The sequence below is a fragment of the Coptis chinensis genome, chromosome 7 (assembly GCF_015680905.1).
Source record: "Coptis chinensis isolate HL-2020 chromosome 7, ASM1568090v1, whole genome shotgun sequence".
In the NCBI taxonomy this organism is placed as follows: Eukaryota; Viridiplantae; Streptophyta; class Magnoliopsida; order Ranunculales; family Ranunculaceae; genus Coptis; species Coptis chinensis.
Genome location: NC_141462.1, coordinates 61,995,832 through 62,067,920, shown reverse-complemented (window position 1 = coordinate 62,067,920; position 72,089 = coordinate 61,995,832). Strand labels below are relative to the sequence as shown.

General features: G+C 36.1%; 3 protein-coding genes and 2 long non-coding RNA genes across 18 annotated transcripts in view; 2 read left to right on the top strand and 3 right to left on the bottom strand.

The window, feature by feature from the left end:
• Positions 1–31,311: 31,311 nt before the first annotated feature.
• On the bottom strand, positions 31,312–35,692 carry LOC147488284 (uncharacterized). Of its 2 annotated transcripts, none has more exons than XM_086572578.1 (4): positions 35,590–35,692; positions 34,559–34,619; positions 34,293–34,412; positions 31,312–31,747 (listed from the first exon to the last, which is right to left on the bottom strand). In XM_086572578.1, the coding sequence occupies exons 1-4, from the start codon at positions 35,598–35,600 to the stop codon at positions 31,601–31,603; spliced, it is 339 nt and encodes a 112-aa protein (XP_086428704.1). In that variant the 5' UTR covers positions 35,601–35,692; the 3' UTR covers positions 31,312–31,600. The 2 variants fall into 2 exon arrangements, with proteins under 2 accessions (XP_086428704.1, XP_086428703.1); XM_086572577.1 differs by lacking the exon at positions 31,312–31,747 and adding an exon at positions 33,671–34,185.
• A 105-nt stretch (positions 35,693–35,797) lies between these two features.
• LOC147488283 (uncharacterized) lies at positions 35,798–38,095 on the bottom strand. Its single transcript, XR_015200846.1, has 4 exons — positions 37,956–38,095; positions 36,997–37,069; positions 36,710–36,824; positions 35,798–35,919 (listed from the first exon to the last, which is right to left on the bottom strand). It is a non-coding gene; the product is annotated as an uncharacterized LOC147488283 (long non-coding RNA).
• A 9,703-nt stretch (positions 38,096–47,798) lies between these two features.
• On the top strand, positions 47,799–50,730 carry LOC147488282 (homogentisate 1,2-dioxygenase-like). 10 transcript variants are annotated; one of them, XR_015201264.1, is made up of 5 exons: positions 47,799–47,954; positions 48,734–48,830; positions 49,778–49,857; positions 49,971–50,119; positions 50,380–50,730. XR_015201264.1 is itself a non-coding variant. In XM_086571191.1 (5 exons), exons 1-4 carry the CDS (start codon positions 47,888–47,890, stop codon positions 50,101–50,103), a joined length of 381 nt encoding a protein of 126 aa, XP_086427317.1. In that variant the 5' UTR covers positions 47,799–47,887; the 3' UTR covers positions 50,104–50,119; positions 50,311–50,730. The 10 variants fall into 10 exon arrangements, 6 of the variants coding, with proteins under 6 accessions (XP_086427317.1, XP_086427316.1, XP_086427319.1 ...); XR_015201263.1 differs by having other exon boundaries at positions 50,311–50,730; XR_015201262.1 differs by having other exon boundaries at positions 50,190–50,730.
• Positions 50,731–56,914: 6,184 nt separating this feature from the next.
• On the bottom strand, positions 56,915–68,303 carry LOC147488281 (uncharacterized). The gene is made up of 4 exons (XR_015201260.1): positions 68,158–68,303; positions 67,867–67,919; positions 59,093–59,178; positions 56,915–57,189 (listed from the first exon to the last, which is right to left on the bottom strand). It is a non-coding gene; the product is annotated as an uncharacterized LOC147488281 (long non-coding RNA).
• A 2,576-nt stretch (positions 68,304–70,879) lies between these two features.
• LOC147488280 (Peptidase C78, ubiquitin fold modifier-specific peptidase 1/ 2) overlaps positions 70,880–72,089 on the top strand; it is a 22,451-nt gene continuing 21,241 nt past the window's right edge. For 3 of the 4 annotated variants that reach the window (XM_086571188.1, XM_086571187.1, XM_086571186.1), the window contains exons 1-3: positions 70,881–71,022; positions 71,314–71,891; positions 71,976–72,089. The exon at positions 71,976–72,089 is cut by the window's right edge and continues 128 nt beyond it. In XM_086571188.1, the coding sequence (XP_086427314.1) occupies positions 71,357–71,891; positions 71,976–72,089 (649 nt within the window). In that variant the 5' untranslated portion in view covers positions 70,881–71,022; positions 71,314–71,356. Of the gene's footprint in view, positions 71,023–71,313; positions 71,892–71,975 lie in introns of all 4 variants that reach the window. The other variant, XM_086571185.1, reaches the window with a different exon arrangement.

The following is a 72,089-nucleotide window of genomic DNA, read 5'->3' as shown; positions in this document are numbered from 1 at the left end:
TTCAAGCTTTCTTGGACCAAAGTCTAATAAACCAACTATGCGTAGGACCAAAGTCTAAAAAGCCCTACAATTTACATTCGCGCATAAGGCTGAACCCGAGCCACATAACAACCATTGGGAAGTTATTACCCAATGTAGGTAAATTGGACATTGGTTGATTCTTGAAGCCCTAGACCAAAAAAAATAAATTAAAATCAATCAACTAGAGCCCAAAGTAGTCAAGCTCCTCCATAAAATGACAAAAATATAGCCACGAGGATTTAGAGTAATCAGTTACCAGATTTTGGTGGACCAACTACCTTCCTCACTCTCCTCCCCTAGATTCATAGTGAGTGAGATTCTTGGTAGCACACCACTTAGTGAAGTGATTGCCTACTCTTTTGAGACGTGTAGTAGAGCCATCCTAGTCTCGCGCCTAATTGTTCCTCTGAACAGGGCATAGTAAGTTATAGACGAAAGCAAATATTTTCAATAATCCAAAAAAATGAATTTCTACTATTTGTGCATCATCATTGATTAAGCATTCATGTTTTATCAATATGCATCATAACCATCATGGAATTACAATGCAAGCCCAGAACCTTGTTCTTTTTGTGATAGTCCTTATCACTGGTTATCCTATTGTCCATCATATACCGAATTCGAGTCTACTATGGGAAATCCTTACGATTATGAACCTCAATTTTCAAACTTCCCTAGTACCCCATACACTCAAGAGTTTTCTAATCATGTCGACAATTCATGGAGTTCCACCACAAATAGTAAACCACCATTCATCTATCCACATGGTCAGTTAGAGTACGGTTTCACCCAAAACCCATTACCATTTACATCACCATCCATATCAAAATCATATCCCACTACACCATCCATCACAGACCAACTCTACCAAGAAATGGCCAAGCAAATAACACTAACTCAGCAAATAGCAACTACCTTATGTTTTCTCCAATCCGATTCAAATAATGCAACATCTGAAACTAATATTCTTCCCACCAGTCCATAACCAAACCGAAAAGAGAAACAAGGTGTTATTATAACAAAGCCAATTGCAAAAGCCTATCATAATACTCATGACTAGTTAAAAACCCATCATCCTCCACCTGACTATCGTGAGAATTCCAAATCTTATGATGATGACTACATGAGTAAAGTCACAATTTCTCTCACATGCTTTAATGCATCATCACCCATAAATGAGAAAACTCCGGCAGAAGAAACTCAAGAGCATGTATTGGACTTGACACATTTGGACAATGGTATTGAGAAAATTTATGAAGATTTAGGCAGAGAGGACAAAGAAAATGAAGTGCTTGGATAAGAGGGAACACAATCTATGGTGGAAAGTGGATTTCAATTTAGTTTGGCCGTTAAAGACTTATCAATGGAACAAATCCATGACATCTTTACTATTGTAGATATGAACCATAATCTTATGGAAACGCCAAAACTAGATAAAGAATTCTCTAAGTCCTCGAGATCATGTGAAGAACCACCACCCAGGCATCACCATCCCAAATTAACACCTCTTGAAATCCAACCTCCAATCATCAAAAATCCACCAAATTCTGAGGACAACACCACGAAACAATTTCAAATAAACCTCAAATTCGCACTTAAGCCAATTGTTTTTGAGATCATTCATAATTTTCTAAACCTTCCCAGTAAAGAGATCTTGCCCAATATACAAACACAAAAGTCCATCATTTCAATAGTTGAGAAACTTGGTATGTCCTGCTCACCATCATTTGAGCCTCATGAAGGACCTCTACCACCAACCTCTCACTCTTTTAGACAATTCAACTATGACGGGTTATTACATAAGTTCCATGATGGGTTACACAAACATTCTCTTATCATTCTACATCTTACACTCCAAATATATCATTTCATTCTGTTTAGGGGTGTATGCTTTTATATGTTTTTCTATAAAGATCCCCAACTGTTTAGGCTATTAGTATATAGTTAACAGCTATCATCCATCTCATATGCATAGTCTTGGGGAATCTGACTTAAAACGACTGCACATATAGTCTTGAATATCTAACTATAAAAGATTCATGTTATATTTATTTTCTCGATGTATTCCATGGGAGTGCATCCTTAAGGTAACCGGACCACTCCACTTAGAGTGTGTGGTTGTAAGTGTCGGAACCTTAGTCCACGTATATCTCACATATTCTTTGTAAAACACTTTTGACTCGTCGTTTGAATAAGTGTGAACCTGTGGAGTGAGTATACAATTTTTCTTTTCTTTCTTTTACATTTCTTTTTCAAAGCAGTTGTCTTTCTCCGTTCTCATTATGAAAGGTTCTCAATACATCAATAGTAATGTGGTTTTTCCAAAAACAAAACGGGCAATGGATTCCATATAGACCAACCGTTAGAAGTACGTAATCTCCATTCTTCTAAGGACGGTTTGAGAATCAGTTATGTGTTATTAAGGGTTGCCCATATCACCATGCACTTTCTGTCCCAGCTTAAACCATATAAATACCAATTGTCCCTTGCTCACCAACATATCATCACGTCAACCATCAAATACATTCAGACAAGGATAATGTACCTATAATAATCAGAACAGGGCATTGGTTCCCATCCCATTTTAACCAGAACTACCAAAATCCACCAAAGAGACCTAGTTCCACCACCCACTAGTGTCCAATGATCTACACCCTTCCATTATTTCTTCCACAGTAAAACTCCAACACACATAACTGAAGCCAAAATCTGACTGGATTGGGTTCAATAAAGAGAAGACACGAAAGTTGCCTGAGATTACCTGTTATGATTTGTTTTCAAAAGCTTAGCATTTAGAATCACAGCTTTTTTAGTTCGTGTATCTTCAAACATCTCTCCATAGTTTTCAAAACTAGAGGATATAAAAATGAAAATTATATGTCCCGAATAACCAAAATGATACCGGATTCACGTATAATTTTATCTTCTTATCAAAATCTCTATATGGTTAGAGATAACTTTTGCTTGAGAAAACCAACTTAAAAAAAAAAACACACACACACACACACACACACACACACACACACACACACACACACACACACATATTTCATATGTGTCTGTATAAATAGTTGTTTATGTACTTTACATTTTGTACTTTTTATTTCTTCACTTGTTAGTGTAATAATAGTCATGCATGCATGTTAGATTTTCTATATCATATATGTTTCAAGAAAAATACAAAAACCCAACAAGATTTTATAGTAGAATAGATATCCCTAGTTTAATAAATCATGTATTTCTTGTTCTATATCAAACAACCCACACCCCAAACTTATTTTGGGGGTGGCGTATTCTCATCAGGAAGAAGATAATATAGGTGTATCACCATTTTTGCTTATGTTTCTATGGTAATCTCTTTCCTTATCTGTTCATACTTTGAGGACAATGCATAATTCTATTTGGGTGAGGTATAGTAACATTTTGCAAAAACTAGACATTTTCTATATAGTAGATATAATAGTATGTTTCTTCCTTTCTAAAAAAAAAAATCGAAAAAGACCAAAAATATTTTTCCGTTTAGTATTAAAAAGTCTTTTTTCCTTTTTCTATGATAAATAAAAAGTTTAGAAGTCTCATTATAGCAATAGAGTAAAGACTTGTTTTTCGTACTTAGACTAATATACGTACAATAGTTTCTGCATCTTTTCATAAATGGCGTGTATCAGCATTTGTGTGTATATAGCAGTGAGTTTCCGAAACCAAGGTTATAACAATTAAGTTCCATATCCTATGAGAATCTAGCCAAAAGCCTCATCTAAATGATTTTTGAGTGACGACACAAAGGATGTCCGGATAGAAAGACCACACGTCCACTTGCTTGATCACTACGCCATATCCTAAGAGAGAATTTAGGCCCTTTTTGGATCAATATAGCTAAATAAATGTTAAAAACCCAAAAAGATAGTTTTCCTTTAGTTACACCTTTTGAGCCTTCACCCTTTCTAAAAGCCTTTTTTATTCTTCACCAAAAATTACTAACCCATTACAACATATAATAAAAAGCTTACCTAGCTAATGAGTTGAGAACTGGATGGATATCAGAAAAAGAGAAGAGAAGACCTTGTACAAAAACAAAACAGTTATTTGCTTCAAAAGAAAAGAAAGACCCATCAATCAAAAAGCAAAACTCCAAAAAATCAAAGGAGTAAAAAAAAAATCAAATCTCCCAAAAGTTAAAAATCAAAAGGAGGTGATATCATAAACAAAAAAGAAACAAAAGAAAAGTTCGAACTCCCAAAAATTCAAAATCATATGGAGTCACAAAGCCAAAGGGCTAAAAGAATGTATCAAAATTTGGAAGTAAAAGAACAAAACGATGTTCTTCTCTAGTTACAAATATCTTGAAGATCCAGTTTCTTGACTTATCAGATTTTGTTTTTCCCTTTCTTTTTCTTTCTAAACCATCACCTTAGCCCCGTAACTCCTAATAAAAGACCTTTAGCTCGATTAGGAATAGGATGGTGTAATAGTTAGTTGCATGCATGATCAATCGAACACAGTTTCTTTGGACGTCATTTAAGTATGCGAGAAATATAAGTGCCCACTGCACTTAAGAGAACGAACCTTGAGTGAATCTATCAAGGAGTTGTGATTGCAACACACCCCTGTGATAACACACCTTAAGGAAGCTCTCCAAAAGCCTCAGAAACAACTCTACTTTTGCATTTCATTGCTCATGTTTTGCACATTTATCTTTAGATGATTAAATTACTATACATATGTTATTCTAAGTTCAAAGGAGCTTGTCCTTATTCACCACTAATGAGATGTATAAGCTTTTGAGAATAAATATGGAAATAAGACCTTTTATACTAAATAGAAAAAGTTTGTGAGTACCATCACTGGAAAACTCTCACGAGGCTTAAAGCTCATCCACTAGGGAATTCCTAGTGGTTTAAGGCATTGTTGCATAAGGTCAATGCAATCGCACTCTGCGAAATGAGATTAGTATATAACTTATAATAAATCATTCATTTGTGATCTTAGTTTTTTATCTCATCCTTACTTGAGGACAAGCAAGATGCTATTTTGGGGGGTTGATCAGCTCCCAAATGTGCATTTTATTACCCGTATATTGCTGCATTACAGTCCCTCTTATGCTTAATGAGAAGACAACTCATAGCTTTTATTGCCATTTTTAGGTTAAGGAGTATTTCAGACCACTTATCATAAAAGTTGCGTCTTAGCCACTAAAGGAGGCTTAATCACGTTTATTATGAAGACCAGTAGTGATCAGCTCCCAAATGTGTGTTTTATTATCCGTATATTGCTGCATTACAGTCCCGCTTACGCTTAAAGAAAAGAAACTCATAACTTTATTTGCCTTTTTCAGGTTAAAGAGTATTTCAGACCACTTATCATAAAAGCTACATCTTAGTACCAAAAGGAGCCTTAATCATGCTTATTATAAAGACCAGTAACTGTTATGGAAAAGTGTTGAAAAAATCAAAGTCAACTGTCAAAGTCAAAAGCCAAAGCTCTCAAATCAGAAGACCAGAGATGGAGGCCCTTATCTCAAAATATGATGACTTTTCTCCCTAAACCTACCTTGGTCAAGAAGAAACCAAAAAGCAAAAGCCAAAGAAAAAGTAAAATTGAAGTGTGAGGTGTCTAGTTTGTAATGGAGAAGGGCAAATTTGTAAAAGGAAAAAGTAGGGGTTATAAGCTAAAAGCAAAGGAGAGAGAAACCATCCATTTTCTTAGGATCCAGACCATTTGGTTTGTTTAATTTCTTTTCTTGTTTTTCAATTCATGTTTTCATTTTCTTGTTGTTTTATTTCATTTCAATCAACTTGTTATTTTCTTGTTCTTATTTCAATCAATCTTGTTTACTTGTTCTTTGTTTCAATATTTAATCTTGCTCACTTGTTCTTATTTCAATGTTTTAATCAATATTCTCTTTCATGTTTTCAAGTCATTTCAATACAACAATAAAAACTTTCAAGTTTTCATTAGCTTAGAACCATTCTAATCCATACAAGAGTCTACCTTTCTTCTTCACATCTCCCTCACTCAAAATCTAAACAATTTAGGATAAACCTCACTCTTAAAATAACTTTTTAAAGTATACTCACCATAATCTAAAACTTCAAATGGCGCCGCCGTCATGGATTGAAGGAGTAAGAGTGATTGGTTGAGAATCTAAAAAGGGAGCATCATTCTCATCTCTCCATTTCTATTTTTTTTAATTTTGGTCATTTTATTTTATTCTTTCTTAGTACTGATCTACTTTTTTACAAATCAGGTTGCTGGACAACAAAGTTGGAGAGGAGCTGAAGACACACACAAAAGTCGACAGAAAGTCACCGGCGCCGACGGGCTACTGCAGGCTAGGTTGGTTGATAAGCACGAAAATGTTACATTATTTACACCCAATTTTATATCAGTTAGTCTGTTTAATTTATTCGTTTGACTTAATTAGTGTGTTTTCGGTGATTTTGTAGGAATTGAAGCGGACTTGATTAATAGTGTCGATATTGGCAGGAATAGGAATGGTCAGTATGGGAGTTCAGGATTTGGTTGCCTTAGATTCTTTAGTTCAACAGGTGCAAGTATTGGCGAATACATTGTCTTTGTTTGATATGGATCGGCTATGGTTTGGGTTATTGGTTTGGACCTTGTTATTTTGGGCCCAACTAAGCAACAAAAGAATAAAAGGTAAATGGTCCATAAGCTTAAGTACACCCACGTGACCAGCCCATGTGCATACCAAATAAGCCCACCGAAGCAAGTATTAAATCTCACTTCATTAAGTAATCCTTGGAGCACCGAATCAGACCTTTATTTCCATTCTCACTTCTGACGAACAGAGAGGAAAAACTCTTCGATAATTCCAGGAGCTAAATCGAACAACCAAGCTACACACTACCATACATCCTTTACTCCTTATTCCATCCAATCGCCCATTGCATTAAACCCTTATTTCTAATTCCCTTTTTTGGAGGAAAAACAGTATCCAATTCCTAATAAGAGTCGTGAGCAATTTAATCTCGGGGTTTCCAATTCGGTTCCGAATCACTCGCATATGTTCCACTGAATTAGACAATTCCAATTCTAATCAAACACTGCTAAAACCGAAACCTCTATATATACAAGGGGAAACAGAGAGAATGGCCTCTCCACAACACAGAAGAACAGAGAGCCAAAGAGCGAGAATTGGAGGGAGAAGAAGAAGGCCAAGCCGAACCTACTGTCGACATGAGTTTTTCTTTACCTTACTTTAATTTTAGTTCTATTATTATCATGTGTAACTAAACTCTGTCTAGGACTTTGATGAAACTTTAGATTACTGTTTGTATATTGGGATTGATTTTGATGATTTCCAGTTGGTTTAATATTGTTATATTCTTCTAAGTTTGTAATTTGATAGCAAAAATTTATCTTTCATATAATATGTCACGCATGCGATATAGTTCGATATTCGTCGTTATTGATTAAGCCTATTTTAACTGTTTGTATCAAATTTAGATATTACTCGTGCCGTAAAAAGACGAGTAATCTTTTGAGTTTGATCATTAGTGTTGAACTTTTAGAAGATACATGTTTAGTTAAAATTTGTCACGATCATATCTTCGAGAAAGTAAGGGTTATCTTTCTCTCTTGCTACTCGTATTAAATCTGGAATATTAAAATTACTCCTAGAAATATAAACAGAAGTCTAAGGTGGATTCAACAGTCCTAGAATTCTCTCCATTTGATAAAAACCATTTTTTTTTATTGCTTTCGTAGTTAATAGTTTAATTGCATTGCTTAGTCAATAGTTAGATTAAATCCTACATAAAAAAATCCGGTAGAATTAGTTAAGTATAATTTTAATACCCGTTTGTCCGAAGTAGCAATCCCTGTGGGATGCCGCAACTATTTTCAACGATAGCTGTGCGCTTGCGGTTTAATTATAGGGTTAGATTAGTCTATTTAGTTAGACTGACTAATTTCCTATCAAGTTTTTGGCGCCGCTGCCGGGGATTGCAGTGGTACAATCGAGTTTTAGGGTCTTACTTAAAACTTTTCATAGTTTAGGTTTAGTCGTAGTTTAGTTTTATTCCGTAGTCTAAGTGTATGCTCTACTATATATATATATATATATAGTAGTAGAGCATACAAGTTCGAAGCTTAATAGAGAAGAATCAAAGGAGCTTGCTTGTCATCACCCGGCGTCGCAAGTGGCCCTTGAAGGTTCACGCCAGAGGTACGCTTTTAACTTTGTGGGGTTGAACTTGTGTGTTTGTCTGTTTTCATATTTTTTCTTGCATTTAGGATTGGTTAAGTCACCTTTGACCAGCCTTAGACATATTGCATTAGGACAGGTTTTAGCCCGCTCACTAGGAAAGCTCGTTTGACACGTGGATCGAGTGACGGTGCTTTTAGCACAAGAAATGGAATCGTGTTATCCGGGTTTAGGAGCATTTATTTTTTTTATTAAAAATTCAATTCGGTTTGAGATTTGTTGCTTATTTTCTGTGATTGTGCATCATCCCACATCTTTCATTTTACGTCTGTTGTTTTTCATTGTAGAGTTAGGTTTTCATCATCTAGAGTCAGAGGTTATGTATGGTAGAAACCCGTTCTGAAAATCCTGATATAGCACCTTTTGATCCGGAAATCGAAAGAACATTTCATAAGGGACCTACTAATCCAAACCAAGGCGAGTTAGAAAAACATTTGTTAGAAATGGCAGCAGAACCCGAAGTTAAAACCCTTAAGGGCTACTATTATCCAGTCCTTAATTCTAATCCTTCTTGCATTGATTTGCCTACGTGTGATGCTAATTTTGAGTTCAGGGCGGCCATCACTTGCTTCCCCAGTTCCATGGTATTGATTCTGAAGACCCTTATCTTCACGTTAAGGAGTTCTTAGATATATGTGGTACTCTTAACTTCCTTAGAGTCCAACCAGAGATTATCAAACTCTGCCTCTTTCCTTTTTCACTGAAGGATAAGGCAAACTTGTGGTTGAATTCCTTAGAGTCTAAGTCTATCACTACTTGGGATGAGTTGAACATTAAGTTTCTCATTAAATTCTTTCCCATGCACAAGACTACTAGCCTTCGGCGATAGATCATGCATTTTACTCAAAAAGAGGGTGAAGAGTTTTATATATGTTGGGAAAGATTTAAAGATCTTCTTTTGAGGTGTCCTCACCATAATTTTGTGAAATGGTAATTAGTGCAGTTTTTCTTTGAGGGGTTGTCGATTTCACACCGTTAGTTTGTTGAGCCCCGAAGTGGGGCAGATATCCTCTCTTTGCAAGAGGACGCAGCTTGGAAACTTCTTGAAACAATCTCTAAAAGTTCTCAGCAATGGGAATCTCCAGGAAGGGTCTATGATAAAAGTGTACAAGTAGCTGCTGAACCAAAAAGGGGTGGTGTTTATGAGGTGAGAGGCGATTTTAAGATGAGTGCCAAACTAGCCAATCTTGCTAGGGAGGTGGAATCCTTGAAGTTAAAAGGGGAGAGTTCTCATGTCAAGTCAGTTAGTCAAGTATGTCAGCTATGTGAGAGTCCCGCGCACACAGCCCAAACGTGTCCTTCTATCTCTGCATTCAATGAGTGTATAGGTGAACAAGCTAATGCACTCAACACATATAATAAGAAACCGTTTGGTGACCCTTACTCTAACACATATAACCTTGGGTGGAGGAATCATCCCAATTTTTCATGGAAAAATGGGCCGCATCAAACTGATCCAGGGGTGTCACCTGTGAATCCTCCTTCCCAGTCATATGCTCAAGTTCCTTCCAACCAGTTTTAAGAATACCAAAGAATCACCTCCACCATCTAAGAAACCATCTCTTGAGGACACTCTTAGTCTTTTCATGTAGAGTTCCCTTCAATTTCATCAAGACACCCAACGATTTCAAAAGGATACCCAACAGAGTTTGCATTCAAACGAGCAATCTATTGCGAAGTTAGAAATTCAAATGGGTCAAATTGCTAATACTTTGAATGAGAAGGAAAATGGTAGGTTTCCTAGTCAACCAGTGGCTAATCCAAAGGGACAATATGAAATAGGCTCTAACTTGAGCCAAGAGCACCACCAGGAGCAAGCCAAGTCTATTACCGTTCTTAGAAGTGGTAAACATATTGATAATAGGGTTGAGATGCCTAGGGATGTTGAGGTCAGATATGATTCTATAGAGTGTGAGGGCGAGAAGAGTGATGTAAGTGGTTCTAATAGTCGTGATACTTCTAAGAAGTGCTTAGAGCCTCCTACGTCTTTCGAGTCTAGTCCTATACCATCTTATATACCAAAAGCCCCTTTTCCTGAGAGGTTAGTTCATGCTAAGAAAGGAAATACTTTTAATGAGATAATGGAGATGTTTAAGCAAGTTCATATTAATATTCCGTTACTAGATGCTATAAAACAAGTTCCTTCTTATGCCAAGTTTCTTAAGGATATGTGTACGCAAAAACGTAAGTTGAATGTGCATAAGAAAGCTTTCCTCACTGAGCAAGTGAGTTCGATTATTCAAAACCGCACTCCACCTAAGTTTAGAGATCCAGGATGCCCTACTATTTCTTGTGTTATAGGTGATCATATGATTGAGAAGGCATTACTTGATTTGGGGGCTAGTGTTAATTTGTTACCTTATTCGGTTTATTTACAGCTTGGTCTTGGTAAATTGAAACCTACGCCGATTACACTTCAACTAGCGGAAAAGTCTGTCAGGGTTCCACGTGGTATTATTGAAGATGTTTTGATTCAGGTTGATAAATTTTATTTCCCAGTTGATTTTATTGTTCTAGAAACACAACCTGTTCAAGATCTTAAACACCATATTCCTGTCATCTTAGGTCGTCCATTTTTTGGCCACATCCAATGCTATCATTAACTGTCGTAATGGAGTGTTGAAGCTTTCTTTTGGTAATATGACTACAGAACTTAATGTGTTTAATGTGACTCAACAACCTCCTGAACCTGATGATCTTTGGGATGTTAATCTTATTGAAAGTGTGGTTCACAAGACTTTCTTGGAAAGTTATTCTAATGACCCTCTTGAGTCTTGTTTAACTCACTTTGGTGGTGATTTTGATGTGGATAATTCTATTTGTGAAGTAAATGCTTTGCTTGATGCCACCCCAATCTTAGATACTAATAAGTGGAAAACCAAGGTAGAACCTCTTTCTCCTTCTGAGTTTAAACCAGTTCCTTCCATAGAGAGTCCTCCTAAGCTTGATTTGAAACAATTACCTGATACTCTTAAGTATGTCTTTTTGGGACCTGATGAGACTTTGCCTGTTATTATTGCTTCTAATCTTGATAGTGAACAAGAGAGTAAATTGCTTAGGGTTCTTAGGGACCATAAGACAGCTTTAGGGTGGAGTATTACTGATATTAATGGGATAAGCCCCACTGATTGTATGCATCATATTCATCTAGAGGAGAATGCTAAACCAACCCGTGAATTCCAGAGACGGCTTAATCCTAACATGAGAGAGGTAGTGAGAGCCGAGGTTCTCAAGTTGTTAGATGCGGGCATCATTTACCCCATCTCTGATAGTCAATGGGTGAGTCCGGTTCAGGTTGTCCCTAAGAAGTCTGGTATTACGGTAGTTAAAAATGCGAATGGCGAGTTAGTTCCTACCCATATGACTACTGGGTGGCGTTTTTGCATTAACTATCGTAAGTTGAATCTAGCCACTAGGAAAGATCACTTTCCTCTCCCTTTTATTGACCAAATGCTTGAACGGTTAGCTGGTCATAAGTATTATTGTTTTGTCGATGGTTATTTCGGTTATTATCAAATATGTATTACACTTGAGGATCAAGAAAAGACTACATTTACTTATCCTTTTGAAACTTTTGCCTACCGTCGTATGCCATTTGGGTTATGTAATGCACCCGGTACCTTCCAGAGATGCATGCTTAGCATTTTTTCTGACATGGTAGAGAGGTTTCTTGAGGTGTTTATGGATGACTTCTCTGTATTTGGTGATTCTTTTGATAAGGGTTTGCACCATTTGGAATTAGTGTTAATTAGGTGCAAGGAGAAAAATCTGGTGTTGAATTGGGAGAAGTGTCATTTTATGGTTCAACATGGTATTGTTCTTGGTCATATCGTTTCTAGTAAAGGCATTGAGGTCGATAAGGCCAAGATTGATGTCATTTCTAGTCTTCCACCACCTAAGACTGTGAAAGATATTAGGTCTTTTTTAGGTCATGCTGGATTTTATAGGCGGTTCATTAAGGACTTTAGCAAGATTTCTCGCCCCTTATGCAATTTACTTGGTAAGGACCTCGATTTTGTCTTTGATGATGATTGTTTGAAAGCTTTTGAGAAGCTTACGCATTTATTGACTACCGCTCCTATGATACAACCACCTGATTGGAATGTACCTTTTGAGTTAATGTGTGATGCATCGGACTATGCTATTGGGGCTGTTTTAGGTCAACGGTTTGATAAGTTAGCCCATGTAATTTATTATCTTGAAATCGAACTCTTAATGATGCCCAAATGAATTACACTACAACCGAGAAGGAATTGTTAGTCATTGTGTTTGCTTTAGACAAGTTTAGGTCTTATCTCATAGGGTCTAAGGTTGTCGTGTTTATCGATCATTCGGCTTTGAAGTATCTTCTTTCTAAAAAGGATGCTAAAGCTGCCTTATTCGTTGGGTCCTCTTATTACAAGAGTTTGACATTGAGATTAGGGATAAAAAAGGTACAGAGAACGTGGTCGCTGACCACTTGTCTAGGCTTATAGTAGAGTCTTCTACTAGTCTTTTGCCTTTGAATGAGTCCTTCCCTGATGAGCAACTTTTTGGTGTCTCCCAATTGCCTTGGTATGCAGATATTGTTAATTGTCTTGTTACAGGTCAGTTTCCTTCTCATTGGACAAACCAAGATAAATCTAAGTTTCTTGCTGAGCTTAAGTATTTTTTCTGGGATAACCCATGTTTAAGTCATGCCCTGATCAGATTGTTAGGAGATGTGTTCCTAAGAGTGAGTTTCGTAGTATTCTCTCCTTTTTCCATGACCATGCATGTGGTGGTCACTTTGGTCCTAAGAAGACGGCTGCTAAGGTTTTGCAGTATGGTTTTTATTGGCCTACTCTCTTTAGAGATGCACATGAGTTTTGTTTAGGATGTGATCGATGCCAGCGTACAGGTAATATTTCCCATAGGAACATGATGCCTCTTTCCCCTATTTTGGTTGTTGAGCTTTTTGATGTGTGGGGTATAGACTTCATGGGTCCTTTTCCTCCTTCCTTTGGTTATCTTTATATCCTCGTCGCAGTAGATTATGTTTCTAAATGGGTTAAGGCAGTGCCATGTAAAACGAATGATCACAAGGTTGTAGTTAATTTTTTGAAATATAATATATTTTCTCGTTTTGGTACTCCTCGTGCAATCATAAGTGATAATGGTACTCATTTTACAAATCGCGTCGCTTTGAATCTTTAATGAAAAAGTACTCTATTACTCATAAACTTGCTACCCCTTACCATCCCCAAACTAGTGGCCAAGTTGAAGTATCTAATAGGGAAATTAAACGGATTTTAGAAAAGACGGTACGACCTGACCGTAAGGATTGGTCTCAACGTCTTAATGATTCCCTTTGGGCTTATAGGACTGCTTATAAGACTCCCATTGGTATGTCTCCTTATAGGCTTGTGTTTGGGAAGGCATGTCATTTGCCTGTGGAATTAGAACATCGTGCTTTTTGGGCCATTAAAACTTTTAACTTTGACATGCGTAGAGCAAGTTCACAACTTAAGCTCCAATTGAATGAGTTAGCTGAGTTAAGGAATGAGGCATATGAGAATGCCAAAATTTACAAGGAGCGGACTAAGATTTTTCATGATAAATCTATTCTTCGCAAGTCTTTTGAACCTGATAAAAAAGTTTTGCTATATAATTCTCGTTTGCGTCTTTTTCCTGGTAAGTTACGTTCTAGGTGGACTGGTCTTTTCATTGTTAAAACTGTTTTTCCTTATGGTGCTGTTAAGATAGAGGATCCTACGGATGGTCGTGTGTTTAAGGTTAATGGTGAACGCTTGAAACCATATCTTGATGGTTTTGCTAATAAGGATGTGGAAGAGGTGGATCTTATTGATCCTGTTTATCATGACTGAATGAGTATGCTTGTTGTATTTTAGTAGTTTAGGTTTTGTTTTTCTTTTGTAAGAGTCGCTTCGTATTGTTCCCAAATATTTCATTCCAGCCCCTAGTCTCTATTTGGGTTAACCAATGAGAAACATATTATTGTGATTTTCAGGTTATGACAGGTTTTATATTTATAAAATGTCGAAAATACAAAGGAGACTCTATCGAAATTTTTTCAATTTTGGGACGTTCATTTTGTGTCTAGTTGGTAGACAAAATGCTAATCTAAGAATTGGGTGTGCAAAGCATTCGTCTGCTAGAGACGTTAATTGTAGCGCTTATGGGAGGCAACCCATGTTTTTATTTTTGTTGAGTCTTTTGTGCACGTGTATCATGCATTCTACTCTAGCACCTTTTCTCTGCCTTTTTGGAGACGTGTAACTCTATGGGATGAGACACGTGACACATTTTAGTCATTGTAGTAACTTGGTTCCTCTTTTATATTATCATTGTTATATCTTTTGTGAGGTACTAATTTCTACAGGTGACTCAAAGATATTATTTTTCATTTTTGGAAGCTCTTGGTAACCTCTTTCCTTATATACTTTTACTTGTCCATGTTGTTATCTTTTAAATTCCGCATCTATGTTAACATTGAGGACAATGTTTATAAGAAGTTTGGGGGTGGGAACAAAATGTTTGTTTAGCGAAAAATAAATATGTCCAACATGGTATGATTAATGGTGATTTCCTATGATGAGAATTTTTTTTTTTTTTAAAAAAAATGATTTCTAAAGCCACTGATTTTCAAGGAATCTATGAAGTTAAGAGTCACTTTTGAAGTCATTGTTGTTTTTAGACTATTTTCTACATCTAGAAATAGATTTTGTTGATGAAAGTTTAAGCCAAAGTGGAATATGCACTATTAGCCACCTGATACATGTCAAATTGAAGAGTAATTTAATCTCCTAGTGAACTAGAAAAGGAATATAGAGACTTAACCCGTGAGACTTGAGCCTTTGAATTTCTTGGAAAGTCTTTACGTAAACTCAGAGTCCAAGTTGACTCATTCATTCTTCTGTGCTTAAATTCGTTGTATAGTCTCATTTTTTTCTTGTTTTGGTCAATCATGAAGTGACATCAACTGGGGAGATAGCCATTATGTAAAGTCCTGAATTATTATTAAGGGTATTTTTGTAAATTTCAGATCAAATCTAGGGTCGTTATGTAGATTGGTCATCGGGTTTATATTTCAAACGTACGTAACTTAAGGAAACTTAACTCTGACTCCTAAGCCACGTTAGATAAGCAAATCTTATACGAAAATTTGACAAAAAATGTCGGTTAGCGGTTTTCTCGCTCAAGTCGACACGAAGTTAACAAAACTTTTACACGCATGAGTGGGTTATTGTTATAGCCTGTGGTGAGATAGAATATAGAAGATTAAATTTAGTGGGATGGGCCTGAAAAATAATTACGACACGACATCAAATGAGTTAGTGGTTAGGAGTATTAGGACCTTAAGCTTAATTGGAATATATTGGGCTTGGGCCTAAATATATCGGCCCAAATAGAACGAAATCGCGAAACAGAAAAAAACCAAAAATCGGCCCAAACCAAAATCGCACCCAACTTCTTCTTCTTCCCCAATTTCGCACCTCTTAAACCTAGGAGAGAGAAACCCCAAATCGCCCAAATCCAATCGATTCAAACCAAAAATTTAAACACCCAAACCTTAGAAACCGTGAATTCGAGTGTGGAGATGCAAAAACTCTTGGAATTTCGTCGGATCGCAGAGAAAGGTGAGTGCGATTCCGTCTCTATTAGATAATTAGCTTTAAATTTCGATGGAATTGGATATATTGATGAAAACTAAGTGAATTGGGGGGTGTATTGATATAATTAATTGTATTGGGGAGGTATTGATTGCAACTGATTGTATTGGGGGTGTTGAAGGTCGGCAGTAGTAGTTTGGAAGAGCTGGAGTGGAGTGAGATAGAGGTGGAGTCGAAAACTAAGGAGGGATATTGCTGACTCGGTAAGAATTATCTATATTCACTTTATTTTAGAGAAGTTATGTTAGTTTAAACTTGTTTAGGATTTGATTGAGTAATGCACGATTGATAAGGAACACGACAGTAATTGTTGTTAGATTTAATATGAATCGAAGGGTGTGGAATTGTTTGTAGTGGAAATTTGGACTTGGATTGGGATTTTATTACAAATGGAAATTTGTGTGGGATGGGAGGAGAGTGAATATGAAGCATCTGAAGGGGTTAAGTTACTAATAAAATATATGTAAGAACCGAAATGGTTCTCAGAGTCGATCACCGCAAAGAGTCGGTGTTCTCAGAACGGTTTGTGGTGGCCTATAGCAGTCTAGAACAAAACTTTTGGTAACTAGAAGGGTAGTAATGCTAATAATTACATTAGTGGTTAATATAATCAATGAGTAATTATTTCTTTCGACTTATGTTGAAAGGAAATATTAATTGTCTTCTTCGGGTTCTAATAGATTTACGATTGGGCTTATATGATTTTTTTAGGAGTTGGATTCGGTTAAGCGGGCTGGATTTAGTTAAGTGGGCTTGAGGATAACGGAGCTTGCTAAGGTAGGAACCTACATACCAATATATAGCATGCTTATTTTCATGCATGATTTGAATTGTTTAAATTGGAAATAGATAGTTGCGTATCAACCATGCATGTATATATGATATTCATGTTTTGCACTGTATTTCCTCGCTATAAACTATATATATAGATAGCTTTCGTGTGAAATGGGTTTTGTAAAATCGGGTAGCGGGATTTGTTTTCTTTGTTAAAAGAGTAAAACTGGTTTTGGGAAGGGTTCTCGTCTCTTGTCTCTGTAATGAGACAGAGAGATGGATTTTGTAATGCGGGTAAGGATTACCCGGTGTTTGTAAATATGTGTGAGGTTCCGGATTGTCCCCGGATAGAGTTTTGTTATTTTTACGATGATTCGCCGTTTAGGAATCATCGGTTGTCATTTACTATGACCGCCCATTTAAGTCATAGGTTGTATGTGATCGATGGGGAATCCAGAACTCACATATACTGACGTAACCAACAGTTTTAAAAAGAAAAACTAAATATGTATCTATAGTATTTGGAAATAACCGTAATACGAAAGTATATATATATATTACTATGCTTATCACGAGGGATTTGGAAAAGAATTGGTGAATTCCTATAAAGAAGGAACCGCTGTCGATTTCCCGAAGATGGCGTTAAATTTAGATTCCAACTGTGGTGTACACCTTTTCGAGGTGGTGGGCCACCTTTAAAGGGATGCATCACGTGATGTAGTCCGGGAATTCCTTTTCTACTTTTCCGATAACCATGTTTATGCGGTCACGCCAGTATGGTGATTAGCTTGTGTGAGGTTACATGCTACCTCGATGAGGTTTAGACGCCGAGGAGTGAGAGTTTAGTCCACTCGATGTGTGTCGATCCCGAGCACTCTGCAGTCGTCGAACGGTTGACCACCCTAAGTTAGGTGACAGCCCCGTTATGGGGTCGGGTCACAGGCCCACCGAGCCCTAAAAGCTTTGGGGATTTTGTGTGTAATGAACACAACAACGGCATTTCAACTCCCCGCCGATAAAATCGAAAACAACGGTGCATGGTTCACACCGAAAGTAATCTTGAACCGAGATTTGCCTGCGGGATCGGGTTGAGTAATTACCGCACCCTCACCATTCTAATAGGATGCACGCCACAATAGTTGTATGATGATTGTGAAAAACTCTATTTTGTATATCAATGAAGCATGTCGAGATGATTTCTGCTAGTTAATGATGTATATATACATAGTCACGATATTTGAATACTTTTATAGAAACCCTGCATGTTTTAAATGTTTTCTATAAGTAGACTATTTATTGGTTATGTCGCGCTTTCATCTTGGGCATAGTTGTTGCTCATCCTACTTAACATTTCGACGAGCCGATTCATGGAGGAGGCTTTTCCTAACCCTAGCAATGATGGTTATGGGGATTTGGGAGGATTCCCTTATGCTTGACGAGGACAGAGTCAAGTTCGTATTTTGGATTGTATAGAGATAGTCGAGTCATTTTGGTTGTATATATAGAGAGAGCTTCGCTCATTTTGATGTAATACTTGATGTATTTGAGTAGCAGTTACACTTAAACAGTTGGTGGATGTATATAATGTTATTTAGAAGGTTGGTTGTATATATATGGTTGTTGGAAGGTTGTAGTTTAGGATTTCCAGGTTATGACAGGTTTATGACAGGTTTTAGGGTTTACGAATGTCGATTAAACAAAGGAAACTCTGCCGAAATTTCGGTAGAATTGTGATAGCGACCACCTCAAGATTCACTCATCATCCTCGGGATGTGTGTTGGGTCTCGGGGCGTGACACATTAGGTCTTGTAGTCTATTCGAAGCAGAATATCATACTGATAAGTCAAGTAGTAAGCCAATTAGCCTTTATCTATACCACCTAGTAGGATTTTCATGTTAACCACTTTTGAGCCTTATATATTAAGCCTTTTCTTCTTAAACCAACTATCCTTAACCTAACTCCAAATAAGGAGTGTAAACCCATATTATTAGCCTTACCCATATTTCTAAGGATTTATAAAGGACTAAAGAGAAAGCTAGAAGAAGAAGATTCTGAAGGGAAAATTTACTAAAGTCAAATGAAGAAAATCATTCCTTTTGCTCAAAGTGATTCAATAGAAAAAGAAAAAAAAAAAAAAAAAAAAAAAAAAAATATATATATATATATATATATATATATATATATATATATATATATATATATAAAAAAAAAAAAAAAAAAAAAAAAAAAAAAAAAAAAAAAAAAAAAAGAAAAATCATTGAGCAGAAGTAGTGAGAAAGTCAAGTAATGTGATCTACAAAGTGAAGAAATTTTCCATGAAGGTCAAGTACAAGATGGTCTTTAGTTTATTCTCAGAAATTTTTTATTCCTTTTTACCATTTTCTTGTCAACCTATCCTAAGCCCCGTCTTAATACCCAGACTTATCACAAAAGTATGATATAAAGTGTAGAATAGGTGAGAGGATGCTAAAGTGAAGGACCCGACACTTCACATGTGATTGATATTCTTTTCATGAGACTAATTTGTTTTTGAAATTTCATATGTCCGTCTTTCTGGCTAAGTATGTGGGATGTTCTACTATTTTACTCATTTCCCTGCATACAGAGGTAAAATTGAAACTTATCTGAGAGAGAGACTTTCTTGTGAGTGTATGAATGGTGAAGATTGAGGTTGATATATTCTTTGGATAGTAAGTTAGGAATTCCGTTACTTGGATAAGAGACTGTATCAGTTTGACTAAACACACACACGTTTTGGTTTGGAGTAGTAGTAAATCTTTTCTATCTTTGGAAGTAGTGATGAGTCTTGGTGATGATGATGTAAACTGTGATAATTGCTGATTTTTGAACTTGTTTAGTAGTGGGAAAAAAAGATTTTATCTCTGAGAAAATTATATCACCATTGGTTATGTTATGTTAATGTTTGTGGGTACCGTTTCTAAAAACCCTCACGAGACTAAACTCGTCCACTAGGGGTTAACCTAGGGGTTTAAAAGGCTTGTTACACATGCTAAGTATAATCGTGATTCCTACGAAAGTGAGTTAGGGTTTTTTGTTATTAGTTTAGATTTAGTTTTGCTCGAGGACTAGCAAAATGTAAGTTTGGGGGTATTTGATAAGCACGAAAATGTTACATTATTTACACCCAATTTTATATCAGTTATTATGTTTAATTTATTCGTTTGACTTAATTAGTGTGTTTTCGGTGATTTTGTAGGAATTGAAGCGGACTTGATTAATAGTGTCGATATTGGCAGGAATCGAAATGGTCAGTACGGGAGTTCAGGATTTGGTTGCCTTAGATTCTTTAGTTCAACAGGTACAAGTATTGGCGAATACATTGTCTTTGTTTGATATGGATCGGCTATGGTTTGGGTTATTGGTTTGGACCTTGTTATTTTGGGCCCAACTAAGCAACAAAAGAATAAAAGGTAAATGGTCCATAAGCTTAAGTACACCCACGTGACCAGCCCATGTGCATACCAAATAAGCCCACCGAAGCAAGTATTAAATCTCACTTCATTAAGTAATCCTTGGAGCACCGGATCAGACCTCTATTTCCATTCTCACTTCTGACTAACAGAGAGGAAAAACTCTTCGATAATTCCAGGAGCTAAATCAAACAACCAAGCTACACACTACCATACATCCTTTACTCCTTATTCCATCCAATCACCCATTGCTTTAAACCCTTATTTCTAATTCCCTTTTTTGGAGGAAAAACAGTATCCAATTCCTAATAAGAGTCGTGAGCAATTTAATCTCGGGGTTTCCAATTCGGTTCCGAATCACTCGCATATGTTCCACCGAATTAGAAAATTCCAATTCTAATCAAACACTGCTAAAACCGAAACCTCTATATATACAAGGGGAAACAAAGAGAAGGGCCTCTCCACAACACAGAAAAACAGAGAGCCAAAGAGCAAGAATTGGAGGGATAAGAAGAAGGCCAAGCCGAACCTATTGTCGACATGAGTTTTTCTTTACCTTACTTTAATTTTAGTTCTATTATTATCATGTGTAACTAAACTCTGTCTAGGACTTTGATGAAACTTTAGATTACTGTTTGTATATTGGGATTGATTTTGATGATTTCCAGTTGGTTTAATATTGTTATATTCTTCTAAGTTCGTAATTTGATAGCAAAAATTTATCTTTCATATAGTATGTCACGCATGCGATATAGTTCGATATTCGTCGTTATTGATTAAGCCTATTTTAACTGTTTGTATCAAATTTAGATATTACTCGTGCCGTAAAAAGACGAGTAATCTTTTGAGTTTGATCATTAGTGTTGAACTTTTAGAAGATACATGTTTAGTTAAAAGTTGTCACGATCATATCTTCGAGAAAGCAAGGGTTACCTTTCTCTCGTGCTACTCGTATTAAATCTGGAATATTAAAATTACTCCTAGAAATATAAACAGAAGTCTAAGGTGGATTCAACAGTCCTAGAATTCTCTCCATTTGATAAAACCCATTTTTTTATTGCTTTCATAGTTAATAGTTTAATTGTATTGCTTAGTCAATTGTTAGATTAAATCCTACATAAAAAAATCTGGTAGAATTAGTTAAGTATAATTTTAATACCCGTTTGTCCGAAGTAGCAATCCCTGTGGGATCGACCCGTTTGCCACAACTATTTTCAATGATAGCTGTGCTCTTGCGGTTTAATTATAGGGTTAGATTAGTCTATTTAGTTAGACTGACTAATTTCCTATCATTGGTCGCAGAATTGTATCCCGTTTTTTGGCAGTCCAATTGATTTGTGACGAATAGTTGTACTCACGAGCCCATATTTTGTAATAGAGTAGGAGAAAACAGTGGAACTTGTTTGTAATAGTTCGTGATAAAAAGAAAAATGAAAAAAATTAGAAAAAATTTGGTTTTGATTTATTTCTTATGATGAACATGAGTTAAACTTTGTTTAAGTTATATACTTACCAAGAGATTAGGGTTTTAATTATCTCTGAAAGTTCAAGTGTGTGAGGCAAGTTGTGGATCATAGCTCACACACTATGGATACTCTTGGTAATCAACACTCTAAATCCATTTGACTCTAGTTAATCTAGGTGATCAATCTAAAACTAGTTAATTAAATTAGATTAATATTAGTTTAGTTTTAAATTTGAGCCCTTGAAGGCAAAGTTGTATAAATTGTCAAAAATCCAACTTGTGGACTTTTTAAGTGGGCCTTTATTGTAACTTAAAACATGGTAAAGCTAGAAAGGTTGGGCTTGATTCTCAGATCAAGTGCCAACCGATGTCGCCTTCTCCTCAAGCGGCGTGTAAGCACGATTTGAAAGGTAAATTATAACCCTCATCGAAGCCCAAGTAAGAGGATACTTAAGTGTTCAAGCATGCTTACATGATTGTTTAAAATTTACTTTCCGCACTGCAATTTGCATTCGCGCATAAAGCTAAACCCGAGCCACATAACAACTATTGGGAAGTCATTACCCAATGTAAGTAAATTGGACATTGCTTGATTCTTGAAGCCCTTGACCACAAAAAAATTAATTAAAATCAATCAACTAGAGCCCAAAGTAGTCACGCTCCTCTAGAAAAGGACAAAACTATAGCCATGAGGATTTAGAGTAATCAGTTACCAGATTCCGGTAGACCAACTACCTTCCTCACTCCCCTCCCCCAGATTCATCGTGAATGAGATTCTTGGTAGCACACCACTTGGTGAATTGACTGCATACTCTTCTGAGACGCGTAGTAGAGCCATCCTAGTCTCGCGCCCAACTATTCCTCTGAATAGGGCATACTAAAATATTGACCAAAAGCAAATTTTTTCAAAACTCCATACTTGCAAAAACGAATTTTGATTGCTTGAGCATACATTGCAACGTTTGCGCATGTTAGGATAGTTTTGGGTTCTTGCTAAAAGTGTATGATACTGTGTTCAGGCACTTCTAGTATTAGCAAGAATAAAACTTACTCATGTAGGAGAGCTCATCGCCCTAGACAATCTCCTGTTTCTAGTATTCTATCTTTCAAGATGGATGACGAAGTAGTGCAAGCTGAAGAGCCTCTCTCCAACTTCTACACATCGTTGCAAGATGGGCATCCATCTTGTATACGACTCACACCGCTTACGAGCGGTTTTAGGATTCCACCGAACATGTTCAATCTTCTACCCATCTTCCACGATCTAGAACACGAGTTACCATACGAGCATCTACGCCGGATACATGAAGTATGTAATATTTTTCATCATCCGGGCGTCACCGACGATCAGGTTAAGCTACGAGTGTTTCCTTTCACTCTAGCTGGTAAGAGTCACGCTTGGCTTCTCTCATAGGAGGCCGACTCTTTCGATACATGGGAAGAGGTTGTGTTCTTCTTCATGAAGAACTACTTTCCGCCGAAGAAAACAGAAGAGATAAGAAGCAAGATATAGTTCTTTAGACAGAGTCTGAGTGAGACATTTTCCGAAGCATAGGATAGATTCTCAGGCCTACTCCATTCATGTCCTCACCATAAACTAGGAAAATTCACTCTTGTCAATGTTTCTTCAAAGGCCTTCTCCTATAACACAAAGTAACCCTCGACATCATGAGTAATGGTAATATTTTGGATTGAGGTGCAACTGAAGCCTTAACCTTTCTTGAAAACCTAGCTGAAAAGAGTGCCCATTGGGGCAACATAAACAATTCCAAAACATCCTAACCTAGTATATCTAAGGCTGGTGGTATTTTTTAGGTGAAATCAGATCCAGAAATCAAAACCCTAATAGAAACCCTCACAAGAAAGATAGATGCCCTCACAACCAAACAAAAAGACCAAACCCCTCATCTTGTCATGAATGTAAATACCTCACCATGCAATTTCTGTCTAAGCTTAAATCATATAGATGCCACCTGTCCTTTGATCACAAACCTATCATCACTTCAGCCAGAAGAAGTATGTGCTTTCTGATAGGGTTATATACTAAAAGCATTACTTTTGTATTAACTCTAATTCTTTATATTTTGAATGAGAATTATATGGGCAAATATTATGCATATTATATATGTTATTAGTTATATGCATATGTCTAATACTTTATGTTGTAGATGATATGGTATGTGGTGACACACAGAATATCATATCATCAGTACCTTATAAAGTATAAGTAAACGTTCACAACCTAAATGGATTTAGACAAACTATTGGTATGGTTGTAGTATAATCTGGTATTAGTCTATCTTAACTACAGGATTACACTAGTACACTTTGTGTGTATTGAACAAGACCAAGTGAGGTTATTTCTCTTTATACTGACTATATAAGAGAACAAACACCTATGTTATTATGGATGCTTGTCCTCTTAATCCGGATATAATAATGGGCACTTACGTGCATTGTACATTGCTTTAAATCATCAATGAGTGAGATTCATTTGTGAATCAACAAACTCGATGGATTGGGTAATGACATTGTATGTCAGGTGTGCTGTTGATTATAGAAGGAATCCGTGACCCACAGGATGTCGGGTTGATGATGTCCCCTTGAGGAGCTCATAAGGATTGTCATGTAAACCCTGCAGGTGGATTTAATCCAACATGACAATGAGGTTGAGTGGTACTACTCAAGGACATAAGAAATTGATTAATGTAGTTGTCAGTAACTTGACTTAATCAACAGGCATTTGATATCTTAAACACGGGGAGATCAACGAGCATATAATATGGATCCCATAAACGTAACACGTAATTTGGGATTAGGGCAGTAGTGCAACAATAACCTTTAGTGGAATAAGCCATTTGTTGACGGACTTGGGCCGTGTGTTCTGGGCGAACATGGGAAGCCCAAGCCCGTCAGGAGACCTAACCCTGATTTCTCCTCATGGTCCCTGTTGTAGCCTATAAATAGAACCCTCTTTCTCTGGCTGTTTTTCTCAAGGTTTTGCTCAAGAAAAGTAGATCCAAAATCGGTTCCAATTTTGTGAGAAAGAGAGAAAGGGCTTGAAGATCGTTGCCCACACAACGTCCATTCTAAGAATAGGAATACAACAGAAGATCAAGAGGTTGCTGATTCGTAGATCTTGGATTCTCAGAGTTATCACAGCTGATCTAAAGATATATTTCTAACCAAACCGTGAACACCCTTTATTCCGCTGCGCATGGGTTTTTGCGGTTCGTAGTCATTCGATGCGACCATAACGGTTCCTACACTTTCAATATACCAAAATGCACCGTGGTGACAACATCCAAACTTAACATGGACCAACATTCTACAAAACAACACCACCAGGTTTCAACAAACCAACAAATGCATTCAGACAAGGACAAGGACAAGGTACCTATAACAATCAAAACAGAGCATTGGTTCCATCCTAATTTAACCAGAACTATCAAAACCCACCTATCAACAACCAAAGAGACCTAGTTCCCATTACACTATCAACTAGTGTCCAAATAGATAAGCCCACCAAAATAATGTTATCTGTCATGCAACAGCAAACCCAAATCCTAGCATCCATGTAACAATCTCTGAACTTGTTAGCCTAAGATAAAACCCATAAAAGTTCATTACCAGGCCAAAAAGTTCAAAACCTTAAAACCCAAGAGATTAAAGCAGTCACAACCTTGCGATCTGGCAAAACTGTTGACAACAAAGTAGTCTTACCAGAAGACCCTACACCTATAGAGGTAACCATTCTAGTACCAGAATCAGAAATTGAAAACCAAATACCTCCATATATTCCTAGCAATATTCCAATCTCTAGACCATCAATTCCTCTACCTAACCCAGTTAGACAATACAAACCAAAGGCACCTTTTCTAGGTCACCTCATGACACCCAAGGAGGATGAAAATTTTGATGAAATCAGAGAAACATTCAAAAGCCTAACCATAAACTTGCCATTTCTCAATGCCATCAAACATTTACCCAAGCATGCCAAATTTCTTAAGGATATTTGCACCAACAAAAGGAAAACTAACATTCCAAAAGATGCCTTTCTTACAGAACAATTTCCATCCATCACAGAGACCAATGGAATCGTCAAATATAAAGATCCTGGTCATCTTACCATCCCTTGCACTATAGAAGACAAGTACACTGCAACTGCCTTGCTCAATTTTGGAGCAAGTGTTAACCTCCTTCCATACTACCTCTTTAAACAACTAGGTTTCCATGAGCTTACACCTACCACCATGACATTGCAATTAGCTAACCGATCCATCAAATACTCAAAAGGAGTGGTCAAAAATGTGCTTGTCAAGGTTAAAGATTTTTACTACCCGGTTGATTTTGTCATCCTGGACACCAAAATTGCTCATTCTAGGGCGCCCATTCTTGGCAACTGCCAATGCCCCCATAAATTGCCGTAACGGATTTATGACCATGTCTTTCCAAAACCTCTCAATAGAAGTAAATGTTTTTAAGATAATGCAACAACAGATGGAAGAATAGTTGGATGACAAAGTTAGTATGATAAACAGTGTAGTGCAAGAGTATTGTGACTGAACTTTCCCAGAAAATAAGGTGTATCAGTTCTTAGCCTATAGAGATTCAGAGTTCGATATGGATCAGTGTAAAGAAGATACCTCGGTAGCTTTGGAATCAGTTCCCTTATGCATTTCAAATGATGAGTTACTTGAACATAAAGAGACATCACCAGTGATAAAACACAGGTTTATACATGTTTTGGTTTTCAGTTACTTATTTTCTTAAGTCCGAGGTCTACAATCCAAAGTCCGAAGTCCAAAGACCAAAGTCTAAAGTCCAAATTCCAACGTCTGTATAGTCGTACGTTTTAGTCAAGTTACCTTACTCACGTGGGTTTGGTAAGATAGGTCGAGTAAGGGATCGTCCAAACCTTAGGGCTCGGATAGGTTCACAACTGGAATTACAACTTTTAGTGAGTAGGATTTTTAGGTTTTTAATTGGTTTAATAAATTTTACGGTATGCAATTAATGTAAATTACTACGGTGATTTTTATGTAGGTGAACAAAGGTGGAGAAACAGGAGAGAGTTAATCATGCTCATGCAAAAATCGTTTTTCAACAGTTTACTATTACATCACTACATCTCTAATTCGTCTCGTGTTCGGAGACGACGTCGAGTATTGATCCCTGGTGCATGCCCACATCTCTAGGTCGCATTTCACTAGCATAAAGAGTTTCAATAATATCTCATCTCTGGTATATTATTTCAGCTCCTGGCTCGATTTCACATCAGCTGGACGAATTGGAGAGTCGCGACGACACCGTAGAGTCGCCAGAGACATTTTGGGTCTCACGCGAGACTGTCCTGGAGCATCAGCAGTCCAACTTTGTACAGTCTCAGTCATTTTGGGACCGGATATAAAATCTATGCCTAATTCCTAAGTAGTGATTCTAGAATATTAACGAGTTAATCCGGATTTTCACTCGAGCAGCATAACCCTCCCCCTGAGGGGGGGAATTAGCTCATGGTCATATAAGGAATAATAGAACTCGCTGTATACATTAAGTAAATAAATGCAGGACAGGAATTAAACTAGAAAAGAAATAACTATTATTAAGAGTAAAATAACTTACAATATTTAAGCTGCTGGAATGGAAATGGCAGAATATAAGTACTGAAGAAAAATCTAACTAGGCGGAAGCTAAAGCATTAATATGCTGAAGGGGTAATAATGAAGGTAACCCCCTCATATATATAGGCTGGAGACCGGGGCTATCCGTGAATGTTTTAATTTAGATTTGGCTTTATGCTAATTGAATGGTTCAAAACAAAGTTTTGTTTTAACCGCTTTTAATTTTTGTCTTTTTGCTTTTAAGTTTCGCTTGTAGCTCATTTCAATTCAAACCACCGGTTTGAATTGGCACGTCTTCTCTCTCTTGCCGTGTGGTACCAAATTGAAACCATCATTTGCCACCTGCCCTATGCTTGACTTCGTCATGCCTTCGGGCCTGCAGAGGGGCCCACTTAGTGTGTCTAGTGGTCGCACCGATTTTGGCGTTTTACGACTTTTTTGTCCTTCTTGAGAGTTCGTCGCCTCGTCGCTATGGCAGCTTCACTAGCCAACGCCGGCATCTAGATTTATCCGATTTGAGCTTCGAAGTTTGTTTGCTTCTTTATATGTGGACCCGCTTCGCTTTGGTTTTGTTCTTTTGGAAACTTCGGCTCTAGTCAGGCTTTGTTGGGCTTCACGGGGGTCGAGTGGGAAACTTCAAATATTCTTGTATTCCCGTACTTCGATGCATGTTTTATCACTATATTTATTTTAATTGCGGAAACCTGCAAAAGTACGAAAATATAATTATTACATGATTATTAAACACATAATCGACCAAAATGATATGTCTCTCGGGGTTTAATATTACAGTTTTGGGTGCTTATCAACCAGCCCAGGTGTTCTCAATGGAAGAATAGAATCATGTAGAGACATTGTTACACACAACACCTAATCCTGTTGTTAAGCCTCTCCCTCCTGACCTAAAATATATCTACCTTGATACCGATGGTACATATCCCATCATCATTTCATCCCAGTTGTCATAAAAGGAAGAAAAACACTTGATTAGAGTGATTCAAGAACACCGTTCTGCCATTGGTTGGTCTCTTGATGATATAAAAGAAATTGATCCAAATATTTGCACCCACCGGATTCACCTAGAAGAGAATGCCAAGACCTCTAGAGAGCCACAGCGTCGGTTAAATCCAGCTATGAAAAAGGTAGTAAGGGTAGAGATCCTGCTATTACTAGATGCTAAAATCATTTACCCCATATCTGACAATGAATGGGTCAGCCCTATTCATGTGGTGCCAAAGAAATCTGGAATTACAATGGTCCGTAATGAGGAAGGAAAGTTAATACCAGCACGTGTTCCCATCATGTGGAGGATTTGTATTGATTATCGGAAGCTGAATCCCGTCACAAGGAAAGATCATTTTCCCCTGCCATTTGTAGATCAGATGCTTGAATGTTTAGCAGGACATGCTTATTACTGTTTCTTGGATGGGTATTCAGGGTACTTTCATATTTTAATTGATGAAGCAGATCAAGAAAAGACTACCTTCACTTGCCCTTTTGGAACATATGCTTATGCATGTATGCCCTTCGATCTCTACAATGCACCTGCCACATTTCAACGCTGCATGCTACACATTTTCAGTGATATGGTGGAGAGATTCATGGAAGTGTTTATGGATGATTTTTCCCTCTATGGAGATTCTTTCGATGATTGTTTATCCAACCTATCCAAAGTATTGGCGCATTGTCAGAAAAAAAATCTGGTCCTTAATTGGGAAAAGTGTCACTTCATGGTAAAAAAAAAAGGAATAGTGTTAGGTCACATTGTGTCTAAGAATAGTATTGAAGTAGATAAAGCTAAAATAGACAAAATTTCTACTCTACTTATTCCATAGAACATCCGTGACATACGAGCCTTCCTAGGCCATGCTGGATTTTATAGAAGATTCATCCAAGATTTCTAAAAAATTGTTAAACCTTTAACTAATCTGCTTATAAATGATGCACCCTTTGAGTTTAACTCGGAATGCATGCAGGCTTTCGAAAAGTTGAAAGCTGCTTTAATAACTGCACTTATAATTCAACCTCCCAATTGGTCAATGATATTCACCTTTTTTACGTTAGAGAATTTAATCTCTTCTTATGCGAAAGTGCGAATTCAAAGATTTTCCTTACTCACGATCTTCGTGTTCATATAGTTTGGAGTAAGGATTCGAACCAACCTAAATCTTAGGACAAACTACAACTTGGTTGTTTTACTCTTTAGGGAACTAGTGAGTAAGTTTAAATATAATTATATTAATGCTAAATACTTGGTTTCTTTACTACACAAAAATTAAAAACATTAAGTTACAAAAATCATGCAACTAATACGCAATACAATTTTACTAAAAGCAAAGGTGGAGAGTTAATCCTCCTCATGTGAAGATAACTTTTGTTGTTTGATTTTAATAAGTTCATTTTATTCTTCCTAGAACTCATAGACAAGTCCTAATAAAAAGAAAACTTGATCCCTAACATGTATGGCTCATCTCTAAGCTCATACATGCTAGCATGTGGAACCAAGGCAATGACTTATCTCTAAGCTCATCACTTTGATCCCTAACTAAACACTACACCAACTATCATTTTGGGATAGGATGTAGGTTTAGTTGTTCTTCCTAGACAACTTACCAAACCAAACAACAAAGATTGTATTTTCCCTCACATGAGTTTTATTAACTCCCCAAAAGGGAGCTTATGATCCTTTTTGGGATAAAGATTACAAGTGTGGGATAAAAAGATTACAAGTGTAGAATGTAACAAAAGAGAGAGAAGAAGAGAAAAGAAAAAAAAGAAAACTAACTATCTAAACTCACTTGCTTTTGATTTATTTTCCACTAGAAGAAAACTAAAGTTTCCTCCATTAAAACTATTATAAGTTTTTTCTTACCAAAATCAAAACTAAAAATCTAAGACTAAGAAACTAAAATAATACAAGGTAAGGAAAAGAAGATGATAAGAGCCCAAAACTGTAGTTTTAACCCCTTAGCAGTCATACTTTTAGACCAATTATGTGAGTAATAATGAGTTAATACCGACACGTGTTTTATGTATTTCGGGCTTCAAAGTCAATTATGTGCGGAATGTGCCACTTTTGATTAAAGGAGCAATGGTTGGTTACTAAGGAGTTCGGTGATTAAAGGCCAAGATTCAAGAAGACAAAGCCTTTGTAAAGCCTAGTCAAAAGATGAAAAGTCAAAGTCCACGCAAACACAAAGACAAAGAGAACTTCCAAGACCATATCTTTGGACTCAGACCTTGAATTGGGCCTACCTTATGTCAAAACGACCGGCTCGGAAAGAGCTTTCCAATGGACCAAGCCTTGACCCAATCAGAGGAGCAAAAGTGGACAAAACATCTGTCGAAGCAAACTGCAGCTGAAGAGCCTATTTTGGACTAAAGAAATTGGGTTTTGGGCCGATTTTCCATGGCTCCAAACCCATGCACGATTTTGGATCTGAAGTATAAAACAAAAGCTTGACTCTTTGTTAATGGCAGTTAGGTTAGGAAGCTAATGTTAATGGAGTTTAGGGTTAGAAAAAGATAGATCTAGATTAGTTTTTAGATCTAGATCTAGTTTTGAATCTCCATTTTTATTAGTTTTCATTTCCTTGTTTTAATTTAAAGTATTAAAATATTGTTATTGCTTCATTAGATAAATCAAGTAGTTTATTATTGATCAAATTCTTTTGTCATTTATCTATTGCTTAGATCTAATTTCATTTCTTGGTTGTTAGTCATTTTTATTGATGTTAGATTTTAATTATTGTTTGTTAAATTTCATAAAGTTAGAATCTTTAGATTTAGTTGTCTTAAATTTATAATTAGTTTTAGTTTAAACACCAAACACATCACTCTCACTGTTCCTTGTGTTTGAATAATTGAATTCTATTTAAGTCTTGAGGGTTTAAGAGTGGAACGAAATCCTTACTCGTTGTATTGCATGATTATGTTTTGAAAGTAAGAAGAATTGATTTAAACGTAAGAACGGTAGGATTTCGTATTAGTGTTCTTGTAGCATTAATATTTAGGATTCTACTATTTTTACTTTTATCAGAAGACAAGGGAGTAAATGGAGTGTCCCCCTTATTTTGTTTTCTTCTCCATTTCAGAGAAATCTCATTTCCTCCCACGTGAAACATCAAACCACATTTACTTTATTTTTATCCACCACATTAAAACAAAGTGACACCTTACCTTTTTTTCACTATTAACACCTAATCTAATTAATTACATGCAAGGTGTCAACTTTGCACCAATAATTTGTCATTTTTGTCTTGACATGCTCCATGATTAATGACTCATCCAATCTTGCAGGCCTGCATAGTGGGTCCATATGCAGTCCAGTGGCAGTCCGGTCTTTGGGCAATTTTACAACTTCCCGCCTATGCATAGAGTTCATCGCCCTGATTGTCTGAGCAGCTCACTTGTCGCATTCGAAGTCCTGGTTCAAGAGGTAGGAGCTTCGGAAGTTTGATGCTTCTGTGTATATTTGGAAGAATTCATATATACGTCGTTCCCCATGCTTTATCACAGGTTTAATCCATATTCCCATGTTTACTGCGAATACCTACAAAAGTATAAAAACATATTTATTTCATGATTATTAAACACATAATTAACCAAATTTATATGTCTCAATGGGGTTTCATAATACACTTTTGGGTGCTTATCAGTCAAAACCATTTTAGCTCATATATGACGTCAGCGACTATGTTGTTGGCGCTATTCTAGGTCAAAAACATGATAAGGGACCTACAGTTGTTTACTATGCAAGTAAAATACTAAATGAGGCTCAACAGAATTATACGACCACCGAAAAGGAATTCTTAGCCATTGTCTATGCTTTAGACAAATTTTGTCCCTATCTAATAGGTTCAAAAATCTTAATCTACACTGATCATGCAGCTCTTAGGTTCCTTCTCACGAAGAAGGATGTTAAGCAGAGGTTGATCCGATGGATTCTCCTCCTGCAAGAATTCACCTTGGAGATAAAAGATAAAAAAAAAATTGAAAATGTAGTGGCTAACCACCTGTCTAGGTTAACTGATGATAGTGATAGTGATTACGAGCCCATTTTAGATTCTTTTCTTGATGAGCACCTTTACGCAATCCTCTCTGCACCCTAGTATATATGTTGATATTGTGAATTATCTGGTGACTGAAGAGACTCCGTCATTGTGGAATATAAATCAAAGGAAGACGTTCCTGGCTCAAGTAAAGTACTATCATTGGGATGACCCATATCTTTTCAAATACTGCCAAGATCAGATCATTTGACGTTGCATTCCAGAATGGGAACAATCTGTCGTCTTAGCACCAAAAGAAGTCTTAATTATGCTTATTATGAAGACTAGTAGCTGCTATGGAAAAGTGCTGAAAAAGTCAACAGTCAATAGTCAAAGTCAAAGTCAAAGCTCTCAAATCAGAAGACCAGAGATGGAGGCCCTTATCTCAAAATATGATGACTTTTCTCCCTAAACCTACCTTGGTCAAGAAGAAACCAAAAAGCAAAAGCAAAAGTAAAAGTGAAGTGTATGTGAGGTGTCTAGTTTGTAATGGAGAATGGCAAATCTGTAAAAGGCAAAAGTAGGGGTATATAAACTAAAAGTAAGGGAGAGGAAAACCATCCATTGTCTTAGGATCCAAACTATTTGGTCTGTTTAATTTCTTGTCTTGTTTTTCAATTCATGTTTATATTTTCTTGTTGTTTTATTTCATTTCAATCAACTTGTTATTTTCTTATTCTTATTGCAATCAATCTTGTTTACTTGTTCTTTGTTTTAATCTTTAATCTTGTTCACTTGTTCTTATTTCAATGTTTTAATCAATATTCTCTTTCATATTTTCAAATCATTTCAATACAACAATCAAAGTTTTCAAGTTTTCATTAGCTTAGAACTATTCTAATCCATACAAGAGTCTACCTTTCTTCTTCACATCTTCCTTACTCAAACTCTAAACAATTTAGGATGAACCTCACTCTAATTTTGAAGTATCACTACTACAGAAAAGCTCATATACCACTGTTATATACAGTGGTCAAAAGTCTTTAGCCACTGTTTTCAAACCGTGGTAACAACTACCGTGACAAATACTTCTAACAGAACCGTAGTAAAAAGTACCTATTATATACCACGGTTTTAGCTAAAACAGTGGTATTAGGATTTCCGAACCATGGTTAATAGTCTTTACAATTTTCTCTATCTGAGGTGAACCGTGGGAAATAGTGACGTTATATACGACGGTTGGATAAAACCCGTGGTTTATAGAATCTCCTTATACCTCAGTTCTTACAAAACTGTGGTTTATAGAAATTTTAAAAAAAATAAATAAAAACCCCTAATTATTCAATTTTCATCATATTCAACCCTGGAACCTGCAACCTATCCATTTTCACCATATCCACATTGGATTTAAAAACACATTATTCAAATAAACAATTCATAGTGCAACAAACAAAATAAATAAATTTAGACATTGAATTGCCAAAAGAAGTTTTAACTTGTTCCATCCGGCCAAAACATCAAAATAATAATTACCAACTTGTTCCATCTAAAACATCAAAAAAATGGTGAGATCAACCAAGTACCGAATCTAAACAGGAAAGGGTCAAAACCTAGCTAAGACAACGCTTGGCTCGAACGCTCCATTATGCTGTATGAATCTAAGAATTTCAAGTCGAATAACATCAAGTTCCTCTTATGTGTATGTATATTTGAGGCTTAGATTTGTCATCTCCACGATCAAAGATCAAAAGGTAATATAATAACTAAATAATTAATGAAGGGTAACACAAAACAGAGAATGCTAATGTATGACAACTTCTACTTTATTTTCAAAAGAATTATCTGAACAAGCTTCCATTATTTCTCTCATGAACTTCATTATGTAATACCCACACACTTTACTTCCCAGATGCTCAGGTGTGCCCAATGCTAGAGTTAAGTTATCCTTACTTCCTTCAGTAACTACATTCCTCTCCTCCACTTCCTTAGTCAGCATGTCCTTCAATTAATTTTTGAAGTAAACAAGGATTTACCAAGTCCAAATCACAACAATTAGCATTCATGTCTAACATTAAAACATAAATAATAAATGATTAGAAAACTTACAATCTTTTCAGCCACTCTTTCCATAGAAACTTCAATGTATTTTCCTTTTCTTGAGTAAGCTCTTTTCCATATTGAAGACCTTCGATTTTTTCCATTGAAAGCTGGTCCCAACTCTTTTTTCTATGGTTACAAAATAATCATGCAAACGACATGGTTAATACGATGCATGTCTTGCAAACGATTGATTGGAGGTTTATCATACCCAAACAAATTAACAAAGTGCCTACGTTTATGTATATAAATGTCGAGACAGATAATGTACTCACCAATTGTTCTCCAATATCAGTAAATCCTATCTTGCCTGTCCTGCGGTTATATACTTTACACCTATTCACACCACACAACTATTTATACATTATATAGTTTATTTACCATTAATCATAAACAATATGGCATCAAGATAAAATCTTCCATCTATATGTCTGCATACAGTACACACTTATTCAATCGGTGGAGGCCACAAGTGAAAGTGGATTATATTGGAAACACCTCCTGCCTACAGATTAGTTTACATTAGATAACAGTCGTGACCAATTTTTTTAATTCCTCTTAGTAAAAGGGTGGATTGACACCAATTGGTTTTACATTCTGAAGCAAGAGATTTTCAAGTCAGCATTAATTCATGGTTCTAGTGATGCTGCATGACAAACACTTTTCCGAGGATCAAATTAATTCAAGCTGCTACTGAAGTTGATATTAGAAGTTGACCAACCAATAGTTTCTAAATATCAAATGCTTATTAATCTAATTCTAGACATGAGTAGAAGTTTCTAGAAGTTTCCAATCTAATTCTAAACATGAGTTGAAATTATATTATTGTGCTATGAACCAGAAATTTTATTCAGATTCACTATTCAAGAGTTGGATTCGACCCACTATATCCATGTCATACAACCTTTTCTGTGAGGAACATAAGTAGAGTGAACGCTATTCTAAACATAGTAATTGTTTTGTTGTGCTATGAACCAGAAATTTACTCAGAGTCACTATTCAAGAGTTAGATTCGACCCATACTTTATATCTATGTCATACAACAACCTTTTCTCCATGAAGAGTATGTAACACAAGTTGAGTGAACTCTATGCTTCTAATCATATATCAGCAAGTATATGGTTCCGTACAATGATTAATAGATTATGCATGATAGACACAAGACTAAATGGTCAATGTACAGTTAATATCAAGAACAAGAGAATCTATCTAAAATATAAAGAAGTTTAACCTCCAGTTAGTTAAATGTCAAATCTAAAACTAAGATTCCAACAAATAATTCCATATATAGTTAGTGAAAGCACACCTTGGAATCATCTGGAGATGGAATAATCACACCAGGCATCGCCATTGAGTTAGGTTAAAATGAAACCCAATAACAAACGGATCCATGTAGAATACAACTCCTGCTTTGACTTGAGGTTTCCCCATTTGTTTCCAAGGCATTTTTATGGTAGAGAGACCAAGAACGAAGCGGATTGAGTAGCTACAGATCATAAGGTTTCCGGACCAGGTCTATTTAGACTACTGGAGTCTTGACATTCACCCAAGTACATGTTGTTCACGCCTGTTGTTTCATTGCTCAAAGCATGAGTGGTAGCAACCAGAGTGTACATTGTACCATTATCTGTCCCAGCTGCAATTGAGAAAAAATAAGAATCTTCGAATTATCTAAATATATAAACTATCTAGAACAACCATTTTACTTTTCTATAGGAAAGAGTTGCAACTTTTTGTGGGCATCAGGTTGAAATGCATAAATGCGGGAGCCATAACCCAAACTGATGGTACCACATAGAGGGTCTGCCACACAAAAACAACCAACTTTGATGGCACTGGTGATGTAATAAGATATATCAAACTTTCCTGACTAAAAAAATAGTCCCCAAGGGAGACCATGACCACAAACTTTGTGACCTTTCTCTGGTTTTTCTACTATGTTTTTCATTACCGCCAAATTTTCTGACATCTAATTAAAAAGGCCACCGACCCAAACAAAAAAATTAATAACCATAAGAATGAAATAATATCAAGGATGTTGAATGAATGAGATTTATGGAATGTCTGTAGGTGCCATGGAACCAAATAGTACACACAACGGCGGAGTATTACATCTAGGTTTTAGTCACGAGAGCATAACTATATTCTCTCTCCCTCTCTTTTATATTCTTAATTTAAGTTTTCTCATTTAGCGCATTTGCACCCACAATAAGTTAGACATAAGAATAGTCAGTTGGCTTATATCCATGAACAAATTGAAAGATTCAGAGAATTTCAGGGTTTGGCAATCTTCCAGGCTTTTGGCGATGAATCATTTGACTCCTCACGTAATCAGCAAAGCAGCAGGCTAGCAAAGTAATCATCTAATTTATAATGCCTTCTTAAACTATATGAAACTAGAATTAATAAGCTGGTTCCAAACTTACGTGCTAGTCCAGTTCCCAGAATGGTTATATTGTTGCCAAGGATTAAAGAATTACTGTAGACTTTGTCATGAGCAGCAACGCCAACAGTAAAGATCCACGGGTAGAAGGATGATAACTAGAAATAATAATTAGATGTTATATCAACATTTATATAGATAAATAATATAAATCTAAACTGCAATGAGTGTTGCAAAAAGAAATTATGTCCGTAAAGCTGTACTTGCAAGTTGCAACCAACACTAGATATTCATGGATTTCATAGATAACAAATTAATCAACATGTGTACCTGGTCAATGGCAGCAACAACATCTGCAGTGAAGCCTCCGAAACTCTTGTGCAATGCCTTGTAGACCGAAATGCTGAAACAGATTTTCAAACCATCAAAAATGTCTACTTACATCAAACTCTGACATGGAAATAATACTTCACTATTTATTTACTGTACAATGAAGATGAGAAGCTTTCCAAATTACAAAGTATTGCAGCTGATATGGTCATAAAATTTTGTGTTTTTGTTGCTAGATAGCAATGGATGGTGTGCAATTAAATGTATCCAATCAATCACCGCACCAACCACCAGCTCATGCACAACCTACACACCTAATAACTATACATACCAAATAAATTAACTTTTATAGGCACATTACTAAATTTATATTTTCCATCTTTATAGCTCTTCAAAAGACATATAATATAGTTCAATAAGATGTATTCTACTACATGATTCGTTCAAAGAGGCAAATTAGCAAAAGAAAATCTCAGGTAGAAAAAAAAATTGATTGCAAAAGAAAATCTCAAGTATTCTACTACAAACAGTTGGAATATTATCAAATACTCTCTAAGGTTTCCACCAAGGAATATTAGAGATCACAATAGTTTATCTCTAGTACAAACTAATCAAAACTAACAAAAATACAGCCTACTTCCAGCAGCTTTCATACTGAACTTGCCAAGGTTTCTGACCTATTACTAAAACAACTAATGCTTAACATAAACAAAATTGGCTATTAAGCGTATGACAAAATTGGATTACCTAGAAGTAGTGATAACTGCCAACAAGTAGCCTTTGTGTAGTGAACTGACGGTAAAAGTTGGCTTAACCCTTCCTTGCGGCAAAACAAGAAACAATTTTTTTATCAAAATTCTCACCAACGGAAATCACTACAATTCTAGGCTTTATTTGAATTGGAGAAGAAAATCAAACTTTTAGAAATTGGGGTGAGAGATAGAGAAAAAAACAAATACCTAATCGATAACCGAAATTGGGGAGAGATGAAACAAAACACTACTTGAAACCCTAGCTAGTTGAAAAGAGGGTGTCGATAGAAGTTTTAGTGCTAGACAGTTTTTCCCCCTTTTTCTTTTTTCTGGTTTTTTATTTTCTTCTAAATTGCTTTACCCACGGTAGGTTTATTTTTTTGGCAAAACATTAGCCACCTATTCTATGGAAATGGTGAATGTGAGAAAAAAAAATTAGGAATTTTTATGATGTACCGTGGTATATGGCATATTATATGCCACTGTTTTACGAGACAAGTGGTATTTGCTTGTACCGAAATTAGAAAACCCATTTTTACCATGGGAATTGACTATTAGCCACCGAGAAAACAGTGGTATATACCATTTGACCTACCGTGGCTAATGTGCATTTCTGTAGTAGTGTACACCCCCCATAATCTAAAACTTCAAGTAGCTGCTATGAAAAACTGTTGAAAAAGTCAAAGTCAACCGGTCAAAATCAAAAGTCAAATCCCTCAAATCAGAAGACCAGAGATGGAGGCCCTTATCTCAAAATATGATGACTTTCTCCCTTAACCTACCTTGGTCAAGAAGAAACCAAAAAGCAAAATAAAAAATAAAAACAAAAGTGAAGTGTGAGGTGTCTAATTTGTAATGGAGAAGAGCAAATCTATAAAAGGCAAAAGTAGAGGTATATAAGCTAAAAGCAAAGAAGAGATAAACCATCAATTGTCTTAGGATCCAAACCATTGGTTTGTTTAATTTCTTGTCTAGTTTTTCAATTTATGTTTTTATTTTCTTGTTGTTTTATTTCCTTTCAATCAACTTGTTATTTACTTGTTCTTATTTCAATCAAACTTGTTATTTACTTGTGTTTATTTCAATATTCCTTTCATCTTGTTTGTTCTTATTTCAAGTTTGTTTCAATCTTCTTTTCAAGTTTTCAAGTTATTTCAATCACAACAACCAAAGCTTTCAAGTTTTCGTTAGCTTAGAATCATTATAAACCATACAAGAGTCTATATTTTTCTTCACATCTCCCTCACTCAAACTCTAAACAATTTAGGATGAACCTCACTTCTAAAAACAAACTCTCTTGAAGTTAGTACCAATCTAAAGCTTCAGTGATCTTCATGGTTAGTTGAACACATCCACAAAAAACTAGATTATATTTCACGTTGCAGGTAAAGTTATAGGGCATGGTATAAACTATGGTATAAAAATTGTGGTATATCTTATTAATCATCATATATATATTAGATGGACATATTTACAAACGTTCTCTCTCTGTCCAAAATGTCCCAAAGCCACAGTGGCGGGGTTATTACCCATTCTTTAGGACCAGGAGTTGATTTCCTATGGCATGTGAACATATAGGCCACTTTGTTACCATCTCGGTTTACCCACTTAATACATAACTTATCCTTAGTAGCTACTAAAGCTAGTGCATTAGTAAGATAAAGCTGAGAAGACCAGCCTATATGTGCATTCTTCTTTTTCATGTCCAAAAAAGTACTGATAGTCTGGGAGTCAGCTTCTACTTCTAGGTTCGTATGATTAAACTTCAAGCTCCAGTGGATGGCTCTGAGCACCCCCCCCCCCCTACTTTCTGCTTATTTTGTTGTGTTATCTCTTCCTTGTTCAGTTTCTGCAGCCAAGAAATAACCATTTGAATCCTTTAAATCATAGCCATAACTTGAGTTATCCCCTTTTAAGAAAGAAGCATCAACATTTAGCTTTGCAAAGTCATTGATAGGTGTTGTCCGATCCAAAAAGTCTTATGTACAATGTTAACTCTATGTTCCTGCAGAGTTAGATGGTTTTCTGGGCTGCTAAAGAACCTTTGGTCATTCAAGGATAACATATTTGGTCTTCTATGATCATGGTATACATGATTAGCGCTAAAAAAAACATGTTTTAACCCTTAATTATACCCCTTGTTAGTCTCTCTCAGTGGACCAAATATGCTTGTAAGTTAAGATTTGTAACTTTACAGGTGAGAAAGTGAGATTTAATTTACAAAATATTGGTGTTGGCAAAAATGAGCTATTTGGAGCTACAAGTTAGTCCAAACATATTTATTCAAAAATTGATTTTACAATTAATATTTTTCACTTTTTCGAAAAAAAATATGTTTTTTGAAAAATCCATATCTATTAATTTACTGAGTCAAAGGAAGTCTTAGAAAGTACAAAGAGTAATTCTCAAGGACAAATCAGACGAAAAAATCACTCTCAAAACCACTGGCCTTTTTTTAATCACTCATAAGGACCGAGTAGATGAAATGTCAAGTATACCCTTGATGCGAAATAAAAAACGGACCGGGTAGATGAAAGATTAAGTTTACCTCTAACACAAAATAATTAACACCTCGGCCCAACAAAAAATACCTTATGTATATAGTATGAACAATCATTGTTTATACCTATTTAAGGTGTGAACAATCACTGTTAATTCATACCTCGACATGAGCTATGGACACTCACTATTCATACCTCAACATAATGTATGATCAGTAAGAACACATATTAGAGTATGAACAATCATTGTTCGTACATATTTGGGGTATGAACAATCACTGTTCATACCTCAACATGAGCTACGAACAATCAATGTTCATACCTAAACATAATGTATGATCAATAAGAACACAAATTGGAGTATGAACAATCATAAGAACAATTTGGGGTATGAACAATCACTATTCGTATAAACAATCAGACATATTGGAGTATGAACAATCATTGTTCATACATATTTTAGGGTATGAATAATCACTAGTCATACTTCAACACTGTCCATACCTCAACATGAGCTATGAGTAATCACTGTTCATGTGAACAATCATTGTTCATATCTATTGGGGGTATGAACAATATAATCACTGTTCATACCTCAACATAATGTATGATCAGTAATAATACTTATTGGAGTATGAACAATCACTGTTCATATCTCAACCATAGTTCGGGATTTCGGAATTCTCGGAATTCCGGTAATTCTAAAAACCGAAATCCAGTAAATTTCGACCCTATAGAATTCGGAATTTCGAATTCATTCGGAATTTCGATTATTTCGACACTATATTTGAAATTTCGATTTTTTGAAAAACCGAAATTCCGAGCGGAATTCCGGAGTTTCGTTCGGAATCACGAACTATGATCTCAACATGAGCTATGAACAATCATTGTTCATACGTATTTAGGGTATGAATAGTGAATTGTCTTTATAGGTTATTTTCACCCGAAAATTGGTTTTCCATTCTATATAAAGTAGCGAATGGTGTATGATTTATTGTATACTAGGGTATGCCCGTGCCTACGGCCTGCGAGGCCTCAACGTACCTACGGTGCTACTCTGACACTCGATATTTTAACATACGACACTGATTAGCGCGCCTTCGGCGCTACCATAAACGCGACATAACACCACCATGCACCAAGAGCCTAGTAGGTGCCGCACTTGGTCCATTGTTTGTTATGACTTAAGGTCCTAAGTGTGATTGAGTGGATCACACCACAATGACAATAAACAATACTGGCCCACCACAATTGACTATATTATCAAGTGTGATTGAGTGGATCACACACAATGAGAGTAAATAACTCAATGCCTGGAATATATTGGATTTGCCATGTCATAATTTTTTAGGAAGATTTATAGCCGCCGGATGGGGTCCTTGAAGCTTTAGTATTTGTGGAAGTATACTTCAAAAGAGTTTAGAAGTTGAGGTTCATCCTAAATTGTTTAGAGTCTGAGTGAGGGAGATAGAAGAAGAAAGGTAGACTCTTGAATCTTAGAATGGTTCTAAGCTAATGAACTTGAAAGCTTTGATTGTAGATTAAAATAACTTGAAAACATTAAAGGAAGATTGATTAAAACATTGAAATGAAACAAGCAAACAAGATGAACATTGAAACAAAGAACAATAACAAGTTGATTGAAATAAAGGAAATGAAATAATAAGAAATTAAAAACATAAATTGAAAAACAAGACAAGGAAATAAACAAACCAAATGGTTTGGATCCTAAGACAATGGATGAGTTCTCTCTCCTTTGTTTTTTGTTTATATACCCCTACTTTTGCCATTTACGGATTTGCCATCATTCATTCTAAACAAGACACCTTACCCCTTTCACTTTTGCTTTTGCTTTATGGGTGCCTTCTTGACCAAGATAGGTTTAGGGATAAGTCTTCACAATTTGAAATAAGGGCATCCATCTTTGGTTTTCTAATTTGAACCCTTTGATTGTTGACTTTGACCGTTGACTTTTACCATTGACTTTGACCGGTTAACTTTGACTTTTTTAGCACTTTTCTATTGCAGCTACTGGTCTTCATAATAAGCGTGATTAAGGCTCTTTTTGGTATTAAGACGCAGCTTTTATGATAAGTGGTATGAAATACTCCTTAACCTAAGAAAAGCAGTAAAAGCTATGAGTTATCTTTTGTTAAGCATAAAAGAGACTATAATGCATCAATATACGGGTAATAAAATATACATTTGGGAGCTAATCACCACCCCCAAATAGCATCTTGCTTGTTCTCAAGCAAGGATGAGAGAAAAAACTAAGATCACAAATGAGTGATTTATTATCAATTATACTAATCTCGTTCCGCAGAGTGTAATTGCATTGACCATATGCAACAAGGCCTTAAACCACTAGGACTTCCCTAGTGGATGAGCTTTAAGCCTCGTGAGAGTTTTCTAGTAAAGGTACTCACAAACTTCTTCTATTTAGTACAAAGGGTCTTGTTTCCTTATTTATTCTTAGAAGTTCATACATCTCATTAGCGGTGAATAAGGACAAGCTCCTTTGAACTCAGAATAACATATGTACAGTAATTTAAGCATCTAAAGATAATTGTACAAAACATAAGCAATGAAATGCAAAAGCAGAGTTATTTCTTAGGCTTTTGTAGAGCTTCATTAAGTTGGGTTCTCACAGGGGTGTGTTGCAATCACAACTCTCAAACTCTCTGATAGATTCACTCAAGGTTCATTCTCTCAAGTGCAGTGGGCACTTATATTCCCCACATACTCAAATGACGTCCAAAGAAACCGGGGTCAATTGATCACGCTTGCCACTTACTATCACATCATCCTATTCCTAATCGAGCTAGAGGACTTTTATTAGGAGTTACAGGGCTAGGGTGATGGACCTCATTTTGTTCTTTTGCTTCCGAATTGTGATACATTCTTTTAGCCATTTGCCTTTGTGACTCCATATGATTTTGAATTTTGGGAGTTCTAACTTTTCTTTTGATTCTTTTTGTTTCTGATATCGTCTCCTTTCGATTTTGAACTTTTGGGAGATTCGATTGTTTTGACTCCTTTGATTTTTTTGGGGTTTTGGTTTTTTATGGGTCTTTCTTTTCTTCTCTTTTTTTTTTCTTTTCTTTTTGAAGCAAATAAATGTTCTGTTTTTGTACAAGGTCTTCTCTTCTCTTTTTCTAATATCCATCCAGTTCTCAACTCATCAGCTAGGTAAGCTTTTTATTGTGTATTGTGATGGGTTAGGAATTTTTTGTGAAGAATAAAAAGGCTTTTAGAAATGGTGAAGGCTCAAGAGGGGTAACTAGAGGAAAAATATCTTTTTGGGTTTTTAACTTTTATTTGGCTATATCAATCCAAAAAAGGCCTAAATTCCCTCATAAGATATGGCGTGATGATCAAGCAAGTGGACGTGTGGTATCTAGACATCCTTTTATGTCATCACTCAATAATCATTCAGATGAGGCTTTTGGCTAGATTCTCACAGGATATGGAACTTAATTGTTATAACCTTGGCTTCGAAAACTCACTACTATATACACACAAATGTTGATGCATGCCATTCATGAAAAGATGCAGAAACTATTGTACGTATATTAGTCTAAGTACGAAGAAAAAGTCCTTACTCTATTGCTATAATGAGACTTCTAAACTTTTTATTCATCATAGAAAAAGGAAACAAGACTTTTTAATACTAAACGGAAAAATATTTTTGGTTTTTTCGAAAAAGTTTTAGAAAGGAAGAAATATGCTATATTATATATACTAAATAGAAAATTCCTAGTTTTTGCAAAATGTTACTATACCAACTCTATGATAAAACTATGTTTGTCCTCAAAGTATGAAGATATAAAGAAAGAGATTATCATAGAAACATGAGCAAAAATGGCGATACCCCTGTATTCTGTTCTTCATGATGAAAATACGCCACCCCCAAATAAGTTTGGGGCGTGGGTTGTTTAATATAGAACGAGAAATACATGGTTTATTATACTAGGGATATCTACTATAAAATCTTTTTAGGTTTTTATATTTTTGAAAACATGCATAAAAGAAAAAAATTGAAAATTTTGGTATGATGTATCTGTTTTACCTTCTACTCATAAACCAAATTCCACAAGAAAAACAAAATAAAACAAGCAGATAATATTAAACATAAAGTTAAACTTATACTATGTCATACAAGTGAAAAAGAAACATAAAAATAAATAGATCCAACTATACGGACACTTGAAATCTTAGTCATAATCCATGCGTGACTCGTCTCAACGTCTAGAAGATCCTTCTCCTTGCTAACGTCGAGGCCTGGCATGTCTATCACTACGCGGGAGCATGTCCCTGATGCTCTGCAGTGTTCTAGTGACACTATGTTGAGAATGTCGATGCTCCTACTGGAATGATCGCTGCTCCTCTCTAAGGTTATGTTGTTCCGCTCTGATGTTCCGCTATTCCGTTATGATATTACCCTGAGTTTCCCTGAGCTGGTGGAGATATGAGTGCAAAATCCTCTGGGCTCCATGGATGAAGTGAATTCCGTCCATGGGCTGAGTGAACTATCAAGTGACATCTTCCAATAAAAGTAATCCACCTTCTCAATCGGGCGTGCTTGCTCAGCGGCTCTGGCTTCAAGTGGATGTCATGACTTCTAGACGCAATATAGGACCTGTGGTATCGTCCTTGACCTCCACTAGGGCGTCTGGTGCTTGGAACCCACAGTGCTGCATGATCTTGGTGACCAGCACTGGGAAAGGGGCAAACGTCTTCTTCGGTTTGCAGAGTTGCTCAAAGATAAAGGAGACTATGTAGAAGTTATTCTTCCACTATTGAAGAATCCATAAAATATGAAGCATCGCCTTACCTATATCCAAAGGGTTGGCCAAGCCTAGCAGGTTGTATGCTGTCCACTGAGATATTGCTAGCTGGTTCCTTCGTAGCGAACTCTGATAAGCGCAGTGAGACTTAAGGTTTTTAACCCCTATAAGAAGTGTCTCTATCATCATCATGTCGACGGTCTTTCCGTCTGGGGATTGTTCCGTCTGAACATAGGCTTTCAAAGGAATCCCCAGAACACCACTCACCACCTCCTTGGTAAGCTCCAGCGAGCGGCCATCCTTAATAACCATAATGCGGTCATCCTCCCCCCTAATCATGCAATTATAAAATGAAAAAGTAAGAGAGGGAGAATATACCGCATCTTCCAACAAAACTAAGGGTTTCCATCCTCTTCTTCTGATCTCAGCCCTGAAGTGCACTTCAAACAGATAGGAATAGAAGTGGTCTTCAAAATTTTGCTCCGACACGATTTTGAGAACTCAAGCCATTTAGAGTAGGGATTTGAAAAGTTGGTGTTTTGAGTTGGAATGGGGGATAAATTTGGGGAAGGCAATGAAAAAATTGAATGGTGGTATGTTGGGGTGAGGTTGCGACCGTGAGTAGAGTAGGGGCGAGTGCGAGCTAAATGGGGCAGCTAGGGTTGGGAAATTTTGGGATGGAGAAGAAAGGAAGGGGCGATCGCATGGGGTTAAGGGTTTGATGGCACATGCCTCTTTTAAGAAATTAAAATTTTGGCCCAAGCCTAAATGAAATCAGGAAATTCTGATCTTGTCCTCAGTGCCTTGCCAACTTCTAGAGCCCATCCAAGCTTCATTACTCGACCGATCTTGACCCGTGAGGTACCAAAATGATCAACATAAAAAATGCAACATAACAATATAGGATACACTCACATCCAACGGTAGATAAGAAACAGATGATGAAAAGAACTGTACAGGAACTATAAGAAAATATGTACATATAACAGAAAGAAAATTTTAATTAATTTATTTGGGTTTTGAATAAGTTGAAATAAATTTTAAAAAGGTGGGTCGTTTAAAGTCAAATCTCGAAGACTTGGAAGTTTTTGAAAACTTAAGTCAATCCCAATCAGATGGCTGGATTACTCTCTTAGACCGAGCGCAATGCACTGGGGGATAACACATATAGAATTTATAAACATAATTATTATGAGGTTGAAGACCAGGGCAAGTTGGTATTTGACAATTCAAGCACCAGCCTTCTCTCTTAGCTCATCTCTTACGTGCATATAAACTCTTACCTAAACTAGGAATGATTTTCGGTATATGTGTCCATATCTTAAGCTGCAGTTCTCTAGGAAGTGCTTGCACACGATCATTGAAACTAATCCATCTAGTCTTGCTAGGTGGAGGGTTTTTGTTTGTTATAGAAGACATTTTTGAAAAAAAATTCAGAAACGAGAGAGATTTAGAAAGGAAAAAGATTTAAACGAGAGGGGAAAGATTTTTATGAAAGGAATTTTTTGAAGATTTTGGAAATTTTTGAGTCTTTTAACGTCAAATTCTCAAGACAAAATAGAGAGGTGGTAACAAAAAGATAAAATTAAACAGAGAATAATATCACTTTAGGTTACTATATTTGTTTAATTCTCGTTTGGAGATGCCTCGTCTTTTTTTTTTTTTTTTTTTTTGGGTTTGTTTTCTCATTCAAAAATATCTCTATCAATATAGAGATTTTGCCAAGAAGATAAAATTATACGTTAACCCGGTATCATTTTGGTTACTCCGGACGTATAACTTTCATTTTTTATATCTTCTGGTTTTGAAAACTATGGAAAGATATTTTAAGAAACTCATACTCAACAGCTGTGATTCTAGATGTTACTACTTTAAAACAAATATACTACTAAAATAAGGGTTTTTTGTGTCACTTATTTTTTTTTGTCTTGTGTCACTTACTAGAAAAAAGTGACACACAGAGTTTCGATGTGTCACTTTTTTATGGAATGAGGGCTGATGTGTTGCTTCTAGGAAAAGTGACACAAGTAATTTTATTTTTTGTGTCCCATTATTTGAACCGTGACACTAGTGGTTTGCATTGTTGTGTCACTTCTGAGTGTAAAAAAATCGAAAACAAAATTAACAAATTATCGAAATAAATAAGTGACACTAGTAATTGCTTATGCCACGAAATTGAAAGTCGTGATTTGGGCCAAAAAGAATTAAGGGTTAGTTAGACTTACCCCCCCATTACTAGTTGTAATTAGTGTTACCCTCCCGTTTTCAAAAATATTAGTGATACCCCCAACCCCAATTGCAAGATCCAATGGTTACGAGATGATATTTTTTTTTTTTTTTTTCGGATGAAGAAATCAACCGTTAGATCACTCAAATGGGGTATCACTAATATTTTTGAAAATGGGGTGGGGTAACACTAATTGCAACTAGTAATGGGGGGTAAGTCTAACTAACCCAAGAATTAACTTACTAAACCTAAAAGGAAAAGATCACTTCTCCTAAAAAAAAAATTAAAAAAGAGAAAAAAAAAATAGAAGAAAAAAAAAAGAAAAAAAAACTCAGCAAAAAACGCCAAGCTCTTCCTCCCAACTAATTCTCACCGGCGTTCTAACACCACGTGCACTCTCCCACCCAGCCGTCTCTCGCCCATCCCTCGTTCTCCATCCCAGTTCCCTTTCCAGCTGTCTCTCGAGAGAGAGAGCAAGAAAATAAAGGTAATATTTTTTTTTTTATTTAATTTCATTGAGCAAGTACTAGTTTATCTCTTGCCATAACTTAGTTTGAGAACTTGTCTGATGTTTTTTGTCCAAGTGAATTATGAAACCCTTTCTACTCCTTTCTATTTGTCGTTATGGTTTGTATGCTGAGCAGATTTCTGGTACTTCTTTTACAGCCCCTCGAAAGTCTAATTAGAGAAGGTATCTTTTCTAGCTTGTTTCTTTCTTTTTTTATTGGCAGTTTATATATAGTGAGATGATCAACTTTTTCCAATGGTTGAATTGAATTGCGTCTTGGGTTTTATTACTATTTAATAATAATTTTTTGATTTTTTATATTGAGGTAGTTTAGTTTGGATACAAGTGATAAAGTGAGTTTCTTTCTTTATTTATTTTTTGCAATTTTTTAGCTGAATTGGATGGTGGGTTTTGTTCATTCTTTCTGATTAAACTTGGTAGGAGAATTACACTGGGGTTAGCTTAATTTTCATTTTTGTTAGTAAGAAGAGTTTGTTTGAAGAAAGACAACTTTGAATTTGATAATGTTAAATTGGGAGTCTTGAAGGGATTTCCAACTATTGGTTTTAGTAATGGGGATCTTCGCAGTCTTAGTTGTTTATTATAAAACCTTCAATCATTTCAAATAACCCTGGTCTACATATTTAGTCATTAGTTTAAGCAGCTCAATATTTCTTTTCATTTCTTTCTATGAATCTTTTTGACTTATTTAAACTAGACTTCTTTAAACTATAGGATTAGGAAGGATGAAAGAATAAAATATTTTGATTCTTTCATTATTATTATGTTATTTTTATAGATTAGTTGATAAGAATAAATTATTGGCATTTGGTTATACCGAATCAAGTCGTCAGTGACACATGAGCCATTTAAACCTCATGTCCCAAGCCACGAGAAACTTGTTAGTGAATTCAACCAGACTAATAGTTTTGCTAACCCAACTCAATTGCATTGGAAACCAGTAGAGATTCCTGATTCACCGACTGATTTCATTGATGGACTCTTCACAATGTGTGGGGCTGGAAGCTCTTTTCTTCGAGATGGATATGATATTCACATGTAAGTGGTTGTTCTATTTGTTCGGCAGTTGAAACTTACTTGATTCACCAGAATTGTTGAATGCTTCTATTCTTCATTTTTTCATTATAAATCGTTTTTTTTTTTGCTAGTTGCATTCGTATTGTCATGGTTTCTCTTGCTTATAATATGAGATTTAGAAAAGGAGGGGAGATAAAACTTAGCTTCAGAAGACTTGTGTGACTGTTGACGTCTGTTTTAAAAATATCCCTGCTAAGATGATAGATGTGTTATGCATATCTGCGGAGTCTAATGATGCTTAGAGAATAGAAATAGATCATGATGCTAAGTTTGACGTCTATGAAAATATAACAAACAAGAGAGAAACTAACATCTTTTTTACTAGTCTTGCGCCTTGCATAGAAAATGTAGAAGATGTAATCCACCCAGGGGCGGCTCAAAACAATCAGGGGCCCTAGGCAAAGTTCAAATGCCAATGGATGCGAGGAATTTTTTTGGTTAGAGAACGCCAAATGCCAATGGATGCGAGAAATTTTTTTGGTCAGAAAACGCGAGAGAAACGTTGGAGAAGGCGAGGGAAACAAATGGTTATCTAACGTTATTCCATAGATTCTAATGTACGTTATCTAACTCTTAAATAAGGGTCAGAAAAATGATTGTAAGCTGAAAAGAAAGTATTGGGCTGAATTATATTGGGGTCCCTTGGGCTGCGGGGCCCTAAGCAGCTGCCTATTTTGCTAAGGGGTTGAGCCGGCCCTGAATCCACCACCAAGCAAGTTTTCACACTTGATGGCAGTCGGAAACATAATACAAATACAGGAAGATGTCCAGTGACTTGTTTTGAAAACTATCAAAGTAATAACTATTTCCATCTAGAGAATCATGTTTTTAGTAGCTTGCCACAGCATGCCAAACTACTGGAACTTTAGAAACCACTATCTTTTCTGACAAACCTTGTTTGCATGTAGGTACACTGCTAACAAATCAATGGAAAACTCTGCCTTTTGTAATGCTGATGGTGACTTTTTGGTAGTTCCACATAAAGGAAGTAAGTTATTCTTGGTAAATTTTTAAGAACAATCCAAAATGTTGAATGTTTGGTCTCAGATATTTATTTGGCTTGAAATTGTCAGATAGGTAACCATTGAAATTGTCAGATAGTTTCAGCAGCAATCAAGGTTTCAACAGCAGAATCTCCTTGGCAAGAATAGGATTAGTGATTATGTTGTGCCATGACTTGCTTACATACTTGAACCGAACAAGTTCTTTAACAGAAGAACGGAGTAAAATATAGGAGATTAGTTCTTTAGGTAAGTTATCAATGCTTCTATTTGACTGCCTGGCATGATTTTTTTGTGATTACCATAACCTATTTTGTAGTGAATCTCCCATGCATGTTGCTGCTACTACCTACGACAAAAATAGTGGGTTCCTTTATATTGCCTTTGTCTGTGTTCCTTTTTTTATCCTTCCATCATATTTAAAACCATCTCTACTACAGTTTCCCATTGGGTTCCTTTGTACTGCCTTTGTACTGATAGAAACATTGGATTCTTATCTATTTTTGGAGGAGCTGAAAAATAAGGTAGAGGAGGGGGTTTGGGCAACGGAAGGAAATAATGACATACTTACTATGGCATTGGGAACTCCAGAGCCTAGTGGTCGAGTCAGGGCAGGTGGACAATATACCACTCCCACTATGTATTTCAATCTTTCTAATAAAAGATCAAAGAAATATCACGAGGATTTGGAAGTGAAGTTGAAATAGATGAAGTTCGTCTTGAATTCATTGACTTTATCCAACAATTTATATGAGTAGTTAATTTGGGTAAGTGGGCATCCATATTTTCCCTTTCTTTATGTATATTTACTTTTCTTATCGATTTTTTTTCTACTTGTGCAATATACCATTCTTGATTCACTTGTTTTTTAATTTTATATACTAGTCATAGTGGAATGACGACTTCATGATATGATGCATGTGTATGGATCAATTAACAAATGAATAGATGGTAGCTAGGTTTTTTGGTGTTGGAAGTGTGCACAACAAGCTAAGATATTGCTATGATAGCGTTGGCGTCATGTAGTTTTTGTTTTTGTTTTTTTTTAAAATTTATTGTGATTATTTTGGTATTGGAATGACTTATTTTGTTGGGAGTCAAACTGGATAATAGATACTAGGTTTGATCCATGAAATCAATAGAAATTAATTGTTTTGATGTTGTTTATTTTTTCCCGAGTGGATGTTGTTTCCATATCATAAAGCAGGTTAAAGTGATTTTGGTTGTGATGTTTTGATAAATGTATGTGAATGTTGTTTATGTCATAAAACAGGTTAATGGGATTTTGGTTATGACGTATATGATGTAGGTTGAGAAATGAATACGATCGAATACAAAAATGAGAAAATGTTTTAAAAAAAATATTATTTTCATTTGTCTCACTTTTGGAAAAAGTGACATAATATCTATTAAAAGTAACACAACTGACCACTCTTATGTGTCGTTTTCTTTTTCATACGAGTTACATGGAGTTGATTCCCAACGGCGACACAAGAAGTGGGGGGCTTATATGTCGTTTTTGACGTACTTGTGTCACGTCTGGTCCAAAAGTGACACAACTAGTATACTTAATATGTCACTTTTGACATACTTATGTCTCGCTCTGGTCCAAAAGTGACACAACTAGTATACTTAATGTGTCATTTTTGACGTACTTATGTCTCGTTCTGGTCCAAAAGTGACATAACTAGTATACTTAATGTGTCACTTTTGACGTACTTATGTCTCGCTTTGGTAAAAAAGTGACACAACTAGTATACTTAATGTGTCACTTTTGACGTACTTATGTCTCGTTCTGGTTCAAAAGTGACATAGCTAGTATACTTAATGTGTCACTTTTCACGAAATTATGTCCCACTCTGGTACAAAAGGGATACAACTAGTGTCATTTTGACAAGTACTGTGATACTCTTTCTTAAAAAGTGACACAAGAGGCTATTCTTAAGTGTCATTTTATTAACAAAAAGTGACACATTTAGTAAGGTTTTTGTGTCATTTTTGGTAGAACTTTATGTGTCGGGTTGTTAGGTCACTTTAAAATTAGTTTCAAAAGTGACACAAGTGACTTCTTGTGTCACTTAAAAAGTGACACAAAAAGCCCTTCCTTTAGTAGATATCATAACATATATTCGTAGGCAACTTTCATGTCGGCTTTGTCGTGAACCCAATCTAGACAAACAGAGCTTTAGTTACGCGAGTTGGGGAATTTACTGTGCAAGACATGGAATGTCCTAACCCGGGCGAATAGCTCGGTGATATAGGCGACCCTTAGTAAGCAAAGTTGTTCTCAAACTGCCCCTAGATTGCATAGTTCTAGGGGTTGGTCTGTGTAAAATTCATTGCCCGTTTTGAAAAAAAAATCACTTAACTATTGATGTATCGAGAATCTATCATTAATAACACAAAGAAATCAAACATTTTTGAAAAAGAAGTGTAAAATAAAGAAAATAAAAATTGTATACTCGCTCCATAGATTCACACTTACTCCAATGACGAGTAAAAAGTATTTTACAAAGAATATGCGAGATATACTGTGGACTAAGGCTTCGGCACTTACAACCACACCCTCCAAGTAGAGAGGTCCAGTTACCTTATTGATATGTCCCCTTAAAGCAAAAGATGGAATGGAATAGGAAAGGAATACATCGGAATTGAAGATTCAATCCTCGTAGATGGGATGATTAAGAAAGAGTTTTTAGCGCTCCGGCTTCATTCACGTTACTTGTTTCTTCAAAGGCTGTGTTTGTTAGTTTTGGATTAGGAATAGCCTGACCTAGGAACACACCTTTCTGGGTTTTATCTTTGGCTAACAAGTTCAGAGATTGTTGCATGGATGCTAGGATTTGGGTTTGCTGTTGCATGACAGATAGCATTATTTCGGTGGGCTTATCTGTTTGGACACTAGTTGATTGGGTAACAGGAACTAGGTCTCTTTGGTTGTTGATAGGTGGATTTTGATAGTTCTGGTTAAAATAGGATAGAACTAATGCTCTGTTCTGATTGGTATAGGTACCTTGTCTTTGTCCTTGTGTGAAGGTATTTGTTGGTTTGTTGAAACCTAGTGGTGTTTGGTTTTGTGGAATGTTTGTCCATGCAAAGTTTAGATGTTGTCTCCATAGTGCATTTGGTACATTGAAAACACATACTTCTTCTGGCTAAAGTGATGATAGGTTTGTGATCAAGGAACAGGTGGCATCTATATGATTTAAGCATAGACAGAAATTGCATGGTAAGGTATTTACGTTCATGCCAGGATGAGGGGTTTGGTCTTTTTGTTTGGTTATGAGGGCATCTATCTTTCTTGTGAGGGTTTCTATTAGGGTTTTGATTTCTGGATCTGATTTCACCTCAAAAATACCACTAGCCTTAGATGTACTAGCCTTAAATGTCTCACTTGGACTCTGTCTGAAGAAATGTATCTTTCTTCTTATCTTTTCTGTTTTCTTCGCCGGAAAGTACTTCTTCATGAAGGAGAACACAACTTTTTCCCATGTATTGAAAGAGTCGGCCTTCTGTGAGTGAAGCCAAGCGTGACTCTTGCCAGCTAGAGTGAAAGGAAACACTCATAGCTTAACCTGACCGTTAGTGACTCCCGGATGATGAAAGGTATTATATACTTCATGTATCCGCCATAGATTCTCGTGTTCTAACCCATGGAAGGTGGGTAGAAGATTGAACACGTTCGGTGGAATCTTAAAATCGCTCATAAGCGGTGTGAGTCGTATACAAGATAGAGGTCCATCTTCCAATGGTGTATAAAAAGTTGGAGAGAAGCTATTCAGCTTGCACTACTTCGTCAGCCATCTTAAAAGATGGAGGCCTAGAAACAGGAGATTGTCTAGGGCGACGAACTCTCCTACGTGAGTAAGTTTTATTCTTGCTAATACTAGAAGTGCCTGAACGCAGTATCATAAACTTTTAGCAAGACCCCAAAACTATCCTAACATGTGCAAACGGTGCAATGTATGCTTAAACAATCGAAATGCTTTTGGTCTATATTTTCCTGTGCCCTGTTCAGAGGAACAGTTGGGCGCTTAACTAGGATGGCTCTACTACACGTCTCAGATGAGTAGGCAGTCACTTAACCAATTGGTGTGCTACCAAGAATCTCACTCACGATGAATTTGGGGGAGAGGAGTGAGGAAGGTAGTTGGTCCACCGGAATCTGGTAACTAATTACTCTAAATCCTCGTGGCTATATTTTTGTCCTTTTCAGGAGAGGTGTGACTACTTGGACTCTAGTTGATTGATTTTAATTAATTTTTTTGGTCTCAGGCTTCCAAGAATCAAGCAATGCCCAATTTACCTACATTGGCTAATGACTTCCCAATGGTTGTTATAGCTCGGGTTCAGCCTTATGCGCGAATGTAAATTGTAATGCAGAAAGTAAATTTCAAATAATCACGTAAGCATGCTTAAACACACAAGTATCCTCTTACTTGGGCTTCAAAAAGGTTTAGAATTTACCTCTCAAGCCATGCTTGCACGCTGCTTAAGGAGAAGGCGACGTCGATTGCCGCGTGATCTGAGAATTAGGCCCAACCTTTCGAGCTTTACCCTGTTTTAAGTTACAAATAAAAGCCTATTTAAAAAGCCCACAAGTTGGGTTTTTGACAATTTATACAACTTTGCCTTCAAGGGCTCAAACTTAAACTAAACTAGGATTATACTAATCTAATTAACTAGTTTTAGATTAATCACCTAGATTAACTAAAGTCAATTAGACTTAGAGTGTTGATTACCAAGTTGATTCAAAGTGTGTGAGCTATGATCCACAACTTACCTCACACACTTGAACTTCCCAAGGCAATTAAAACTCTAATTCCTTAGTAATTATTAAACTTAAACCAAGTTTAACTCAAGTTCATCATAAGAAATCAATCAAAAACCAAGTTTTATTTTTTTTTCATTTTTCTTCTTATCACTAACTATTACAAACAAGTTCCACTATTTTCTCTTACTCTATTACAAAATCTGGGCTCGAAGTACAACTAGGGTTGGGTTCAGGTCGGATATGGCTATATCCGAATTCGAATCCAAATAATTTCACAGTATCTGAACCCGAACCCGATTATATCCAAAATTTAATATCCAAACCCGACTAACCCGATCGGATAACACTAAAAATTCAAAAAAAGCCCAAAAATTATATCTTAATCCAAACCCAAACCCGACATACCCGAATCCGACCCGAATATATAAACGGATATGAAAATCGACCCCAAACCCAATGTATTCGATAATCGGGTCAGGTCAAATTCGGGTCTACCCGACCCAATTCCCTGCCCTAAGTACAACTGTGTGTCACATATGAACTGGACCTCGAAAAATTTCGCGGCACTCGTGGAAGTGAACTTCGCCATCGCTTTTTGCCCACTACAAGCCTTCGGCGACCAAACTTTGGTGGACGGCGGTCGTCTTTCGCCTGTTGGATCCGCTCCTCTTTACCTTTTTTATCCCGCAACCTGATTTGCAAAAAAGTATCTCAGTACAGAGAAACAATAAAAATAAAATGACAAAAAATAAATAAAAAATAGAAATGGAGAGGTGAGAATGATGCTCCCTTCTTATATTCTCAACCAATCACTCTCACTCCCTTAATCCCTGACAGCGGCACCATTTGAAGCTTTAGTATTAGTGGAAGTATACTTCAAAAGAGTTTAGAAGTTTAGGTTCATCCTAAATTATTTAGAGTTTAAGTGAGGGAGATAGAAGAAGAAAGGCAGACTCTTGAATCTTAGAATGGTTCTAAGCTAATGAACTTGAAAGCTTTGATTGTAGATTAAAATGACTTGAAAACATGAAAGGAAGATTGATTAAAACATTGAAATAAAACAAGCAAACAAGATGAACATTGAAACAAAGAATAATAACAAGTTGATTGAAATAAAAGAAATGAAATAACAAGTTAATTGAAATAAAGGAAATGAAATAACAAGAAATTAAAAACATAAATTGAAAAACAAGACAATAAAATAAACAAACAAAATGATTTGGATCCTAAGACAATGGATGAGTTCTCTCTCCTTTGTTTTTTGTTTATATACCCCTACTTTTTCCATTTACATATTTGCCCTCATCCATTCTAAACAAGACACCTCACCCCTTTTACTTTTGCTTTTGCTTTATAGGTGCCTTCTTGACCAAGATAGATTTAGGGATAAGTCTTCTAATTTGAGTCATTTGACTGTTGACTTTGACTTTTTCAACACTTTTCCATAACAGCTACTGGTTTTCATAATAAGCGTGATTAATGCTCCTTTTGGTGTTAAAACGCAGCTTTTATGATAAGTGGTCTGAAATACTCCTTAACCTGAAAAAGGCAAGAAAAGCTATAAGTTATCTTTTCATTAAGCGTAAGAGGGACTGTAATGCATCAATATACGGGTAATAAAACACACATTTGGGAGTTGATCAACCCTCCACACCGTTATGTTTTGTTATAATAGACTAGTTAATGCCCGTGCCTTTGGCACGAAAGATTTTAGAGCTACTCTTATCGGATCTTAAACTTCAACCGCAAATTCACTACATCAAAACCTATAGGAGGAGCACAATTTTAGTTGACATGGATAAATGCGTTGCAAAATGCACTTTTGAGTTGCATATATGCAACACCTTTCCTAAAAAAAATGCACTTGATTTTAGAAAAGAAGAAGGGAAAATGTCATGACTAATGTAGTCATGTGTATGCTGTTTTGAGAATTGAATTTTAATGAACTATGGTTGTATGGCAATGTAAAAGTCATTCTGAATTACATATTAGACCTATTTATGTGCATTATATATTTATATATATTACTTAAAAAATTTAGTTTGTTTTTTCTATTGCTTAGATTCCTCTAAAATAGAGTAATGGTGGGGGTTGACTATAAAATATTGGAGAACTATGTCTTCGACATGGATTGCTTAAGCAAAGTCAAAATGAGAACCTGAATGAAAGGAAGGGCAAATCGTACAAACAAAAACAACTAAACAATTTAGAAGAAGAAAGTGAAAGTGAAAAGTTGACAATTACATATTCTAAATTGTTTTTAGTTTACTATGCCTATGTCGTATCCTAATACGAATACGAATGTATAGGGATGAGGTTACATATAAAGAATCCTCACTTGCCACTAACACTATTTGAGCAGTACATAAAAGTGTCTACAAACTTAGATGAAACTTAAGACCACATTTACACCAAAGATCTTGGCAAAGATGCACCCAACAAACACCTCACATCACATCTCCATGCTCGCAAAGTATTTCTAGCTCTCTTCCACTCTAGTCCAATCTCCATGGAAAAGTTTACCCACATAAAAGCAAAGCAAGAACTGTAGACAGTAACATCACCCCAAACAAATTAAGAAACCAAAAAAGTACCTAGAATTGCCCATCCAACAACCCAAGGTAAATATAATGTCATGATAACAATATAAAGTCATGATCCATATTGCTTGAAAAGATTTAAAACGTTATGAAATTTCGACTTTGCTCGAGGCTAGCTTCTTGTTGAAAACCTAAATTAGAATTAAAATAGTCATAGCAATTACAAAAAGAAAATTGGCAAATACAAACCTAATTCTACTTCAACAGTTTTTAAATATGTTCTCATCTGCGTTCAGTAAAAGCTATGGCCCGAAACATAACATAAATGAAGCACAATTTCAATAAAGCTAACATAAAGGTAGTTGTGACATCCTACCCAAAGTTCATTATTGCTACCCAAAGTTCATTGTTACTTCCTAGCTACATCAGGCAACCACAAATAAAAATGAGAAAACTGAAAAACATTAATCAGCAACGTACTGGAATTGAATTTCACTTTACACTTTAATTCACACTCGAATCAAACACACACCCTTTAGTTCTTAGTTCTTAATAACATTGGGGCAGAAGCTAAATGGTTAGAACTGAATTCACAACTAAAATGGAATTGAAAAGCACTTTGATTTGACTGGGTTTACTGTCTTACCATCATAGATGGTCAATCTCCAAACAAATTGTGAGGATTCATAAAACTCGGCTACCCAAGAATATTAAACATAGTGTCTTCATACTCCTTGCAAGTAATTTTGTTTTACATATTTCACCGAGCAATAGAAGACCTGAAGGGAAATCCTAAGCCCAGGATGGTTTCCATGGTTTTTTTAGTTAGTAAAGCAACAATCCACACAATTAGTAGCTTACTGATAGAAGCTTGCATCAACAAAAACAATGGAGAGCCTTAACATTTGTGCATTAACAAAACAAAGGATTCAAAAATAAAACCAAAAAACCCCAAAATAAAAAAATAAAAACAATTAGTATCCCAAGAAATTTAGAGAAGCGTCATACAAAACAACCTAAAGTAATGACAACTATACATACCACAGGTTCGTGACCAACCTTTCCATTTTAAAACACCATCTTTGTTTTACAGACTACTTTTGGCTTACACATCCCGTTGGGTGGAGAAACTAAGTGTGTCACACAACAAATTAAACAAATGTATTGACAATGTTATAACTAATTATACTTCAGTTGGTTCGTCCTCTTTAACAATTCCATCCATAAGGGCATCTCCAATGGAGAGTGTATTTATACACCTCCACATAAGTGCCACATAGGTGCCACTAGGATTTTATGACCCCTCTTAGGGCATCTCCAATGGGGCGTGTAAAATTACACCTCCACATAGGCGCCACCTAGGTGCCATTAGGATTTTACTACTCCAATTGTAAATTATTGTAGAGTCCATAAATATCCACTCTCTATTGTTCCCAATGGAAAAGTGTAAAAAAGTTCAATTTTAAACTCGGACGTCACTTTACTTCAAGTGACGTCCGAGTTTAAAATTTTTAAATTGTGACTTTAGAAATAGATAGGGATGACACTCCAAGTGACGTCCAAATTTGTTTTTACTCAAACGTCTGTTCAAGTGTCTCCCGGGCTTTTTATTAGCTAATAGCGAGAGGGGGAATTCCCAACCCTCTCTATCAACTAATACTCTATTACCTACGGTATAACACCCCCATTGGAAAGAGTTTTTTGACATTTGTGGTGTAAAATTTTCACTCTATACGGTTTACACCCCCCATTGGAGATGCCCTAAGAGAGTAGAAACAGATATAACAGAAAATTGAAATAGAAAAACATTGAAAATTGGATGAATTTATTTTTGTTGATTAACAAACTTAACAAAAGTAAAATCATAACAAACAGAACCAAAGGAGGCAAAGACGAAATCAAATATACCTTCCAAAATGGTTTTGCATTTGTAAATGAGAATAGTGGAAGAGCTTTGAGCTTTGCAATTTTCACTAAGAGATTAAAATCCACATCTGAAAGAGAGCAAAAAAATTACTTTAGCATAAGATATAAATGAATAATGACGTTGGGTAGAAATTCTAAGCTCATCAATGATCTTGAACACAACCTAATCTAGCTTTGGCTTACAATACAATCCTAAGTTCTAAATAAGTTGCAATTTCTATAATAATAGAATTTGAAATCAAAGGAAAATGATATGTAGTTCAATTGACTTTTCCATACTAAGTGTATACTGGACTTAGTTAGACCCACTCCATTCATCTTAACTTTATGCAACTAAGTCATAACTGGTTCCGGTTCAATACCAGGAGGTAAATTAAAAATCAAATTCAGATTATGTTCAAGCAAAAAACAATTGAAAAATATGTATTCAAGTTAAGATCGGAAACGACACCACTGTATATAGAGAAATCACAGTTGTGCAGTATGTCATATCAAATTATTGCAGCACTTGATTTCCAACGTCATTTGAAGCTTTTCCAGTATGGTATTATAAGCGACTGGGTCATCAATCGATAATCTTTAGCCAACATGTACCAAAAGAAGTGTACCATGATGTATCGATATAAGTGTCCATACCTCGACATCAAAAGGTGATATGCCTCAAAATGCTAACTTTATCGAGACAAAGTCTGAGTTTTATTACATTACATGAACTTGAAAGCAAACAAAATCCAAACCCTTAAAGGAAGACCCAGCCATAATAATTTGTAGCAAAACACTCAAGCTACTTAGTACAAATTTCCACTGCATACCAAAACATCAATTTGTTACAAAATTCTTTGTCTAAAATAACATGCCGGTTGGCATATGGCCCCCAATCAGGTGACACACAAATGAACTTAACAACAATTGACCCATGGGAATGAGGGTTGGCCATGGGGACCATGTGCTGGGCGATTGGGTACGAAATAACATGAGTTGTTTAAATGTTATAGTATTCCCTCATTTTGCCGCTTTTAGTTAAAAAACAAGCCTGGAAAAATAAACTTATCTTCTCAATCTTCATCCTCACTTCCACTTCGGGTAAAATCCTCCATTGTTTAACAGTGCGAGTTCTAGAAAGTTGGTGATTCTTCCTTTCTGTTTAGGTAAAAATCCTCCACAGATCAAAGTGTGAGTTCTAAAAAGCTTGGACTACTAGGCATTGCTTCTCTATCCTCTCAGTCCTCAGGTTCCATCACTTTTCATGTAAAATTCCACATTGATACACAATGTGTGTTCTGAAAAGGTTTCCAATTATGGACCTTTATGAGTTCGAGAATCCCAAACAATCTATAAACGAGACACAACCACAAAACAAGCAAGCCCCTCTCAATGAGAATTGTGCTGATGCTTCACAAATAGGTACTATGAGAGTTTCTTATGTGGCCGCAACAAAACAACAACTTCGGCAACCGGTGAAATTTCAGGAACTTCCCATTCTGGAAAAAATGGGAGAATACCCATCAATCACTATTCTAGAAAAAGCTTACGAAAAATGTCTGCTTTACTGCAAACACTGTTTGGTGGGAAGAATAGATTTACAAAAAGTTTCGCTGGATAGAGTTAGAGTAATTGCTGCACAACTCTGGAAACCAATAGGTGAATGGCTCATCACTCCTATTGGTAAAGGTTTCCTCTTTCTCCGATTTTCGAATGCAGATGATCTTAATAGAGTTTGGGCAAAAGGATCATGGGACTTTGATAAAATGCCTATGAGAATCAGCCAATGGACTACAAACTTCAATCCTGACAGCCAAAGGCAATCTCATGACTTGGTTTGGATTAGACTACCTAGCCTTGGCTAGAAATATTGGGAACTTGAAGCGCTGATGTCCATTGCTCGGGGAGTGGAGTACCCTATACAAATCGATGAGAAAACTCTCAATAGAGAGTATGGATACTATGCCAACATTTTGGTAGATATGGACCTCTCTGAACCGATTTCTAATCAAATATATGTCAAGACAAAGAATAACAATTTCTGGCAAACAGTGGAGGTAGGTAAACTTCTGAAAATGTGCACACATTGTAAAATTGTGGGGCATTTAGTTACGGAATGCTGGAAGCTCAGAAGTGATATGTAGCCTAACAAGGACAAGGGAAACAAGGACAAGGAGGTTGTAGTGGATGCCACTACCCCCTTGGAACCTATGGGTGAACAAAGAGTCAGAAGACATGGAAGGAAAAGGAACCCAGGGGAGTCCAGTAAACAAGGGGAGTCCATATGGAAGGCAAAAAATAGAGAAAAGAGCAAAGAAGTGCAGATTCAAAATAGGTTTGAAGGGCTAGAAGTGGATGAGATTCACACTATTGAGGATCAGGATATTCATGCTACAGGCCATGAGGATCAGGATCACAATATTGTAGAGAAAACACAGGAGAATACCACTGGGAAAGCAGTGGATCAAGCAAAAAAGAGAGGATCAGAACATATCACAAAACCGACTTTTTCTCCAGAAGGTGCGAATACAGTTGTGAACCCATTGGTGCATTCGGCGACTGAAAAGATTGATGTAGAACAAGATATGAATTATCAAGCTACATGTGATGTGGATGATACAATAGAGACCGAGGCTTCCCAGGATCAGTCCCTTGTGCGAATAGGGAATCCAGAAAATTCGACTGAGACAATAAATGTGGATATGGTGACAGTTACAGCAGCACCGTTTATCTTTCCAGTTGCGGGGATTCCGATCACTCTAGTTTCAAATGATCTTACGACTAACATAGTGCCTAACTTCATAACAAATGAAGAGGTTGTTGGTTTACAGGTCTTGAATGCTACAGTTGGTGAGACTTTTGCTTCCCCAGTGGCACATGGGCCTTAATCCAACATAGTGTCTAACTTCATCCCTACAAATGAAGAGGCTGTTGGAGCCCAGGCCATGAATAGTCGAGTTCTCAACTCCTATTCCTCATCCACAACAAGAGTAGAGTCCTCATTCTCCACCTCAGGTGCGGCCAATCAAATCAATGTAGTGAAGCGAAACCATTTTTTTCTCGAGAGCGGTTAATTGGGCATACTTGGCAAATGAGGAGGATATATCGAATGATGGTGATGAACCATGGCAAACGATATCCAAGAATAATCATAAGCCACAATGGATGTTGCAGGAACACTCCCCTCCATCCACAAGGGCAAGGAAACCTCCAACATAGAAGAAATGAATGTTCTCTTCTGGAACATTTGCGGCATGAGAAGAACCTCGCCAAATAACTACTTAGAAGAAATAATTCAGAAGTATAAGCTTGACCTCATTGGATTGGTTGAACCACTTATTGCTCCCATAGTGACTCCAAAGGTCCTTTTACACTATGGCTACAATACAGATTTTGCTCATAACCATACGCTGCTTCGTACAAGCAATATCTGGGTTTTTTGGAAAAATGAGTTAACGGTGAACGTTGTTGCTTCTTCCAACCAGCACATCACTGTGGTTAATAATACGCAAACTATCTCTTTTATCCACGCCAAATGTTTTTACATACAAAGAAGAACCCTTTGGGAAGAGCTTGGTGACATTGGTGCTTTAAACTGCTCTTGGATGGCCATTGGGGACTTTAATATTGTTGCTACAAGCACGGAGAAGAAAGGAGGTCAACATCCGAACTAAAGAGCCAAGAATGAGTTCGTTGAGTTCATTAATAACAACTCACTTCTTGACACCACCACCCTAGGCCTCAGGTATTCTTAGTGTGATAGGCGGATAGGGAATAAGAGGATTCTGGCGAAGCTAGAAAGAGCATTGGTCAATAATAGCTGGCTTTTAGGAAATCAAACTGGAGATGCAAAATTCTGCAAAGGAAGTTTTCTGATCATTCGCCGATCATAGGATGGTGCAATAAAAACCTTAGACCTACGAACGTTCCTTTCAGATTCAAGAACATATGGCTAGAACATACCCAGTTCATGGACTTGGTGAGACAGAGTTGGAATTAGCCTATTGTTGATGCGCAAACTTAAGAGACTTAAGATCGCTCTAAAGGCATGCCACAAGATAACTTATTGGGGTATCAATCAGCTCCCAAATGTGCGTTTTATTACTCGTATATTGCTGCATTACAGTCCCTCTTACGCTTAACGAAAATACAACTCATAGCTTTTACTACCTTTTTCAGGTTAAGGAGTATTTCATACCATTTATCATAAAAGCTGTGTTTTAACACCAAAAGAAGCATTAATCACGCTTATTATGAAAACCAGTAGCTGCAATAGAAAAGTGCTGAAAAAGTCAAAGTCAACCGATAAAAGTCAACTGTCAAAGTCAACAATCAAAGTCCTCAATTCAGAAGACCAAAGATGGACGCCCTTATTTCAAATTATGAAGACTTATCCCTAAACCTATCTTGGTCAAGAAGGCACCAAAAAGCAAAAGCAAAAGCAAAAGTGAAAGGGGTGAGGTGTCTAATTTATAATGGATGAGGGCAAATCTGTAAATGGAAAAAGTAGAGGTATATAAATAAAAAATAAATGAGAGAGAACTCATCCATTATTTTAGGATCCAAACCATTTGGTTTGTTTATTTTCTTATCTTGTTTTTCAATTCATGTCTTTAATTTCTTGTTGTTTTATTTTATTTCAATCAACTTGTTATTTCATTTTCTTTCTTTCAATCAAACTTGTTATTTGTTCTTTATTTTAATCTTCAATCTTGTTTGTTGCTTTCATTTCAATATTTTAATCAATCTTCCTTTCATGTTTTCAAATCATTTCAATCAACATAATCAAAGCTTTCAAGTTCATTAGCTTAAAACTATTCTAATATTCAAGAGTCTACATTTCATCTTTATACCTCTCTCACTCAAACTCTAAATAATTTAGCATGAACTTCAACTTCTAATCTAAACTTTTTTGAAGTATACTTCCATCAATACTAAAGCTTCAAATGGCGCCGCTAATCTAAACTATTTTGAAGTATACTTCCACCAATACTAAAGCTTCAAGAGTCTACCTTTCTTCTTCATACCTCCCTCATTCAATCTATAAACAATTTAGGATGAACCTCAACTTCTAATCTAAACTCTTTTGAAGTATACTTCTACCAATACTAAAGCTTCAAGTACCAAAGAAAAACTTAAGCAAGCAAATTTATTGCTTAAAGAGATTTAGAAACAGCAAGAACATGAGTATTTGGATTTTCATATACATCTTTGGGAACTTGAAATGGAGAAACTCATTGATCAATTAATGCAAACTAAAGCCACCATGTGGAAACAAAGATCATCCATCAAAGAGGAGATTGGGGGAGACATAAATTCTACCTACTTTCAAGCTAAAGCAAAAATTTGCCAAGCCAAAGCATTCATTGAGGAATTAAGAATAGCTGAGGGCACCATTCTGCAAGACCAAAAGTCCATCAAGGACTTCCTGGTTCAATCTTATGAAGAAAAGTTTAAAGCAAGACTTGTAAAGCACAATCAGGAGCTTATGGACCATATTCCACAACTGGTCACAGACCCTCAAAATGAATATCTTATTGTAATCCCTGATTGGACAAAGATCACCACAACAATTATGAGCATGGATCCTAACAGTTCTCTGGGGCCCGACGGATTCCAGGGCATGTTTTTTCAAAATTGTTGGAGCATTGTTAGAGCTGATGTGTGTCGAGCCATATGCTCATTCTTCTCAAACCATGTCATTCCGCAAGGCATGAACTCAAATTTCTTTGTTTTGATACCTAAGTGCAAAAATGTTATGGAAATTGGTCAATTTAGGCCTCTTTGCCTAAGTAACTTCATTTTCAAGATTGTTACAAAAATTCTTGCTAACCGACTAACTTCCATTGCTACGAGAATTATTTGTTGTGAGCAGCATGGCTTCATGAAGGGAATAACAGGTAGCACTGCTATTACCATGGCCTCAGAACTCATCAATGACATGCATATCAAAAGAAGGGGTGGAAATGCAGTAACAAACTGGATATCTCCCAAGCATTTTATTCACTTAGTTGGGAATTCCTTTTTATGGCCCTCAACAGATTCAGATTCAGTGCAAAATTCTACGACATGATTAAGAATGTTCTCAGCAGCGCCAAAATCTCTATAATGAAAAACGGTGGACCTTATGGTTTCTTTGGCACAGGGAGAGGACTCCGACAAGGAGATCCCCTGTCTCCTATTCTTTTTGCTCTTGCCGAGGACACGCTTAGCAGATCCATAATAAGGCTACAATTCTCAGGCAGAATCACCCTTATGGCTTTTGCGAGGAAATGTTTATCACCCTCTCACCTCTTTTTTGCAGATGATGTCATTTTATTTGCAAAGGGAAGCTTAAAAGGCCCAGCGCACTTGAGGAATACTTTGGATTTTTACCAAAGGGCAGCCGGTCAGATTATTAACAAAGGTAAAAGCAAGTTACTTCTCGATAGCATGACTGCTACAAAGAGAAGAAAGGTGGAAGCCTTGTTTGATATGAAGGAAGAAAACCTTTCTGAAAACTATTTGGGTGTTCCTCTCTTCAAGGGCAGAGTATCTCCTGCCAACATTCAAAATCTGGTGGACAAGATAAAAAAGATAGCAAGTGGATGGGCTGGAAGACTACTCTCTTTCCAGGGTCGAGTTGTCTTAGCACAATTTATTCTGAATAGCATCCCTGCGTATAACAGGGGATCTACAAGTGGCCTTGGAAAAACATCATGGAAGGAGAAGAAGCCATCAGAAATTTCATATGGTCAGGCAACCCCACAGTGAGGAAGTCCATTACTCTCAAATGGGCAAAAGTATGCAAACCAAAGACAGAAAGAGGGTTAGGCATTAAGTCTCTCAAGGAGTTGAATCTATCACTCCTCATGAAACTAGCCTGACAACTTCTAACTATGGATAACTCTTGGTCCAGGTACATGGAACAGAAGTATAAAATGAAAAATGGCAAATGGCTTATCTATTATAAATGTTCTTCTATCTGGGCAGGGATTAAGTAGGCTTTGGAATCCATGAGAAACCATCTTTCTTGAGCCATTGGAAATGGTAATTTAGAAGACATGTGGCGCAATGCTTGGGTTGGGCCTAGTTCGGTTTCTGATTTGTTTCCACATATCAACTAGAGAAATCTCAAATCTAGAGTTAGCGACTTGATAATGAACAACAAGTGGAACTTCCCTACTGAAACTCTTCAGTTCTTTGACACACTGGGCATGCAACTCCTCTCTCTACCACCACCTTGCGCTGAGTTTGATGATTGCCGAATTTGGAAGCCTGACAATGAAGGCAAGTTCACTGTTTTCTCGGCTTATGAAGCCATAAGGAAAAAGGGGAATGTTGTCTGGTGGAATCACATCATCTAAAACAATTATATCCACCCCAAAACTGCTGGAATGGCTTGGAAATTTTACATCAAATCATACCAACAGACGACAAAGTCACAAGTAAAGGTATTCAATTGGCCTTTCGCTATAACGGATGCAAGGAAGATGAAGAAAGTTTTTATCATCTATTCTGGAACTGTCCAAACTCTCAGGCTCTTTGGGAATGGATTAAAAACTTATTCCAGTTGAATGCAATTTCAGTTAGTGGGAACGTCGACATGAAGAAAATTTTGAAAGCGGCAAATCAAGCAAGCCCACTGATAAAATAATTGTGGACAGTAGCAGTCCTGAGTTTGATGGTAGCAATATAGAAGATGAGGAACTCGCAGAGGTACAAGGATTCAAACTTCAACCATCGCTACATTAGAAAGCTAGTCTGGCAAGGAATTCATACGACGGGTAGATTGTCCAAGAGCTTCATGTTCAATTCTATCAATGAATTGGCAATTCTGAACTCACTGGAGATTGAATGCAAGCCCAAACCGAGAAAAGAAATTCAACAAGTCAACTAGTATCCACCAAAGGACGGAGTAGTTAAGATCAATTGTGATGGTAGCTCTCTCGGTAATCCTGGGAGTAGGGGAGTGGGTCTAACTTTTAGAGACTATCATTGCCACCTACTTGGCATACTTGCCCAAGGACTGGGGATAGTTACTAACTATGACGCGGAATGTTATGCACTAATTTTGGCAGTGAAATGTGCGGCAGCAAGAAACTGGACAAAAGTTTGGCTAGAAATAGATTCACAGTCAGTTGTACTAGCCTTCTCCCATGGCCATATTCCTTGGTTCCTGAAATCGAGGTGGGTTAGAGCTACTGTTGTGCTCACTTTCTATAGGATATCTCATACCTGGAGGGAAGCCAACTTCAGCGCGGATGCTACTACAAAGCATGGAGCCACTTTAGATCAAGACGATTTTGTGTGGAGCGATGAAAGACCAACATTTGTTACAAAATTGAAAACCCGGATCAGTTATACTTTAGATTTCCTTAGAGTGTAGTAAGATCCCCTTTTGTTCCTCATGGTGGGAACTTTATTGTAGTAACTCTATAAAAAAAAAAAACAACACAACAACTTAACAACAATTAGCCTACTATAAAAAATAAAAAAAAGTAGAATAACACCATCTTGATTTTATGTTATCAAATTAACAAAGTTGTCAAGTATGAAAATCTATTAAAACATGGCATTGCAGTTTCATAGTGAGTACAACTAGAAAAAATATGAAAGCTAAATATGTTCACAATGACGCTAAATTCAACTATTATACGTGCATACCAACTAAAATTCTAGCTTTGAATAACCATTTTATAGTAACCATTACTGTTTATCAAAGCAAGAAACAAATCAACTCAAGTCACAAAAACAACTCAATATCAAATTTAAAATATATCTACTATATTTACCTTATTTGGAGTTCATATCTTTGGAAGTCAAACCTCCACACTAGAAAAGAAGCCTATAAAACATAATTACAAAAGTGGATTAGAAAACCATATCCAAATGAAAATATTCACAAAGAAAAGTCTCACTAATGCTATGATCAAGACTACTATCTCACAATGAAAAAAAAAAAATTACAGTTCTAAAGCTAAATGATAGAGTAATCATCATTCAATATTCAAAGACAAAATATATGCTAAAGACAAAATATTTAGTATGGTTAAAAAACCGAGCAAACAATAGAAAAATGATACCCAGTTAAGAAACTTGTTGGATGAGGTCAGAGGAGGAGTTTTTATCTAAATATTTTTGGGAAAAATATATATTAAATTGAATCTGCTAGCGTTGGATTTGGTGAAGAATACAACAATTTGGTCCTTCTAATCATGGAGGCATGAGAGAGAGAATACAAAGATTGGAGGGCAGAGTTGTGGTTAGAGAAGAGAGTTCATGATGACGTACTATTTGTATTCTATCGTGATCTTTTTCTCTAATTTTCTAATCTTATTTACACGAAAATAGAAGCATGAGAACCACAAAGAAACCAACTTGAGAATTGCGAGAGAGACATTTGAAAGCTTTCATTGGCAGAAATTGTGAGAGACATTTCCCAATCAGCCCACTTACACTAATAATTAGGAAGAGAAAATGATAAGAGCCAAAGAGGAGATCGAAAGGCTTCATTCGTACGGTTTTGATAATTAAAACTGCATTAATTCCTAATCTTGCTCACACTGTGTTCGAGAGCATCAGTAAAAATAATAGCAACCAACCGAAAATAATGACAAATCACGTCAGAATGGTGGGAAATAGTTAAGAACTAAAAGAAACTAACCAAATGTGAACCCCATGACAATTAAGAATAAAACAACATTTTACACGACACAACTATAGCAGGAAACATGAATAGCATAGTCAAAGAAAAATATCACCTAAAAGACTAAGGGGGAAAAGAAGAGATAAAAACCATACCTTCAACACAAATCACTAAGTACAATCATATGAGAAGCAATACATGAATAAGAACCATTAGCAAATAATACTATTATCAAATAAAATAACGAATACTTGTACGCCAAGGTTGAAGAAATAGACTGTATACTCAAAGTTGAATGGGAGGATTAACATGTAATTTTAATCATATCATCTCCATGGCATACCAAATTAACTCCATCTAAGAAGAGAACTTGTCATAAAAGAAACAAAGAAAACTATGAAGGGTGTCAAACACGAAAATTGGATGTCAAAGTACTTCCAACCACTTCAACAGACGCTTACGCATTTAAACAACACTTCAAGAGAGGATGAATCTCACACAACTTAATGAATTGCACATAATCAAGTAGTCGAATAAAATTAGAAAATCTTGCCAATTCATTTTCACTTGAGAAGAAACAAATCGTTTGCATTTTGTGTTTGATCATTTTTTTTTTCTGCTAATCTTATTAACATTGTGCCAAATACCAAATAGTTGAACTGAATCAATGAATGCAATATATAATGGACACAGAAACAACGAAGTTCTTAAAAAAAATTAACCATACCTGAATAATATGTTGATAGAGTCAAGTAAATTGTGAGAATTTTCATCTAGATTGAGTTGAATTAAAGAGTCGCTAAAGGTCTATATTGGGGCAGATGGAAAAAAGAGAGGAGTGAGAGTTCTTGATGGCGTTGGCCTTAAGTGAGAGAGAATATAGAATATCAAAATGTTGAAGTTGTCTGGACTTTGGAGAAGGCAAAGTGACGAAGATGATTTTCTAATTTTCGTTCCGAAGGTTCAAAGAAAGTAGAAACGAAGGGTTTTTTTTTTTTAATCTCACCAAACCAACTTATCATTTGTCGTGGCACTTTTTTAATTAGAAGTTATATTTATACCCCATGTGTACAATCAAATCCCTTGATTGGCGAGTTTTGGGGCAAAACTAGATTGTTTTGTTAAGTTGATATAAAACACATAAGGGTAAAAATGGTATTTAAGGAAAAAAAAAAAAGATTTTCCAACTTTATTTTGTCGGGGTGGCAATGGGTCGGAGTCGGGCTAGTACAAAACATTTAAAACCCTTCGGTTTTTAATTAGCCGACCTAGTTTTAAGGGCTTTAGGGTCGGGCTTATATATTTTTCTTTTTTTTACTACATCAGTTTTAAAACTCATTTATATTACAAAAATGTAGATAATTGCACATGTACAAAATGCATCCACAATATGAAGGACCTTGATTGCAAATTACATTTAACATTGAAATACTTTTGGGGCAATACACTCTCATTCTTTATTTCTATAATAGATTCAAACAAATATAATAATTTACATTTCTTCTAATTTAAAAGTGATTCAAGCTTTGTATATGGAAATGAAAATATTGGCTTTTGAACAAGTGATGGAGAAGGTTTGAGATTACAAATGTCATTTTTCCGACAAAGGGTGTTTTTGGTTTCTATGTTACAAATGTCCGCTCAGATTTTTGCTTTAATGGTGTGGAAGGAAACCTTTAGTTTTAGACTTGGCTCTAAAAATATAATTTATAAGAAATAAGTGAGAAAAAGAAATTGAGAATAAATAGTTATGGACTTTGACTTGATGATCAAAGGAATAAAGTCTTATTTTTATTAAATTTAGTGCTTTTGTTTTGTCACGGTATATAAAGTAATAAAAAGTATTCGCAAAAATTTTAACAAAATATTTAAAGTCTTGAATTTATGGTATGTGTATTTATAGTAAAAGTAAACAAAGCATGCTTTATTGGTTTAGTGAATAAAAATATAATTTAACTCTCTAGCTTACACAAGATTTTCTATTTTTTAATTAAAACACTAGGGTTCTGTGAGTGATTTCTAAAAAACAGTTCTTTGTGGAAAGTATTGGATGAATAGGGTGGAGTGGTCAACAAATAAACGGATTGACCGTGTCCACAAGTTTCCAATTTAAGAAACCACGTGGTTAAACTTCCGATTTTACCCCGGCCCCAGTCCCAGTCCCTAATAACGAGGGCTCAAAAGGTAAATAACCAAATTCGTTTCTTATAAATACGATTTTCCTGGAGATTTTGCAGACAGTGAAAGCAGTCTGGGTCCAAATTCCAAAAAGTCGGTGTGACTTTCTGCAATCAAAAAACGGGTACGAGATTGCGTTGTTGATTCTGAACATGGATGATAAACTATAATCAATTGGTCAATACGAGGATATGAAAATTATTATTCTTTTTTCTTAGATTGATATATTATTACATTTGAAGCCACATTGCTTTATTTCTTAGGTTACCAATTGGTTTGTTGATACACATTGCTTTATTTCTTAGGCCGTGGTCCAGATTGGTTTGTTGTCTTGGTGACATGATATAGTATTGATTGCCAAATGTGTGTGTATAAATTCTTGCTGCTTGGTTTGATCATCATATTTTTTTTGCAGCTGAGACACCGAGTTTTTGGGAGTGATTTTTGTGGGAAAGGAAATGGAAAATAATGAGAAAGACATTCATGTCAGGGTTCTTTGTAAGAAACTAATATTAATCACTAACAAAGAAGAAGAAGAAAGTATTCAATGGCTAATAGGGTCTCCTTTCTTCCCGCAATTTACCATCCTTTCCACCTTCAAATGTCTCCACTTTCAATCCTCAAACAATCCCAATTATTCCAAAGAATCAAACAACGTTCAATCTTTACTCTTACGAGGATTCAATGTTATTGGTGCACTACTTGTTGGTAATCAGAATAATAATTGGGAAGAGAATGCCCGTAGAGCTGTGGAATCCGCTCGTAAATTAAGAAAGTTGCTTCGTCGTGATGATGATGACCACGTCATTGGAGCTTCTGCAGATGTGACTAGTGGAGAAATTCAATACTTTGATTCTACTAGAATGGATCCTATTAGTTCTGTTGTTTATGAAGATTCATCCCCTGAAAATTACATATGGGAAAGAGGTTGCTTACTTAGGTGTGGATTGGACGTGAAAATTCCTATATGTTTTCCTGTACACAATCCAGCAGGTATTACTCACTTTCTTCTTTCCTTTGCTATGCATTTTGTTGTTTTTGTTGTTTTGACACATTCTTTTTAACTCGTTTTTTTAGATTCAGAACGTGTATTTTCTTCTGGGGTTGATGATACCATTGTAAAGTTGAGAGATCCAAATGTTGTGTTCATGATTGAAGGTGCTCAAGAAACAAATGGAACCGTTATTGTTC

What these genes read in the sequence shown, in the direction of transcription:
- LOC147488284 (XM_086572577.1), bottom strand. An exon ending in CTGATATTGGAGAACAATTG is followed by an intron (nt 34,413 to 34,558) that starts GTGAGTACATTA and finishes TTGTAACCATAG; the next exon opens with AAAAAAGAGTTGGGACCAGC. An exon ending in AAAGAGTGGCTGAAAAGATT is followed by an intron (nt 34,186 to 34,292) that starts GTAAGTTTTCTA and finishes AATTAATTGAAG; the next exon opens with GACATGCTGACTAAGGAAGT.
- LOC147488282 (XM_086571191.1), top strand. Translation starts at nt 47,888, where the DNA reads ATGGTTTGTATGCTGAGCAGATTTCTGGTACTTCTTTTACAGCCCCTC. An exon ending in CGAAAGTCTAATTAGAGAAG is followed by an intron (nt 47,955 to 48,733) that starts GTATCTTTTCTA and finishes ATTGGAAACCAG; the next exon opens with TAGAGATTCCTGATTCACCG. An exon ending in GGTAGTTCCACATAAAGGAA is followed by an intron (nt 49,858 to 49,966) that starts GTAAGTTATTCT and finishes TGAAATTGTCAG; the next exon opens with ATAGTTTCAGCAGCAATCAA.